General features: G+C 44.5%; 2 protein-coding genes and 2 pseudogenes across 2 annotated transcripts; all 4 read right to left on the reverse strand.

Moving 5' to 3' along the window:
* Positions 1–2,057: 2,057 nt before the first annotated feature.
* On the reverse strand, positions 2,058–7,483 carry LOC140411389 (beta-1,3-galactosyl-O-glycosyl-glycoprotein beta-1,6-N-acetylglucosaminyltransferase 3-like; annotated as a pseudogene).
* Positions 7,484–29,266: 21,783 nt separating this feature from the next.
* On the reverse strand, positions 29,267–38,711 carry LOC140411390 (beta-1,3-galactosyltransferase 5-like). Its single transcript, XM_072500503.1, has 2 exons — positions 38,648–38,711; positions 29,267–30,009 (listed from the first exon to the last, which is right to left on the reverse strand). Exons 1-2 carry the CDS (start codon positions 38,709–38,711, stop codon positions 29,267–29,269), a joined length of 807 nt encoding a protein of 268 aa, XP_072356604.1.
* A 2,007-nt stretch (positions 38,712–40,718) lies between these two features.
* On the reverse strand, positions 40,719–41,639 carry LOC140411391 (beta-1,3-galactosyltransferase 5-like). The gene has a single exon (XM_072500504.1). The coding sequence runs from the start codon at positions 41,637–41,639 to the stop codon at positions 40,719–40,721; it is 921 nt and encodes a 306-aa protein (XP_072356605.1).
* Positions 41,640–48,744: 7,105 nt separating this feature from the next.
* On the reverse strand, positions 48,745–49,692 carry LOC140411392 (beta-1,3-galactosyltransferase 5-like; annotated as a pseudogene).
* Positions 49,693–72,089: the final 22,397 nt, after the last annotated feature.

Consider the following 72,089-nt stretch of genomic DNA (forward strand, 5'->3'; position numbering starts at 1 on the left):
TCTCCTTCAGTGTACCCAAACAGTAGTGTGGTGGCTAGGCGATTTTTCACAGTAACTTAATTGCAGTGTCAGCCTACTTGTGGCACGAATAATGATTATTATTATTTGATGAGCGTTAATCTTAATCTAAAGATTGCCAGGTCAATTGGACACGGCTAATAAATGTACCAATGCTACCTTGTCCTCCAATATCATCAACAATAAATACAACAATGAAATATATCCAATTATGTTTTTCTGGCGCTACGGTTAGAAAATGAAGAAATACACAATATCAACTTTAACCACAAGGCGTTATGACAAACAGAATAATGGATGAACTTCCGGTATCTGTGGAAAGTTATTTAAATACCAACTATATGCTAATAACTTAAGAAGAGGTGGAAAATGTATTATGGATTAAATGCTGCCAAGACAGGATGTGGTGGAGTTGTAATTGAGTACCAACAAATGGCTTCCGAAATGAGTATCATGTATTTGTTTTTATCAGTAGAGGAAATCAACGAAACACGAGTTGTACAAAAAACAAAACAATAATCATGTGAACAAGATTACTTGCGTTGGTGTAAGTATAAATGATTACAAATAACATAATTACATTCTATATATGCACATCTTCAGGGCTTGATGTTATCCACCATATAGCGTTAAATAAATAATTGGGAGATTTGCAGTTGTGTATATATAATTTCAAAGCTGCCTCGACTTGGAAACTGCCTACTGTTATAGCATCGTTACGGCTACTCCATCCTTAACCAAGAGTGATTAAGTATAAAAACATGCAAATACAGGGATCACGAAATTTCGATTCAGTGTGCGAATACAATGGAGATGCTTCTGGGATAGTGTCTACTTACGCTTGCAGAACCTGCTCAACGACATGACTGGAAATAGTGGCGAGTACGAAAGACAATGAAGCAGGTAGTCGTTATTTAGTTGTGTGAAGAAAGAAGGGGAAGTGAGTGCTTCGGTTTCTCAGAAATTCAAAACACCGTGCTGAAAAATGTGATGATGCCAGCCGTGGAAAGCATATTCATTCAGAAATGAGTCGGTCCCTGTCGAACAGACATTTAACATCGCTGGTTGAGAACACATCGATAGAAACGAACATATGAGGCGGCACAGTGGCATAGTGGTTAGCAATACTGCCAGAGTGCGCCGGTGACCCATATTGGTTACCGGCCCCGGGCCACGGACCGATTGGAGTGTGCACATTTTCTCCGTGACTGCGTGTGTCTGACCCTCCCCACCGAAAGATGCGCACGGTAGCTGGATTGGTCAAGCTGAATTGCTCCTTAATTCGAAAAAATAAAACAAAAATAATGAAGATATGTTGAATTTGGGATCGTATTTTTGTTTAGGATGGAAACGTCTTCTTTTCTTGTCTGCCTGTACGTAGTTCCTTGGCCAGCATTTCAATGCCATTGCAAAATACGATGATTGGCTGCATTGTGCGGAAGGAGGAGGTAGGACTCGCGTCCAGCATTTCGAAAGTGATTCGATCACCATTGATCTTTGATATAACTGTGGTCCATAAGCCACATGAACTAAGTAGATCGGGGATGATTGAGTGCGTTATTGGAAACAAAGATGGAAGTACAACTCATATAGTATTTATAATAAAAATTACAACATCAGTGAACTTAAAATCCGCAGCGGAAGAGGGACGGGAGAACAAAACACTTTTTCAGAGAGTTGAGAGTGGCACGGGAGGATGGGCATTGAAATCTATTATTTCCCAATTCATAGATCTAGCGACTGCAAGAATCTGGCAACTAACGATTGTCTTCCGCTGCTCCAACATGTCTGACTTTCATCTTTACTACACTGGAAATGCGATATTTAACCGTTATTACAATCCTATTGATGAGCATGCTACAAGCAGAACGAAATATATCCCTAATCCAACATAGTTTTAAAAGAAAACACGATAAATTGAGCAAATAGCAAAGCTGATTATACGTTCACCTCCTGCGCTATATTTCGGCATTATTCTTAAGTACATTGAACTACGCTTCTTGATGCGGTTGCTCTCATAGTCCTGAATGCTGCCCAGCTCAATTTATACCCATTTGATACGAACCGGCAATTCTTTGAATTGTTTTATATCGCGCATATTCCTCCATACATTCGACAGCCAAATTGTCCACTCCAGAATCAAATTTGTTGGCGAACATAGGTTCCTGTTGAACTATCCATTGTAGATCCGCTGACGCATAAACACAAACCTCACGGCGGTACTTTCCTTTGCAATGCGAATAAGAGGCTCCTTTCTCAATATCACCAGCATCAGAAGACCACTTTATTACTCGTGTTACAACTGGGTTGTCATTCCTGTGTTGCCTGGGAAGGAATGGACTTGAGCCGGGTACTTCAGACATTCTCTGCAGCGTTGCCCATACGTGTTCATCAGGACTGTAGGTGTCCTTGGACCAATTGAAAAACGCCTGGATTTTCGAGTTTACAAATAAAGTCCTCACAAATTCTCTGGTGACGTGAATGTATGCCCCCCCAAAAAAAAAATATGGGGCTCCGTATGGGCGGGGGCTTCTTCTTTCGATCTGTTACGACAACAGTTTTACGGGTTTCATATTTATATTCCCATCGTTTCTGAAATTCAACACAAATAACAAGCATTTTCTCATTTTGAAACGTAATCTCATTTTCCCATCACACGAAAAACTGCTCAGTGATAATGCAAGATGTCCATTGCCTGCTTGGCTTTAGGTATTACCTACTCGCTTTGCTGATGCACATTTTAGGTGGTTGTTTTTAATCCCTAGGTGTAAAGAGGAAGCAAATCAGAAATTTCGAAGGATGGTTTTATTGTTGCCAATGGTCTACTGTTGGGCAGTGAATGGACATGGAGAATGAGATTCGCTCAGTTCATTGAGGCAGCATTATTTCAGTGAATGGCGCACATCACTATTCGAAACGTGACATCAATAAATACAATTATCAGTCACATTTAACAGGAAGTTCAGTAGCTTAAAATAATCTAATCTACAGTAGCAGCAACGGTTCCATTTATGATGGTAATGTGTGGAAAGCGTTGCAAATACTGTAAACACGATGTTGTCATCGTGCTGAGACGATCGGACAGGACTAATTTCACTCGATTACTTAATGCACAGGCCCAAGAGAATGTGCTGAGTGCAATGTTTGAGTTCCCATAGAAACAGAGAAACGTGTAAAATATATGAGGAGGCCATTCGGACCTTCAAGCCTACTCCGCCACTCATTATAATAATGGTTGACCTTCCAACTCAATAGCCTCATCCCACGTTCCCCCAGAGTTGTTGATACTCTTCGCCCGACGGATTTCTGTAACTGCTTCTTTAACATATACAGCGTTTTGGCCTCAACTACTTTCAGTGGTAACGAATTCCACAGGCTCGCCACCCTCTGAATGAAGAGGTTTCTCCATCTATCTGACCTAAATGGTCAACATCGTATGCTTAGATAGGGACCCTTATTTCTGGACATCCCCGCCATCGGGAACATACTTTCTTCAATGGTCTGCTGGTAGAATCGAACTGCAATGATAAGTCAGGGATGTGATTCTAATCTCAATAATGCCTCCATGAAACTGGCCTTTACTATTCAACAAAGGGCACATTTTCTTACAAGTGCCCTTGTGAGAATTCCTTCGGCAATTTATTTCATATTATTCATCTGTACTGGCCAACAGCTGACGTGAACTTTACACAAATGGGAGTGACTCATAATTCTTCTCTGAACTGGTCGAGCTAGCAACTCAGTTCAATATCACTTGCAAATGGGTAATCATCCACGTCCCATGAAATAATTACTAAAACTCCACCTGTTCATTCAAGAATAAGGGCCTTCAGGCATCAGGGAATCTTACTCGATATTACAATGAGCTCTTGATTCACCAATCTGCTGAACTATGAGACTGAGACCACCTGGAGGAGATATCCCCGTATCATTGTGTCTGCATATGCAGTCAGGTCTTGCGATAGTCTGACGTTGACCAAGTGTCATTGTATAAAACATTTGATGAACATATGGTAGGAACATAGCAACAGGAGTAAGACTTTCAGCCCCTTGAGACTGTACTACCATTCAATGAAATCATGGCTGATCTGTGACATACCTCCCTTCGGCACATTGCCCTTAATATCTTTGCTTGACAAAATTCTATCTATCTCACATTTAAAATTTTAAAAACTGACCTTGTTTCAGTTGCTGTTTGTGGGAGAGGGTTCCAAACATTTACCTCCCTTTCTATACATGTCTCCTGGATGGCCTCGCCCGAATGGTTAGGCTATGCCACTAGTTTATAAAGAACAACCAGTCGAAATAACTTATCGGTATCGAAACTGTCTTTCCCTGTTAATATCTTGAATACTTCGTGAGATCACCCCGTGACCTTCAATCCTCAGTGAAAACGTGTCGAATTTGAGTACGCTCTCCTCGTAACTGAACCCCTGTAATACAGGTATCGCTGTTTTTCAAATCTAGCCTGCTCGAAGGCCAAAATGTCCTTCCTGAGCTATGATGCCCAGAATTGCTCACTGAGCTCCATAGAATCATATAATGTACAATGCAGAAGGAGGTCGTTTGGCCCATCGAGTCTGCATCGGCCCTTGGAAAGAGCACCGCACTTAAGCGCACACTGCCACTCTATCCCCGTTACCCAGTCACCCAACCTAATCTTTTTGGACACTAAGGGCAATTTAGCATAGCCAATTCACCGAACCTGCACAACTTTGGATCGTGGGAGGATCGTGGGAGGAAATCAGAGCACCCGGAGGAAACCCACGCAGACATGAAGGTAACATACAGACTCCGCATAGACAGTAACCCAAGCCGGGAATCAAAACTGGGACCCTGGAGCTGTGAAGCAACTGTGCTAATCACTGGGCTCCCGTACTTCCCAAGTGGGTTCTAACCAGGATTTTGTGCATCTGCAGCATAATTACCGTGAATTTATATTCTGACCCTCTACATATAAAAGCCAGCATTATATTGGCCGTTTTAAATATTTTCGGTACTTACTGAAACCTTAAGGATATATGCGCCTGAGCCCCCTAGTCTTTTGGACATCCACTGAACATAGCCTCTTTCCATTTAGAGAGTACTCTGCTCAATTCTTTTTTGGTCCTAAGTGGATAACGTAACATTTTCTTGCATTAAATTCCATCTGCCACAATATTTCCCATTCAGCTAGTCTGTCAATATCTCCTTGCAATTTTAAGCTACCGTCTGTCTTGTGCGCAATGCCACCCAACATTGCATCATTCGCAAATTCTGTTAGCTGATTTTCTCTGGCATCATCCAAGACATAAATGAACAGTGTAAATGATTGATGTACCCGCACAGATATCTGCGGTACACCACTAGTCACCTCCTTCCAATCAGAGGAATAGCTATTATCCCCACCCCCAGCTCCATGTGCTTCCTTCTTGGTGAGCAGTCTCTTCTGTGGGACATTATCAAATTCCTTCTGGAAGTCCATACAAATGACATTCACAGACAGTCTCATGTCCAGTACCTTCGACACCTCTTCAAAAAGTCCAAATATATTAGTTAGGTATGACCTGCGCACCACGAATGCATGCTGGCTCTACAAGGTCGACCAATATTTTTCAAGGTGCTCAGTTACCCCATCCCTGATTGTAGCCTCCAGCAATTTTTCCATCATAGATTTAGGCTAACTGGTTTCTAATTCGCTGATTCCCTGTTTCATTCTTCTTTAAAAAAGGAGTCACATTTATAAACTTTCAAGCCAGAGGGTCTACTCTTGAATCAAATGAGATCTGAAAGATTATTGTTTGGACATCTACAATGCGCTCCCCTTTTCCATTAACACCATCGGATGGAAACCGTCAGATACTGGGGATTTTCTACACTTTAGTTCCAATACTTTCTGTACTTACGCCACTTGTATTAAGTCCGTCCTCGATTGACTATTTTTTTCGGTGCTTCGGTAAGTTATACTCATTTGCCACTGTAAAAACTGTGGCCAAGTAATTATTCAACATGTCTGCCATTTCCCTTTGATCGCTGACAGTATCTCCATTTTCTGCTTTTCGTGGGCGAACATTCCTTTTCACCACCCGCTTTTCCTTTTTATAAATATAAAATGTATTTTTAATGCGTTTGCTGTCCCTTGCACGTTTCCTTTCATAATCTCTTTTAGTCGCTCTTACAAGCTGCTTTGTGACGTTTGCTAGACCTTGTACTTTAACGGATCTATACTATATATTTTATTTTTGTAAGCCCATTCTTTTAATTTTATGCTGCCCCTAACCTCTTTAGTTATCAATTGTATGCTTTTTTGTGAAGCATATAGTGAATGCATTTTTATAATTTACAATTGTGTATACTGCTTCCCGGAGGTCCAGCCCAGATTTTCAGTGTCTCCTATGATAATGTTGACGGAAAGAAACGTTGAGAGAGAGTGGATGCACAGAAACGGGGAGATTGGAGATTAATTTGACGCCCTAAATGAAATGACACGATTACCTTTTTGTATGTTTGAGGGGGTACTGAATCCATAACATTTGAGCCATTCATGGCCATGAGGTTGTTCGCTATCTCCAAGTTAGTTTTCATTGGGAAGTTCTGGCCGCAGACATTCGTGAGGTATTTCCATGGGACTGGGCTCCGCAGTAGCTCTTTCATGCAGTTGAGATCAGCCTGAACAAGGGACCATGAGGCGTCGACTCCAATTTACAGACAATGAAGACATTACCGAAGCAGAATGCAATGGAATGGACAGCCAAGAGAAATAATTTTGTAGACTTCTTGTCCACATGGGCACAGTACACATTATGTGGCGCGTAAATGCTTCTTAGGAGCCTCTCAAATATTTCAATGTTGGTATGGATCACCATAGAATAGGCCAGAGGGAAATCCCGTTCCTGAGGAATTAAAGTGAAAGTGATGTATTAGCGGGTTTTAGCAAAATGGTCGCAGTCCCGGGTTATTGATAAATAATCGAATTCACTGAAGACCTTATGTTTTTTGCCGATGATGACCGGCTTTAAACGGGCGTTTGAGACAGCTTCCGGATCACCACTTAATATCTTCCAACAATTCGAGTTTTTTCTTGTCAGATTGAGGGATTCATATCGCATATCGTACGCTCGTGTCAGTTTAGTTGGATTCCAAAACAATGTTCTCCAGATAAGGTATAGACATGCCACAGTTACTCCAAACAGTATTGGCACTCGACGCAATCGACTGTGAACTCACTGATTCCACATTCTGACTTTTGCTTTTCTTCCCCAAAGGTATGACAAACGGTTTATGGTAATCCAATTCGCGGATTCAGTTCGTATGCAGGTATACAGATGAACAAATGTTGATCATGAAAAAACGCTTTGTGCAAATGGCTTGCTACGTTTGAAACACAGGATATCCTCATATCTGACCTCCTACCGGGAAACGACAAGGTTTCGTTCTTCGGAATTCATCCTGACGACCTGCTTGACTGTTTTCACCTGATCGTCATATTTAGTCTTGTTTTCTTGTCAGTATTTCCGCTCAGGCAGACTTCCCACCTCTCCACACTCTTACTCTCAGAACACCAGCCTTCAAGGTTACTCAGTGTCTCAGTTGGGCTTTATAGAGTTTCGTGATTTGCTCTCGATAATTTTTGAGAATAGGTGTCAACATCAGGAAATTGCTGTCACGGAGTTGACACATTCTTTATTGATTTTTATTTTTCCTTTAATTAGGCATTTCTGTCAACTTTCATCACAAGAGGCAACGCAAATCTTGTGGCGGTAATCTAAACACGTTCAAGGTCTTAGCAGACAGGTGGGAGAAAATCAAAACCATCCTTAATTCAACATGGGAGAATCGCGTCAAAGAGCAGCGTGATAAAAAATACGCATTTAAATAAAAAAATTTCCATTTTGCATGTCTCACATCGTTTTAAAGCCAACTAACTATTTTTGAATTACAATGCAGTACTTAATGAACCAGAGTAGTGTCCACTACTTTAAATCCTAATTTGCATGCTGTTCCGCAGAACAGGGCAGTGCAGCATTCCGCCAGGGCAGGAATGTACAATCAAGCATACCCTCAGTTTTGTCCCTCGTTCGTGCAACAGATCTTTACGAGTGATAAATCTGCATCATTTATTATTGCCCGAAGAGTGCAACATATCCTATATAATGACCAATGGTGCATCAGTCCATCTACTCTGGTGTTCTGAAGGGGTACATCTCATTCTGTGTACTGCTTAGAATTGTATTTATTTAGATAATACAAATATTTGATGCAAAACAATACTCCCCTTAATTTTTGAATTTAGGATCGGGTATCCTGCATTTAATTTATAGAGGGGAGTCCTACGCGATGTTCAGCATTATTTATGTCAATCCAAAATAAGTAAAGGGTTTGTACAGGGTCTCGAGCAGTGGAGGCTGCCACCAACTGGCCTGTTTTGAAGGCAGGTGCAACTCCTGCCTTGGTAATTCAAAGCCTGCAATTCGGCACTTGAGGTTTATCAAAAGGAACTCGCCAGTGACATTTCTTGCTTCCCATTCCTTGATCTAAAAGTGGAATTATTATTTATTTTGTTCAGGAAGGCCAGTCCATATAAGGCACCGAGATTGAGCAGATCATCGTGGAGTGGCAAATGAGGTGCTGCAGCGACGCTTTCCTAGACCCACCTGGCCCTAGCCAGTCGCGCGTGTGCGTGTGGACGTGACTCGCATGAGAACAGGGATCCAGAGATGGGATTGATCAGCTGAGGAAAGCTGTCATGATGCTATTGTTTCACTAAAACGGCGTGGCTACAAGGGAATCAGGATCTCCAGATAAAATTGTCAGGATGTAAATATTTCGAATAAATAGTGCCTTAAAACAAGAGATGGGGTTTCTGCATTGTACGGACAACAAGCAGTGGAAAGGAGGTAGAGGAATAAATGCACAGCAACATTAAGGAGTTCAGCGAAACAAAATGATTAATATTAACGATATAGGACTTCAACAGTCGTCACGTTAATTACACAGAGGATTTATATTAAAGGAACAATGGATTCGAACTCAAACAATGTGTCGCAGGTTCCATTCTAACCCAGAATGTAAAGAGGCCAAAAACGGAAGATTCAACATCAGACCTTTCTCTTTTATTCATCTCCTTCGACTTGAGCATCGCTGACTCGGCCAGCCCTTATTGTCCAACCCTAATTACCATTCAGAAAATGATGGAGAGCTGGCTCCTTGAACCGCTGCAGCCCGTGTGGTATATGGACACCTACAGTGCAGTTATTGAGGGAGTTTCAGCGACATTGAAGAACGACAGCATATCTTCAAGTCATGATGGGGCTGGCTTGGACGGGAACTTCCAGATGTTGCCTAAGATAATGCAATGATCAGGGAACATTTCTACCTGTGAGCTCCTAATGGAAGGAGGGTAATTGATGTAATAGCTGGAGATTGTGGGGCCCAGGCCACTACGATGTCGAACTCCTACAAAGATGGCTTGGAGCTGACATGATTAACCTCCAGCAACCAAAGCCGTTTTCCTTTATGCTCTCTCTAGTTAGCAATCGTGAATGCGGCAGAGCACATAAGAGTAGGTGAGGTGAGGGGGGTGGGGGGGGGGGGGGGGGTGGGGGGGGGGGGGTGATTCGTTCATGGTACAACAAAATGTTTTAATTCAAAAATATAGAATAACACGTTTCTGACTAAAATCAAATAAATAGATTGATGCTAAGTTTGTTTCAGAAGGCTAAGCAATGGAACCTGGGAGAAAAGGCGTAATTGGTTGGAAAATAATAGTTCCTGTCTCTCTGAAAGGAACAGAAATCAGGTACAATTGTGTCCAGAAGTAAATTAAGCTTCTGCTCCGCTCACACCCCACCCTCCTTATCCACTAAAGATTTTACACACAATCAGGGACAGAATTTAAGGAATTTCGCATAGCAATGCAACAGCACGAATGTAGAAAAATCACCCTACAAGTAATATTGAATAAATTCTGACCTGTGGGGCGATGGCTGCGGATATAATGCTGCATTGTCGGAGCCACAATACGTTGCACACCTGCGGGGTAATTACAGAGGGGAAGAATCATTGTCGGATTTTCATTAATGACGGTGTGCTGCAATGTGTGAAGAGTCAGCACATTGGGGACCCTGCGCTATTGAAGGGTGAGTGATGCGGTATTGATCTGGGCGGCTCGGTCGTGCAGTGATTAGAACTGCTTTACCACAGTGCCAGGGACACGGGTTCAATTCTGCTTTGGGTGACTATCTGTGTGCAGTTTGCACGTTCTCCCCGCGTCTGCGTCGGTTCCTCTGGGTTCTCCGGTTTGCTCCCACTGTCCAAATAATAATACTCTTTATTGTCTCAAGTAGGCTTACATTAACACAAACAAAGAACAAAGAACAAAGAAATGTACAGCACAGGAACAGGCCCTTCGGCCCTCCAAGCCCGTGCCGACCATACTGCCCGACTAAACTACAATCTTCTACACTTCCTGGGTCCGTATCCTTCTATTCCCATCCTATTCATATATTTGTCAAGATGCCCCTTAAATGTCCCTATCGTCCCTGCCTCCACTACCTCCTCCGGTAGTGAGTTCCAGGCACCCACTACCCTCTGCGTAAAAAACTTGCCTCGTACATCTACTCTAAACTTTGCCCCTCTCACCTTAAACCTATGCCCCCTAGTAATTGACCCCTCTACTCTGGGGAAAAGCCTCTGACTATCCACTCTGTCTATGCCCCTCATAATTTTGTATACCTCTATCAGGTCGCCCCTCAACCTCCTTCGTTCCAGTGAGAACAAACCGAGTTTATTCAATCGCTCCTCATAGCTTATGCCCTCCATACCAGGCAACATTCTGGTAAATCTCTTCTGCACCCTCTCTAAAGCCTCCACATCCTTCTGGTAGTGTGGCGACCAGAATTGAACACTATACTCCAAGTGTGGCCTAACTAAGGTTCTATACAGCTGCAACATGACTTGCCAATTCTTATACTCAATGCCCCGGCCAATGAAGGCAAGCATGCCGTATGCCTTCTTGACTACCTTCTCCACCTGTGTAGCCCCTTTCAGTGATCTGTGGACCTGTACTCCTAGATCTCTTTGACTTTCAATACTCCTGAGGGTTCTACCATTCACTGTATATTCCCTACCTGCATTAGCCCTTCCAAAATGCATTACCTCACATTTGTCCAGGTTAAACTCCATCTGCCATCTCTCCGCCCAAGTCTCCAGACAATCTAAATCCTGCTGTATCCTCAGACAGTCCTCATCGCTATCCGCAATTCCACCAACCTTTGTGTCGTCTGCAAACTTACTAATCAGACCAGTTACATTTTCCTCCAAATCATTTATATATACTACAAAGAGCAAAGGTCCCAGCACTGATCCCTGTGGAACACCACTGGTCACAGCCCTCCAATTAGAAAAGCATCCCTCCATTGCTACCCTCTGCCTTCTATGGCCTAGCCAGTTCTGTATCCACCTTGCCAGTTCACCCCTGATCCCGTGTGACTTCACCTTTTGTACTAGTCTACCATGAGGGACCTTGTCAAAGGCCTTACTGAAGTCCATATAGACAACATCTACTGCCCTACCTGCATCAATCATCTTAGTGACCTCCTCGAAAAACTCGATCAAGTTAGTGAGACACGACCTCCCCTTCACAAAACCGTGCTGCCTCTCACTAATACGTCCATTTGCTTCCAAATGGGAGTAGATCCTGTCTCGAAGAATTCTCTCCAGTAATTTCCCTACCACTGAAGTAAGGCTCACCGGCCTGTAGTTCCCGGGATTATCCCTGCCACCCTTCTTAAACAGAGGAACAACATTGGCTATTCTCCAGTCCTCCGGGACATCCCCTGAAGACAGCGAGGATCCAAAGATTTCTGTCAAGGCCTCAGCAATTTCCTCTCCAGCCTCCTTCAGTATTCTGGGGTAGATCCCATCCGGCCCTGGGGACTTATCTACCTTAATATTTTTTAAGACACCCAACACCTCGTCTTTTTGGATCACAATGTGACCCAGGCTATCTACACCCCCTTCTCCAGACTCAACATCTACCAATTCCTTCTCTTTGGTGAATACTGATGCAAAGTATTCATTTAGTACCTCGCCCATTTCCTCTGGCTCCACACATAGATTCCCTTGCCTATCCTTCAGTGGGCCAACCCTTTCCCTGGCTACCCTCTTGCTTTTTATGTAAGTGTAAAAAGCCTTGGGATTTTCCTTAACCCTATTTGCCAATGACTTTTCATGACCCCTTCTAGCCCTCCTGACTCCTTGCTTAAGTTCCTTCCTACTTTCCTTATATGCCACACAGGCTTCGTCTGTTCCCAGCCTTTTAGCCCTGACAAATGCCTCCTTTTTCTTTTTGACGAGGCCTACAATATCATTCGTCATCCAAGGTTCCCGAAAATTGCCGTATTTATCTTTCTTCCTCACAGGAACATGCCTGTCCTGTATTCCTTTCAACTGACACTTGAAAGCCTCCCACATGTCAGATGTTGATTTGCCCTCAAACATCCGCCCCCAATATATGTTCTTCAGTTCCCGCCTAATATTGTTATAATTAGCCTTCCCCCAATTTAGCACATTCATCCTCGGACCACTCTTATCCTTGTCCACCAGTACTTTAAAACTTACTGAATTGTGGTCACTGTTACCGAAATGCTCCCCTACTGAAACATCTACCACCTGGCCGGGCTCATTCCCCAATACCAGGTCCAGTACCGCCCCTACCCTAGTTGGACTGTTTACATATTGTTTTAAGAAGCCCTCCTGGATGCTCCTTACAAACTCTGCCCCGTCTAAGCCCCTGGCACTAAGTGAGTCCCAGTCAATATTGGGGAAGTTGAAGTCTCCCATCACCACAACCCTGTTGTTTTTACTCTTTTCCAAAATCTGTCTACCTATCTGCTCCTCTATCTCCCGCTGGCTGTTGGGAGGCCTGTAGTATACCCCCAACATTGTGACTGCACCCTTCTTATTCCTGATCTCTACCCATATAGCCTCACTGCCCTCTGAGGTGTCCTCTCGCTGTATAGCTGTGATACTCTCCTGAACAAGTAGCGCAACTCCGCCTCCCCTTTTACATCCCCCTCTATCCCGCCTGAAACATCTAAATCCTGGAACGTTTAGCTGCCAATCCTGCCCTTCCCTCAACCAGGTCTCTGTAATGGCAACAACATCATAGTTCCAAGTACTAATCCAAGCTCTAAGTTCATCTGCCTTACCCGTAATGCTCCTTGCATTAAAACATATGCACTTCAGGCCACCAGACCCGCTGTGTTCAGCAACTTCTCCCCGTCTGCTCTGCCTCAGAGCCACACTGTCCATATTCCCTAGTTCTCCCTCAACGCTCTCACCTTCTGACCTATTGCTCCCGTGCCCACCCCCCTGCCATACTAGTTTAAACCCTCCCGTGTGACACTAGCAAATCTCGCGGCCAGGATATTTATGCCTCTCCGGTTTAGATGCAACCCGTCCATCTTATACAGGTCACACCTGCCCCGGAAGAGCTCCCAGTGGTCCAGATAACCGAAACCCTCCCTCCTACACCAGCTGTTTAGCCACGTGTTTGTCTGCTCTATCTTCCTATTTCTAGCCTCACTGGCACGTGGCACAGGGAGTAATCCCGAGATTACAACCCTCGAGGTCCTGTCTTTTAACTTTCTGCCTAGCTCCCTGAACTCCTGCTGCAGGACCTCATGCCTCTTCCTGCCTATGTCGTTAGTACCAATATGTACAACGACCTCTACCTGTTTGCCCTCCCCCTTCAGGATTCCCTCTACCCGTTCGGAGACATCCTGGACCCTGGCACCAGGGAGGCAACATACCATCCTGGAGTCTCTTTCACGTCCACAGAAGCGCCTATCTGTTCCCCTGACTATAGAGTCCCCTATAACTATTACTCTTCTGCGCTTTGACCCTCCCTTCTGAACATCAGAGCCAGCCGTGGTGCCACTGCTCTGGCTGCTGCTGTTTTCCCCTGATAGGCTATCCCCCCCGACAGTATCCAAAGGGGTATACCTGTTCGAGAGGGGGACAACCACAGGGGATTCCTGCACTGACTGCCTGCCCTTTCTGGTGGTCACCCATTTCTCTGCCTGCACCTTGGGTGTGACCACACTTACATAACTGCGATCTATGACGCTTTCCGCCACCTGCATGCTCCTAAGTGCATCCAATTGCTGCTCCAACCGAACCATGCGGTCTGTGAGGAGCTGCAGTTGGGTGCACTTTCTGCAGATGAAGCCATCCAGGACGCTGGAAGCCTCCCGGACCTGCCACATCTCACAGTCAGAGCACAACACTGCAATGAAGGTACTGTGAAATGCCCCTAGTCGCTAATTTCCGGCGTCTGTTGAGATACTTAGAGGGAGAATTCAGAACGTCCAAATTACCGAAGTCTTTGGGGACTTGAGGGAGCAAACCGGAGCAGCAGAAGAAAACCCACGTGGACACAGAGAGAACGTGCAGACTCCACACAGACTGTGACCAAAACCAGGAATCGAATCTGGGACGCTGGAGCGGTGAAGCAACTATGCCTTGTGCTATGATGCTGCGCATGTTAGGTGCACGTCAGAATAATGTGCACGTTAACTGGGTTGGCCATGCTAAATTGCCCTTTGACATCCAATGGTGGTTAAATTAGGTGGAGTTCTGTTGTTAGGGCAGGTGAGTGGACCTATACACGGTGCTATTTCTGAGGGTTTGAGAAGACCTGTGGGCCGAATAGCCTAATTCTGCATTGTAGGAATGCATTGGTATGTATTCAATTTAACGGTTCAATGCTTAATTTCCAGAGATTGCATGAGGAACGTGATCTTTACTCTCAGAAGGTCAATGTTGTCCGAGAGTCAGGATGAGCAGCAATTTGTGATTCTCATTACTGATCGGGTGCCTTCTAGTGGCATCGGTAGTGAGGAAGTGTTTTGCTGTCATAAGCGGAATATCATTGATAGGTATACTGCCAGAAGGCCGTTAATATGGTTGCACAGGAAATATGTTCCAGTTAAAGGAAACAAAAAGCCTAAACATCATGTATGAGTAAATTCATAAGAGAACAATTGAGGAAGAGGAAAGGGACATCTGAAGATATGAAACAAAACGAATTAGGAGATCCATCAAAGGCACACTAATAAGGAAGGGGAGAGGATGAATGAAATTAAATTCTCAGGAACCGAGAACAACGTTATTTACGGTCAAAGCGATCAGATGTGATGATATCTCAGGGAAGAATATAAAGATAACATGAATATGAATTCACTGTTCCGCTTTAATCTTTAGCACTTAGGTGCACAGGTGCTATTTGAAGTAAATAATAATAATCTGTATTATTGTCACAAGTAGGCGGACATAAACAGTGCAATGAAGTTACTGCGAGATGAGTAATGAGATCAATGCATTGACAATAATACATGTAAACGAAATGCATAGAATATACAGATGGAACTCTGAATATAAAATTACAAGTTCAAATGGACTGCATGTATACATTCTTTAAAAAATCAAGGAAAAAGATAGCAGGGCATCAGTACTCATATGTAATAATTTGTTGTCTAATGAGGCTAATTGGACAGGCTGGGCTTGTTTCCACTGGAGTTTATAAGAGTGAGGTGTGCCTTGATTTATGTGATAAAGATCCTGAATGTTGTAACAGGGAGACATGGAACTGATGATCCCTATTGTGCGTGAGTCCAGAACTAGGGGGCACAGTTTTCAAATTCGGGGTCCGGGTTACACAAAATGAGATATTTTTCTAAGAGAGAGTTTTGCGACTTTGGAACCCGTTGCCTCAGAAGATTGTGGAAGTGGGATAACTGAACATTTTTAGGGTAGAGGTAGGTAGATTATTCTTGGGCGAAGGAATGGAAGGTTATTTGAGGTAGATGGGAATGCGGAACTCAACACAAATGGATCAGCCATGATCTTCTTGAATGGCGGAGAGCGTTTGAATGGCAGAATGGCTCACTTCACCTTTTTTTAGAAGACCTGACGATAACCATGGTTAGGGAATTATGGCCAGGGTATTATGGTGCAGTCAGTTAATATAACTGAATATACCAGAAATACTGCCAAAAAAGAACAAATAGATTTGAATACATCTCTCAAACATGCCTTGAGTAACATAGCTTCTGTGTCTCACCCACAGAAGCTCATTTCAACATGTTACTGTCGTTCCCATTCTTATTCTGTCTGACTCTCTGTTTGTCTGACTCTAGCTCTCTGATACATACATGCTCTCTCGTTTCTTCTAACACGAATATGTCCTCTGTCCACCCGCATTACTGCCCTTACCTTCGAATCATTGGTTTTGCGCCTCTCAGAATGTGTTCCATTCAGGTGACTAGATCGCAATTGTTCAGGCCTGAAATAACCAAGGACAAATTTCTCGGAGGAGAATGCATCGCAACCCCTAGCGACGCGAGCTCGGCGGCTCCGATTCAGAGATTCAGATTGTGACTTACAAATTGGCATTCGTCCCATCCATGTGTGAACCGACCCTCCAAACGGTCATCGTGACCTTGTAGCATTCCCCTAGCTTTCCTGGGTACTCGCTGCACATTTTTAATATACAACTGATTATCTATTTCCCTCTTGAATAGCTCGATTGAACCTGCCTCCACTATAATAATAGCAGTGCATTTCAGACCCGGCCGGAACCACTCGCTGTGTGATTTGTATTTCTCATTATTGTTTATTCATTTGAAAATCATATTATATCTGTGCCCTCTCCTTCTGGGTCATTTTCCGAGCGGGATCACTTTATTCCTTTTTAATTTGTCCACCCCCTTCATGATTTTGAACATCTCTATCAAATTTAATGTCAGACGTCTTCACTTCAAAGAGGAAAGTCCCAACTACGCCAATGTAACCTCACACCTGTGGTTTTCCATCCCAGGATCAACATTTGCGAACCTTTTCCTGCCCTCTACAATGCGTTCACAACCTTCCTATAGCGTGGCACCCAGAAATGCACACAATGCTCCAGCTGAGCTCTAACTATTGCCTTGTATATAATCATCCTAACCTCGTTGCTTTTACAGTTTTTGCTAAATTAACAAAGCCCAGAGTATTGTATGCTTTAATCACTGCTCGATACAGCTGTTATGCCACCTTCAGAATTTTACCCCTTATTTTACTTTTCTTCTTCTTGTTTTTCTCAGCAAAATGCATGATATCACATTACTCCGAATTGAACATCATCTGCCACCTAGCTGCCCACTCCATCAAACTGACTGTATCATTTTGGGGAGACACACAGTTCTCTTCGTATTTTACAATACTTCAGAGTTTTGTGGCATCCATATGCTTTCAATATGCACAGCTTAAATTAGAGTGGAAACAGAGTCTTTGAATATTTTTAATGCAGAGCTCGATAGATTCTCATTTAATAATGGGGTGAATTATCGGGGCGTCGGCAGGAATATGGAATTGAGGTTACATTTGAACCCGCCGTGATCATGATGAATGGGTAGTTGTTGCCCCGGACCGTGATTCTGCCTGGCGAGTCCGCTAAAACTGCTTGCAAGGACGCTGGAATTCCAGCGGGACGGGGTGCGTTGACGGCCAAGGACAAGAGAATCGCACTACTAGTGAATGGCTGGGGAACTCCGGCCCCTAACACGGACGACCGTGTGTATTTCGCACAGAGTGATGATCGACCTGCGCGAGGGTATTGTTGTTTTTTGTCTGAACTGAACTATGTGGTTTGTCGTTAATATTGCATCAATTAGCAAATGATAATATGCTGCACGCTAAGTGAGCGCAGTAACAACAGTAACAAACATAGAACAAAGAACAGCGAAAAACACAGCACAGAAACAGATCCTTCGGCCCTCCAAGTCTACACCAGTCATGGTACCACTCTTGCCAAAGCCTTCAGCACTTCCTGGTGCCGAATCCCTCTATATCCATCCTCTCCATGTATTTGTCGAGATGACATTTGAACACCGTTAATATATCTGCTTCCACAATCTTCCCTAGTAGCGCGTGCCAGGCACTCACCACCCTCCATGGTAAAAACTGCCTCGTGCATCTCCTCTCAATGTTTCATCACCGACCTTAAACATGTTCCCCCTAGTGGCTGACACCACTATCCTGGGAACGGGTGCCCTTCCACTCTATCCTCTCATAATCTTGTAGACCTCTATCATGTCTTCCCTCAACCTCCGTCGTACTAATCAAAACAGTCTGAGTCTATTCGGCCTCTCCGCAGAGTTAAAACCCTCCAGACCGTGGAGCATCCTGGTAAACGTACTCTGCAGCCTCTCCAAAGCCTTGACATCCGTCTGACAGTATGGCGATCAGAATAATGTGCAATATTTCAAGTCCGGCCCTACCAATTTTCAAGACAACTAGAGCGTGACTTGTCAGATTTTATACTCGATGCCCAGTCAAATGAAGGCTAGCATTCCATATGTTTTCTTGACTACCTTGTCCACTTGTGTTGCCACTTTCAAAGATCTGTGGGCCTGTCCGTACAGATCTCTCTAACTTTCTATATTCAGAAGAGTTTTGCCATTCACTGTATATTTACCCTTTTTATTAGACCTATCAAATTGAATGAACGCACATTTGTCTGGATTAAACTCAATTTCCGATTTCTCTGCCCAAATATCCAACCTATCAATGTCACGCTATATCCTCTGACAATCCTCAACACCAGCTGCCGCGCCACCAACCTTGGTTTCATCTGCGAACTTCTAGGTCAGATCAGCTACATTTTCATCCAAACCGTTTATGTATGCTACAAACAATAGAGGTTCAACTGCCGTCCTTGTGGAGCTCCACTAATCACAAACTTCCATTCAGAAAAAAACACATTCTGCGGCAACCCTCTGCCTTCTGTGACTGAGCCAGTTCTGTATCCAACTTGCCGCATCACCTCTGATGCCGTGTGAATTCACCTTTTGTACCGGTCTGCCATGAGGCTTTACTAATGTCCATGTAAACCACATCCACCACCGTCCCCTCATCAATCTTCTTTGGCCCCTCCTCAAAAATCTCGATGAAGTTTGTGAGGCACGACCTCCCCTTCACAAAATCATGCTATCTGTCGCTAGAGTCCTTTTTTTTTCAAAATCGGTATAAATCTTGTCACAGAGAACTCTCTCCAATAATCTACCTACTACCGACATGATGCTCACCGGCCATTCTTTTCCTGGATTATCCCTGCTGCCTTTCTTAAACAGTAGTGTCATATTAGCTATTCTCCAGTCCTCTGGGACCTCATTTGTAGTCAATGAGGATACAAAGATGTCAGCCAAGTCACCAGCACTTCTCCCTTGCTTCCCTCAGTGATCTGGGGTAAATCCCACAAGGCCCAGGTGAGCTATCTATCTAAAGGTATTTTGAAACACCCAATTAGTCCTCCTTTTTGATGTCAACATGATCCAGACTAGACACACCCCCTATCCAAGAACTATGGTCCACAAAATCCCTTTCTTTGCTGAACACTTATGCAAAGTACTCATTTAAAACCTCACACATTTCCTGTGGCTCAACACATATCTTCCCCCCACTATCCTTAAGTGGTTCAATCTTTCCCTGGCCAACCTCTTGCGTTTTACGTATGAAAAAATCTTTTGGGATTCACATTAATCCTGCTTGTCAAGACATTTTCATGGCCCCTCTTAGCCCTCATAATTTCCCGCTTAAGTAGCTTCCTACTTTAAGATTTCGAATGTACCCACTCTTCCATACATAATTTTTCTTTTTTACGAGGTTCAAAATATCCCTCGGTATCCAGGTTAACTCTCCATACTTATCCCGGGGTCTCTCAGGAATGGGCTCTTCCCGAATCCTAATCAACTGTCGCTTTAAAGAGTCCCACATGCCCGATGTTGATTTACCCTCCAACAGCCGCATTCATTCCAAATTCTTCAATTCCTATCTAATGTTATTGTAATTTGCCTTTCTCCAGCTTATCACCTTAACCGAGGATTACCCTCATCCCTATCCAAAAGTATCCTAATTCGTACGGAATTGTGGTCACTACTCGCAAAATCTTCGCCTACTAAAACTTGCACCACCTGTACAGGCTCATTCTCCAATAGCAGATCCAGTACTGCCCCTTACCTTGTTTAAATATCAACATATTGCATCAAGAAGCCTTCCGAGATATGCGTTACGAACTCTGCCTAATCCAAGCCCCAAGCACGAAGTAAAACCCAGTCAATGTAGGGGGACTTTAAATCCCCTACCATAACAACCCTATTACCTTTGCATCTATCCAAATTCTCTCTACCTATCTGCTCCTGCATCTCTCGCTGTCAGTTGGAGGGCCTGTAATGAACCCCTGACATTATGATTGGCCATTTCCTGTGTCTTAGCTCGACCAACATTGCCTCATTGTATGAGCCCTCCGAGGTGCCTTCCCGCAGTTCGGCTATAATATTTTACTAACCCCTACCCCTTTTACATCACCCTCTAAATCTCCTGAATGCTTAGCCGCCAATCCTACCATTTGTTAAGCACGTTTCTGTTGTAACAACAACATCATGGTTCCAAGCACTATTCAGAATTCTATGTTCATCTGCCTTACCTGCTATAATTTTGGCGTTGAAACAAATACAGTTCTGACCAAAGCATTTGAGCAGGCAGTGTGAGTGTGTTGTTGTTCCCTTAACTTTTTTTGTCCATTTCCCCTTAAGTTTTTGCACCTTCTAAGCTAACGCTATGATTCCCAGCCCATGACATACTAGTTTAAATATTCCCGAGTGACACTAGCAACCTTACCAGCCAGGATATCAGTGTCCCTCAAGTTTAGATGAAATCGGTTCTTCTTGTACAGGTACCAGCTGCCCCGGAGGAGATCCCAATGGTCCAGAAATCTCCATCGCTCCCTCCAACACCACCAGTTTAGCCAGGTGTTTAGATGCACTATCCTCCTATTTCTAGCCTCACTGACGCGTGCAAAGGGAGTAATCCTGAGATTGCGACACGAGAGGTTCTGATTTTTAGCTCACTGACGAAGTCCTTGAACTCCTACTGCAGGACCTTTTTGCTTTTCCTTCCTATGTTGTTGATACCTATGTGTGCTTCGGTCTCTGCCTGTTCACCCACCCCCTTCAGGATGTCCTGTGTTCCTTCAGAGACATTCTTAATCCTGGCACTAGGGAGGCACCATACCAACCTGACGTCTCTTTCAAATGCACCGGTGCGCCTATCTGTGCGCTTTACTATATACTCCCCTGTCTATCATTCCCCTGTACTTTACCCTCCCCTACTGAGCAACATATCCAGTGTTGGTGCTACTTTCCTAGCTGCTATTGTTTTCCCCTAATCGGCTATCACCTCAACAGTATCCAAAAGGGTATACTTGTTAAAGAGGGGGGGGGGGGACAGCCACAGGGATTCCTGCACTGACTGTTTGCCCTTTCCAATGATCAGCCACATATCTGCCTCTACCATGGGTATAACCACGTGTCGAAAACTCCTACCTGTGGCACTTTCTGCCACCGGTATGTTCCTGTGCATCAAACTGTTATGGCTAGTGAACCACGCCGTCTGTGATGTGATGGCACGGGTTACTCTTCCTGTAGACGTAGTCAACCGGAACGCTGGATGCGTCATGGATCTCCCAATCTTACAGTTAGAGTACTGCACCCCGCTGAGTGACATTTAAGCAGTAGTCAGATCCATGAGGTGAGTTGTGCCATGCCACTGACACTTCCCGGACAGCAATACGGATTTCTCCCACTCAGATCCGTATCGAAAGTGAAGGCCGCAGACCCCTGAGGTAAGTTGTTTAATACCACTTACATACTTAGGTAGCACTCCGTATTTCACCCGGTCAGCTCCGACCCGATGTGAAGGCAGCAGATCCCTACGGTAAGTTTTTGGCTACCACGTGCATTCCAAGACTGCACTTGGAATTTCTCCGACTCAGCTCTGTACCCGATGTGAAGACTGCAGATCCCGAAGATAAATTGCTGTATCCCACATGCCTTCCCAGTCTGCACTCCGGATTTCTCCAGTTCAAGTCCGCTCCCGATGTGAAGGCCGAAGATCCCTGAGGTAAGTTATTCAAAAGTACTTACCTTCCCAGACTGCACTCCGGATGTCACCCGCTCAGCTCCGCTCCCGATGTGAAGATCGCAGATAACCTTTGTAAGTTATTTCATAACATTTGCCTTCCCAGACTGCTCTCCGGATATCTATCGCTCAATCCCGCTACCGATGGGAAGGCCACAAATACCTGAGGTAAGTTGCTCGATACCACTTACCTTCCCAGACTGCACTCCGGATTTTCCCCCTACAGCTCCGCTTCCAATGTGAAGAATGCCTAATTTACCAATCCTGTAAATATGACCCCCGGATTCAAATTTGGAACGTGCCTACCTGAGGATTGCATTAAAATAAAAATTGCCGGAAAAACTCCTCTGGTATGGAAGCCATCTGTAATGAGAGAAACAACAGAACAATTCCGAATCCCCTTCAGGACTGAAACAGCGTCCAAGCATGTTTGGTGTCCTGCGCTGAAAACGGGGACGAGATAGTAAACAAAGGGTAGGGCAATAGAGAGAGTGACTATGCGTGAAATAGGCCATGCCGCAAAATTATTCTCTTACGGTCACAAATAGCTTTCTTAGAACGAGTGGGAATGGCACGATCTGTCCGAAAACTAAAATATATAAACAGGATTAAAATATCGGCATGGAACAATAACATTTAAAAAATGAGAATATGAAGGACAGTGAAGTCTGTAGAGCAGTGGAGCCTGCCAACGACACACCGACACCACAAGTTAACAGCGGGGAAAGTGTTGGTAAGTCCCCAGGTAAATAGCCCTGCAGTCAGCTTCAGAGACAGATTGAGAGGAGCCCGGCAGCTTTAACCTGTTCACCACAAGTGTAATATCCTAGGGCAAATATGCCACAATCACACGGGTGGGAAAATTTGAAGCACTGGTAACATCCCGACATTCTGTACCAGACGCTCTGATGCCAGTAATGTAAGTCACGCGACTAGCATTCATAACGTCTTTCAATGCACTGCTAAGCAGTTCAAGAATCCCTTCCACACGATAAGAATCTCCATTAATGTCACAAGTAGGCAATGCATCGCTGTAAAAATTCCCTAGTCGCCACGTTACGGCGTCTGTTCGGCTACACAGAGGGATAATTCTGAATATCCAAATTACCTAACAGCACGGCTTTTGGGACGATGGGACAAAACCGGAGCACCACACAGACACGTGAACGACATGCAGACTCCGCAAATTCAGTGGCCCAAACCGGGAATCGAACCCGAGTACCTGGCGCTGTGAAGCAACTGTGATAACCAATGTGATGCCCAACAGTTAGCCAATGAGCGTGTGAACGTATGCAAAATATGGGTACAAATATGCAACGACGGTGAATGTCGCAACATCTGTGACTGTTTGTATCGAAGATGCGACCGCTAGCTGGTTACACTGAATACCCGTCGCGCCATATTGGAGTAAACCATTAGCATGCGCTGTAGCCGAGAAAGCAGTACAGACATTAACATATTGGTTCCACCGACTGGCAATGCCTCTCACACAAATGCCACCTTGTCTTCAATAAGCGAGGATATCAACGAACAATGATTGGCAGAAGACAACATAGGTAGTTTAGGTACTGTCACTTAGTCACGCAATTTTATAAACCTTTGGCACGGTGCCGCATGGTGCCAGAGTGATCAACACTGCTGCCTCACAGTGCCAAGGAGCCGGTTTCGGCATTGGATGGGTTTGGCTCGGGTTCTCAGTCAGAGGGTCATTGCATACGATGGGACGTATATTCTCCCTCTGCACTGTAAGGTTTATTTGGTTCCATGCATCGAAATCAATAAAACAGATTAAAAAATCTTAAACGTATCACAGGGCAACCAAGTCGAGAAACAGTGGATTAAGAGTTACGAAAGTTTTGGGGAGACAAGGGACGATTTGCATGTACAGTTATTGGTTACGTATCTTGGTCAGTGCAGAAAACAATCAACATCAGGTCGAATGCATATTTATTCATTGAGAGGTTTATGGTCCTAAAATGTGTGCTGTTTCGGTACAAATAAATTGTAATGCTACACCTGGGGTATTGAGTTCATGTCTGGTCAGTACTCAATTTGAAAAAATCTGAGCTTTGTAAATGTACGAAGCAAGGAGCGCAAATTAAGTAAGGTTGCTGATCATCTATTTATCTGAATGTAATTAACGTCAACAATTAACTCCACCAATTAACGGCTAAAACCCAACGACTGTTAACGACGAGAAACAACTATTTGCAGAGCGGTTTACACGGCCTATACATACTCAACTATTGTGTGCAGCTGCTCAAGCAAGTCGAAAATTGTACCAGTGAAATCGGACCTCTATCGCTGATTGCACTAGTGGGTCACATTACTCCTGCTCACACGAAATTATTGCTACTGCACCAATTGAATGGCGATAAATGGGTTCGTTGTTGGCACAAAACAATAGACGGATTATTTACAGTATTCCGCTCAGTAATTGAATGGCCGCTGCTTCGCAACATGGTTTTCCTTACCAAACTATTGTTTCTGTTAATCCATTCTGTTAAATTTGGCGGGTTTTCAGCCAGCAATGATTAATGTGTTTCTTCCAGTGAAGTAATCACTGTGATTGTATTCAAATGTTATAGGATCCGGTTCAAGTTCCGCAAGAAAATATAATTTATCTTGATGTTTTTCTTAAAACATCGCTTGTCGCCCAGATCATTTGCAGCCATTTGTTATTGACAAACAAGCTGAAGGTCTTTCGAACTTAGATGCTAGCACGTCGCCCCACTATTTTTTAAATTGCTATTTTTGTCGTTAAAATGACAATTTGTGTCGACTGTCCATATGACATCTTATTGCAAAATATCTAAAATGACAAGGGACAATGGCAGGGGATCTTTCAGCTTTTCGAAAGGGCTGTTTCGCAGTGGTATCCATGTCAGAAGCATGAATTTAATGTAAGAGGCAAGAGGTTCACAGGAGATGGTGGGAAAATCCTTATCATCCAGAGGGTGGTGGAAATCTAGAATTCACTTCCTGAAACGCTGGTCGAGACAGGAACCCTCACAATATTTGAGAATGAGTGAGATCAGAACTTGAAATGCCAGAGGGCACAGGACTACCTGTCAAGCGCTGGAAAATGGGATTAGGGTAGAAAGGTGTTTGATGGCTGGCAGGGACTCAATTAGCCGAATGGCGTCTTTCTCTGCTGTAAAAAGACTATGAATCTTTAGGCCAGTATCAGAATCAGCATTGCAAAAACTCGGCTATCCACCATAGCCCTTCATCCCAATTCGACAGTCAGCCTGATGACACATATCTGAATAGCACACGGACCAAACCTCAATTTCGGCCAACACAATGCACCACAACCTGGAACAAACTCAGTCTGACAGCTCCTCCAGAGCAGTGTACCATTCCAGCCCGCCTCACGCTCCGGTCCGATCCGATTACCTTTCTGACCCGCCTGATTAGCCCAGCAAAACAACCTGCCGACTCACTTGATCACGTACCCGCCTCCCATTCCTCAACTTCTTTTCCGGACGTGACCACATACCCACTTATGCGGCGATACGGTAGCACAGTAGCATTGTTGCTTCACTGCTCCTGGGACACAGGTTCGATTCCTGTCTTGCGTCTCCATCTCTGCGGAGTGTGCACGTTCTCCCGTGTCTGCATGGGTTTCCTCCGGGTGCTCCTGTTTCCTCCCACAGTCCGAAGATGAGCAGGCGAGGTAGATTAGCCATGTTAAATTACCATTAGTTTACAAAAAGGTTAGGAGGGCTCCTGGTTTACGGGGTCAGGATGGAGGTATGGCCTTACGTAGGGTGCACTTAAGTAAGGGCCGATGAAGACACGATGGGCTCAATGGCCTCCATGACAACTCTAAATTCTATTATGCCATGATACACCTCCCCACTGGTCCACCTTCCCACCCCGTCTCTCTTGAACAATCGCCCGCCTATCCTACCCTCCCTCCACACCACAACGTAGCCACCACGCACACATCCCACTTCCGCAAAAACTACTCTAGCCACCTAACAAACCTAGTGCAAATCACCGTGAGGCAAAGGACGACGGCACACAATGCCCAGGAACGCATATGTTGCATCAGATTCTTTCGCAGGACTTCATACCATGCAAATCTGCGGAAAATCTAATTCCACTATTAAATCACACTGTTGAGTCTGTAAGTGTCTGCCAGTTGCACGAGACCTCGTGACCTCAAGGCGTCTCTCACCCGAGCTTTTGATCACTCACTCTCCTTGAAAATGTTGTGTTTAATAAAGTTACCACAAAATTGCTCTATCAGCCAACAAAGGCAGAGTCAACCCACTCACAACCTAGTCTGGTCTGTATTACTGTCATAATCCCTCTGACCTTCATGTTTCTTATCGTGTACCATCCTTCTAAACTGTCATCCAGATTGATATGTTTACACTGCACACCTAACAAGGTGCTAATCGCACGGAGACCTTTCGATTTATTGTGACTGAAGTCCATTATGATTTGTTGAGTATATTACTAAAATTATGATGAACTTTTAGAATTTCGGTCACTGAAAGACCTACCCTACTAAATGTCAGTTAAAAAAGACTTTGGGGGCAGCCCGATGGCACAGTGGTTGGCACTGCATCCTCACGACGCCGCGGTCCCAGGTTCGATCCTGGCTCTGGATCACTGTCCGTGTCGAGTTTGCAGAATCTCCCCGTGATTGCCTGAGTGTCGCCCCCACAACTGAAAGATGTGAAGGGTAGGTGGATTGGCCACGTCAAATTGCCCCTTAATTGGAAAAACTGAATTGTGTACTCTGAATTAAAAAAAAAGACATTAGCGATTTGATCATTTAATTTATATGAACATATGTCTTCAAGTATGTTATCATTGATGTTCAGAAATTAAGCAAAACGTCAATTGGACAATTAGACTTTGCTGATACAGGGTACAAACAGAGCTACTGTGAAGCACAATACACCATAATTGCATACAACGTATAATAAATATAAGTGTGCCAGGTTTTAAGATAGATTATGAGAGTAAACCTGCTCAGGGTATAAAACAGTTAGTAAAAGTTTCTGCAAATATATCGATCAAAAAAGAGTAGCTAAGGTAAATATTGGTCCTTTCGAGGATGAGAAGGGAGATTTAATAATGGGAGATGAGGAAATGGTTGAGGAACTGAACAGGTTTTTTGGGTCGGTCTTCACAGTGGAAGTCACAAAAAACATGCCAGTGACTGATGGAAATGAGGCTATGGCAGGTGAGGACCTTGAGATGATTGTTATCACTAACGAGGTAGTGATGGGCAAGCTAATGGGGCAAAAGATAGACAAGTCTCCTGGCCCTGATGGAATGCATCCCAGAGTGCTAAAAGAGATGGCTAGGGAAATTGCAAATGCACGAGTGATAACTTACCAAAATTCACTAGACTCTTGGGTGGTCCCGGCAGATTGGAAATTAGCAAACGTGACACCACTGTTTAAAAAGGAGGTAGGCAGAAAGCGAGAAATTATAGACCAGTTAGCTTAACTTCGGTAGTAGGGAAGATGCTGGAATCTATCATCAAGGAAGAAATAGCGAGGCATCTGGATGGAAATTGTCCCATTGGGCAGACGCAGCATGGGTTCATAAAGGGCAGGCCATGCCTAACTAATTTAGTGGATTGTTTGAGGACATTACCAGTGAGGTAGATAACGGGGAGCCAATGGATGTGGTATATATGGATTTCCCAAAAGCTTTTGACAAGGTGGCACACAAAAGGTTGCTGCATGAGGTAAAGATACATGGCATTAAGGGTAAAGTAGTAGCATGGATAGAGGATTTGTTAATGAATAGAAAGCAAAGAGTAGGGATTAATGGGTGTTTCTCTGGTTGGCAATCAGTAGCTAGTGGTGTCCCTCAGTGACTAGTGTTGGGTCCACAATTGCTCACAATTTACATCGATGATTTGGAGTTGGGGACCAAGTGCAATGTGTCCAAGTTTGCAGACCACACTAAGATGAGTGGTAAAGCAAAAAGTGCAGAGGATACCGGAAGTCTGCAAAGGGATTTGGATAGGTTAAGTGAATGGGCTCGGGTCTGGGAGATGGAATACAATGTTAACAAATGTGAGGTTATCCATTTTGGTAGAGATAACAGCAAAAGGATTATTATTTAAATGATAAAATATTAAAACATGCTGCTGTGCAGAGAGACCTGGGTGCGCTGGTGCATGAGTCGCAAAACATTAGTTTAAGGTGCAATAGGTGATTAAGAAGGCAAATGGAGTTTTGTCCTTCATTGCTAGAGGGATGGAGTTTCAGACTAGGGCGGTTATGCTGCAATTGTATAAGGTGTTAGTGAGGCCACACCTGGAACATTGTGTTCAGTTTTGGTCTCCTTACCTGAGAAAGGACGTACTGGCGCTGGAGGGTGTGCAGAGGAGATTTACGAGTTTCATCCCAGAGTTGAGGGGTTGGATTACAAGCAGAGTTTGTGTAGACTGGGACTGTACTCGTTGGAATTTAGAAGGATGCGGGGGGGGGGGGGGGGGGGGGGGGGATCTTAGAGAAATATATAAAATTATGAAGGGAATAGATGGGATAGATGCGGGCAGATGGTTTCCACTGGTTCGTGAAAGCAGAATTGGGGGCACAGCGTCAAAATAAGGCGAAGTAGATTTAGGACTGAGCTTAGGAGGAACTTCTTCACCCAAAATGTTGTGAATCTATGGAACTCCTTGCCCAGTGAAGCAGTTCAGGCTCCTTCATTAAACATTTTAAGATAAAGATCGTTATTTTTTTGACGAATAAAGGGATTAAGGGGTATGGTGTTCGGGCCGGAAAGTAGAGCTGAGTCCACAAAAGATCAGCCATGATCTCATTGAATGGCGGAGCAGGCTCGAAGGGCGAGATTGTCTATTACTGCTCCTAGTTCTTATGTTCTTATGTCCTTACGTTTTCTTCCATTGATAATTCAACTCGGCAATTTAATTAGTAAGGAGAGAAATTAGCAAATAATTGGGGCACACAAAATCAAGTGAAGACAGCTGAAAAATAACACCTAATTTCTTGGTGGTTATATATCTTCAGGGAGAGGAAGCAACTTATTTTGGATGTGGAGGCAATATCATTCTAACATAATAATAGCAATGATGGTATGTGATAAGACTGTAAAGATGGTGCAAAGTAAAGCATATTGGCCACGTGGCTCCTTCAGGGGAAAATCAATAACGCCGTTTAAGTCGCTCACTTCACGTGCCTTCACGACAGTCGTCAGTGTCACCCTCCTCCATTGCTTTCTGATAGATTAGCTGCTGGTAGGACTACACTGCGTGAGAGGTCACAAGGTTTCGGTACGCGCAAACAGAAAAAGGGACATTGGAGTTGTGAAATATTTGCTGCCCGTGGATTTGCACGGGGTCCAAGTGCAACTCTGCTATACAGAGTCCGACAAAAAAATTCTCCAGTTTCGATTTCCGAATTCTCTTTGAAACTTTCCAGACCCGGCAAGCGACCTCAGTTGAAAAGACATAGCCACTGCCTTTGCAGAATGACAGATAGTTGTCCAAGGGATATTCATTTTCGCTTATGTACCATTTGCTGGAGTCATCCATGATTACCTTTGCATTTCTAGTTATGCCGCCTGTGAAAATGTCCTTGGGACTCCAATGGGACAGGAGCTCTATCAGATAAGCAACGTTGACAAACATGTCTGAATCTGTTCTCATCACAAAATTACTGGATGAACAGAAGCGCGTCACCCACTCAAGGCCCATTAGCACCTTGGTGGTCAAGTTGTAATAGGTGTCACTGAAATTCTTTTGTATGATGTCCTTGTGCAGCATGTGTTCCCGGAGTAGAAGCGCCTGATGGTTTCTCCTATAACCGAGCAGGAAGTAGGTCACCACCCTCTTGCCATGGGTTGTCCTCTCTCTCCACCAGGTTTGGCGAATGGCTGAGCGAGCTTTGGACTCACCTTGAGCACTGACGACATGAAGCGTCAAAAACGGTGGATCCGCATTACAATTACTGTTGGGTCGTGTTACGAAATTGGAGTCATTCAAATCTGGGTCACAGCAATTGTCAGAACTGCTTTATCTTAAATATACAAGTTGAACAGTTGTCAGTAATAGGAACGCAGACAAATAAAGATCGTTTGTTTGAATGTAAATGCGAACAACGTGTTGCACCTGCAATCGGCTTCATTTCGTAATCACCTGTTAAATAAAATAAACACGTTTATTTTGGTAGAACCTGTGTAACAGAATACAATTTCATAGCTTATTTTACATCATTCTAAAGTATCAGTAGGCTGTTCAGCCTCTAGAAATTGCTCCCCTGTTCAAGCGCATTATGACTGCATTGCCACCGAGTTAATGACTCTCGAAATCTAGGGCAAGATTCTCCTGACAAAGCTCGATTCACTCCAGGGGAGATGGGAAAAATGCATTAAAAAAATATCTACAAGTCTAACACTAGTGAAAAGAAAATCCAGATCCATAGCCATGTACACTCTCATAATGCCCTCTGGTCCAGCCAGCAGCACCGCATTTAATCTAAAGCATACCATGCTTCAAAGTCCAAACGTTGATGTTCTCCTTCTCCTACCTAAATAATCTATTCAGCGAGTCCCCAACTCCTCGATCCTCTTTGATTACCACAGCATTCCGCCCTTGGTAATACACATCTCTGATTTTAAAGATATTCGTCCCTGGTCTGCATCCAAAGATCAGAACAGACATTTGTTCTCCATTGACCTTATAAACTCGCTTTAAAATGTTTCACACCACAAATTGACTGACTATACATGGATTACAAGCTGTGCCGATCTAATCCGACGGTCAGCACATGATTTCTCTGTCAGTCAAAGAAAAGCTACTTCACCTAATCCAATTTCCCGACAACAGATAAAGGGTCCTGAAAATCACACCCCTTGAAGGAGACCTCTAATTCCTTTTTTTAAATCTGAGGTAGTATGCCACTGGCAACTGCACCCGCTTTTCCGGGCTCTCACTGTCCTTTAATACTGCTGCTAATCACATATATATTATTACTTCACGGTATGTGGGATTCGCTGACCAAACCAGCATCAACTGACAATTATTAATTGCATTTGAGAAGGTGGGTGGTGAGCTGCATTCTTGAACAGCTGTATTAGCGTGATGGTGCTGACAGTACTGTTCAAGTAAGCAGTTCCAAGATTTTTTCCCAGTGACAATGAAGGAGTTAGGACGCTGAGTTGTTTGCAGGGGAACCTTCAACTGTTGGAGTTCCCATATGCCTGTTTTGGAGGGGAACCTTCAATTGCTGGAGTTCCCATGTACCTGCTGTTATACAGTAATATAACCCTTATTTTGTTTTTCCGTAAGCATGTCTTCCCTATTTACTCCTTGTCATAATTCTAAACAGACCAATTGGTTCACAACGCATCCTTTTGGCATACAAGCAAACACGCCACCCACGTCAAGCCAAACTTTTCTCATGACTAAATTGCCCTAGCATTGACATGATCCGTGTAAATTACTTCCCTCAACTCTCCACGGAAAACATATTTGTCCCTGCTAATTATGGGTCGAATGGTTTGCCGTAATAAGGTTCTGCTCCACAGGTGTTGCGTACCGCTCAACCTAACCTCCGTGTTATGAGATACTATGCATTGTTTAATATAATGCAATATGTGCTTAAGAATAGGTAGATATATGCGACCACATCTCCAAAACTACTTAGTATCGTTCCATTCATTTTATTCATCGTTGGCAGCTGCACGCCACAAATTCATCAGCGATATATAACCCGAAACGTTAAAAAAATCATGGAATCTGATCTCAAAAAGAAAATCCATATTGTCTCTACATGAGAACTACACATCGAATCACGAAATGCTTCGGAAATTGTGTACCTATCATTATGTTATGTTGTCACCAGATAGTGCATGAAAATTCGATGGAAGCCGATTGAAAGTGATTACTCAATAATCGTCCAATAGTCTGTGGCGCCCGTCCTCAAATTGATCTCCGATTAATATTCCAAGCCCTTTGAACTAAAGTTAGAATGTAATCACGGAATAATGAAAGCGGATGGAGTCCAGCGAGAGCAGATTTTCAGCTAGTATGTCACTTGAGTAAACAGAGCATCCCTTTCGCTGTTAGACAGCCACAAAAAAAGAATGAAACTGGACGGCCAACCGGCATCGAACCTGGGATCGGAAACGACAACGGGAACCCCAGCCACGCCGCCGTGCAAAGTCCTTCTTACTAACACCTGGGGGCTTCTACCAATGTTGTCAGAGCTATCTCACAGACGAGTTCAGCAGCAGCCTGATAGAGTCATACTCACAGAATCACACCTTACACTATCACACTATCACAATTCCTGTGTATGTACTATCTCACCGCCAGCAGAGGTGGCAGCACAGTAGTGTACAATCGGGACAGAATTGCCCTGGGAGTCGTTAACACCGCCTCTGGAACTCATGAGGTCTCATGGCATCAGGTTAAACATGGGCAAGGAAACCCCCTGCAGATCACCACGTATCAGCCACCAGCAGTTGATGAATCAGTACTCCTCCACGTTGGACACCACTTGGAGGAAACACAGAGTATCGCAAGGGCACAGAATATGCTCTTGTTGGGGGACTTCACTGACCATCACTGTCCATCCTCCATGGTAAAAACTGCCTCCCGCATCTCCTCTAACCTTTGCCTTACCGAACTTAAATTTATTCCCCCTAGTGGCTGACACCCCTATCCTGGGAGCGAGTGCCTGCCCTTCGACTCTATCCTCTCATAATCTTGTAGACGTCTATCATGTCTTCCCTCAACCTCCTTCGTACTAATCAAAACAGACCAAGTCTATTCGGCTTCTCCGCATAGTTAAAACCCTCCAGACCGGGCAACATCCTGGCAAACCTCCTCTACAGCCTCTCCAAAGCTTTGACATCCTTCTGGCAGAATGGCGATGAGAATAAGGTGCAATATTCGAAGTCCGGCCCCATCAATGTTCAAGACAATTACAGCCTGACTTGACTGGTTTTATACTGGATGCTCCGTTAAATGGATGCCAGCATTCCGTATGACTTCTTGACTACATTGCCCACTTGTATTGCCACTTTCAAAGATCTGTGGGCCTGTCCGTACAGATCTCTCTAACTTTCTATATTTCGAAGAGTTTTGCCATTTACTGTATATTTTCCCTCTATGTAAGACCTATCAAAATGAATTACCGCACATTTATCTGTATTAAACTCAATTTCCGATTTTTCTGCCCAAATATTCAACCTAACAATGTCCTGCTATATCCTGTGACAATCCTCAGCACCAGCTGCCACGCCACCAACCTTGGTTTCATCTGCGAACTTCCTGATTAGATCAGCTACATTTTCCTCCAAACCGTTTATGTCTGCTACAAACAACAGAGGCTCAACTGCCATCCTTGTGGAGCAGCACGAGTCACAAACTTCCATTCAGAAAAAAATCCATTCTACGTCTAGCCTCTGCCTTCTACGACCGAGCCAGCTCTGCGTCCACCTTGCCACATCACATCTGATCCCGTGTGACTTCACCTTTTGTACCAGCCTGCCATGAGGCTTTACTAATATCCATGACAACCACATCCACCACGCTCCCCTCATCAGTTTTCTTTGGCACCTCCTCAGAAATCTCGTGAAGTTCGTGAGGCACGATCTCCCCTTCCCAAAATCATGCTGTCTATCGCGAGAGTTCGTTTGTTTCCAAATCGGTGTAAATCTTAACCCTGAGAATTCTCTCCAATAATTTACCGACAACCGACATGATGCTCACCGGCCTTTATTTTCCTGGAATATCCCTGGTGCCATTCTTAAACAGTAGTGACCCATTAGCTATTCACCAGACATCTGGGTATCAGTTGTAGCCAATGAGGATACACAGATGTCAGCCAAGGCACCAGCACTTCCCCCCTTGCTTCCCTCATTGGTCTAGGGTAAATCCCACCAGGCCCAGGAGTATTATCTATCGTAATGTATTTTAAAACACACAATACTTCCTCCTTTTTGATGTCAATATGACCGAGACTCTGCACACCCACTGTCCAAGAACTATGATCCACAAAATCCCTTTCGTTGATGAATACTTATGCAATGTACTCATTAAAACCTCACACATTTCCTGTAGCTCAACACATATCTCTCCCCCCCCCCCTCCACTATCCTTAAGTTGTTCAATCTTTTGCTGGCCAACCTCTTGCTTTTACATGTGAAAAAATGTTTTGGGATTCACATTAATCCTGCTTGTCAAGGAATTTTCATGGCCCCTCCTAACCCTCATAATTTCCCGCTTAAGTAGCTTCCTACTTTAAGATTTCGAATGTCCCCACCCTTCCATACCATACTAAAGCCTAATTTTTATTTTTGACGAGGTTCAAAATATCCCTCGTTATCCAGAGCTCCGTTAACTTTCCATACTTATCCCGCGTTCTCTCAGGAATGTGACGTTCCCGAATCCTAATCACCTGTCGCTTTGAAGACTCTCACAGGCCCGATGTTGATTTACCCTCCAACAGCCGCATTAATTCCAAATTCTTCAAATCCTGTCTAATGTTATTGCGATTTGCCTTTCTCAAGCTTATCACCTTAACCGAGGATTCCGCTCATCCCTATCCAAAAGTATCCGAAAACGAACGGAATTGTGGTCACTACTCCCAAAATCTTCTCGTACTAAAACTTGCACCACCTGTAGAGGATCATTCTCCAATAGCAGATCCAGTACTGCCCCTTACCAAGTTTAACTATCAACATATTGCATCAAGGCGCCTTTCTGGATATGCTTCACAAACACTGCCCAATCGAAGCCCCTAGCACGAAGCGAAACCCAGTCATATATAGGGGATGTTTCAATCCCCTACCATAACAGCCCTGTTACTTTTGCATCTGTCCAAATTCGCTCGAGCTATCTGCTCCTGCATCTCTCGCTGTCAGTTGGAGGGCCTGTAATAAATCCCGAACATTATGATTGGCCATTTCCTGTGTCTGAGCTCTACCCACATTGCCTCATTGTATGAGCCCTCAGAGGTGTCCTCCCGCAGTTCGGCTACAATATTTTACTAACCCCCACTTCTTTTACATCGCCCTCTATATCCCCTGAACGTCCAGCCGCCAATCCTACCATTTTTTAAACACGTTTGTTATAACAACAACATGATGATTCCAAGCACTATTCAGAATTATATGTTCATTTGTCTTACCTGCTTTAATTCTGGCGTTGAAACAAATACAGTTCTGACCAATGCATTTGAGCAGGCAGTGCGAGTGTGTTGTTGTTCTCTTAATTTTTTTTGTCTATTTCCCCTTTAGGCTTTGTACCTTCTAAGCTAACGCTATGATTCCCAGCCCCTGACATACTAGTTTAAATATTGCAGAGCGATACTAGCAACGCTACCAGCCAGGATATCAGTGTCCCTCAAGTTTAGATGCAATCGGTTCTTCTTGTACAGGTACCAGCTGCCCCGGAAGACAGCCCAATGGTCCAGAAATTTCCATTCCTCCCTCCAACACCACCAGTTTAGCCACGTGTTTAGATGCGATATCCTCTTATTTCTAGCCTCACTGACGCGTGCTCAGGGAGTAATCCTGAGATTGCAACACGAGAGGTCCTACTTTTTAGCTTACTGACGAAGTCCCTCAACTCCTACTGCAGAACCTTATTGATTTTTCTTCCTACGTTGGTGGCACCTATGTGTGCTTCGGCCTCTGCCTGTTCACCCACCCCCTTCAGGATGTCCTGTGTTTGTTCAGAGACATTATTGATCCTGGCACTAGGGAGGCAACATGCCAACCTGACGTCTCTTTCAAATGCATCGACGCACCTATCTCTGCGCCTTACTATATACTCCCCTGTAACTGTCATTCTCCAGCACTTTTACCCTCCCGTACTGAGCAACAGACCCAGTTTTGGTGCTACTGTTCAAGCTGCTGTTGTTCTCCCCTAATAGGCTATCACCTCAACAGTATCCAAAAGGGTATATTTGTTAGAGAGCGGGGGGCGGGGCAGCCACAGGGATTCCTGCACTGACTGTTTGCCCTACCCAGTGATCAGCCATATGTCTGCCTCTACCTTGGGTATAACTACGTCTCTAAAACGCCTATCTGTGGCGCGTTCTGCTACCTGCATGCTCCAGTGCATCCAACTGTTGCGGCGAGTGAACCACGCCGCCTGTGAGGAGATGGCACGGGTTACACTTCCTGTAGACGTAGTCAACCGAAACGCTGGAAGCGTCATTGATCCCCCAACCTTACAGTTAGAGTACTGCACCCCGCTGAGTGACATTTAAGTAGTAGTCAGATACATCAGTGAGTTGTGCCATGCCACTGACCCTCCCAGCCAGCAATACGGATTTTTCCCGCTCAGTTCCGCTTCGAAAGTGAAGGCCGCAGATCCTTGAGGTCAGTTGTTTAATACCACTTACATTCATAGACAGCACTCCGTATTTCACCCGCTCAGCTCCGACCCGAAGTGAAGGCAGATGATCCCTACGCTAAGTTGTTCGTTACTCCGTGCATTCCCAGACTGCACTCGAAATTTCTCCGACTCAGCCCTGCACCCGATGCCTCACAGTGCCACGGAGCCGGGTTTCGGCATTGGATGGGTTTTGCTCGGGTTCTCAGTCAGAGGGTCATTGCATACGATGGAACAAATCGTCTCCCTCTGCACTGTAAAGTTTATTTGCTTCCATGCATCGGAATAACCAATACAGATTTAAAAACTCTTAAACGTATCACTGGGCATCCACGTCGAGAAACAGTCGATGCAGAGTTACAAAATGTTCGTGGATACAAGGGACGATTTTGCATGGACAGTTATTGTCTCGGTATCTTGGTCAGTGCAGAAAACAATCAACATCAGGTCGAATGCATATTTACTCATTGAGAGGTTTATGGTCCTAAAATGAATGCTGTTTCGGTACAAATAAATTGTAATGCTACACCTGGGGTATTGAGTTCATGTCTGGTCAGTACTCAATTTGAAGAAATCTGAGATTTGTAAATATATGAAGCAAGGAGCTCAAATTAAGTAAAGTTGCTGATCAACTATGTCTCTTAATGTAATTAACGTCAAGAATTAACTCCACCAATTAACGGATAAAGCACAACGGCTCATTACGACGAGAAACAACTATTTGCAGAACGATTTTCACGGCCGATACATACTCAAATCTTGTGTGCAGCTCCTGGGACAAGTCTGAAAATGAAAGTGAAATCGGACATCCATCGCTGATTGCACTATTGGGTCACATTACTCCTACTCACACGACATCCCTTAACGTGACTCGCTACTAGACAAATTGAATGGCGTCACGGGTTTGAAGAGCGACTTAGTTGGCCACGGGAGCAGTAAGAAAACGTTGGCACTCTACGGTTGTGATGTTTAATTAACCAGAACATTTTGAAGCTAGTTGCTAATATTTTTTTCAAGAGTGCGCAGATATATGCCAATGGTAAGCCAAAACATAAATAAACAAACTGTTTCTAATAAGAAATTGAAGATAGGGGTATCTTACTGAAAAATGTAGAGTATCTAAAATCACCATATTATTGCTCCAAGCATGGAGACTATTCGCCCATATTGTCTCAGCCAGATATCCGAATGGACATATCTTGCTCCCGCCTTGCCCCTAAAAACTTGCACACTCTCCTTTTACAAACATAGCAACAAACCTTGGATTCAGTCGCTGTTCCCAACTGTTGTTCCACATAGTAAATAATTAATATATTTTTGTTATGCAGCTGATCTGGAAGTTTAATGAAGACTTACCTATTCGTCATTCAATTGGAAGAGGCGAGTGTGATGCTGTCCCATCTGTTGGTGTTGATTGTCATAAAAAAGGAGGCGATGAATAGGTTCGTCGTTGGCTCAAAACAATAGACGGGTTATTTACAGTATTACGCTCAATAATTGAATGGCCGCTGCTTCGCAACATGGTTTTCCGAGCCAAACTAGTGTTTCTGTTAATACAATCTGTTAAATTTGGCGGGGTTTCAGCCAGCAATGATTAATGTGTTTATACCAGTGAAGTAATCAGTGTGATTGTGTTCAAATGTTATAGGATCCGGTTCAAGTTCCGGAAGAAAATATAATTTATCTTGATGTTTTTTCTTAAAACAGCGCTTGTCGCCCAGATAATTTGTTATTGACAAACAAGCTGCAGGTCGTTCGAACTTAGATGCGAGCACGTCGCCCCACTATTTTTTTAATTGCTATTTTTGTCGTTAAAATGTCAATTTGTGTCGACTATCCATGAGAGATCTTATTGCAAATTGTCTAAAATGAGAAGGGACAATGACAGGGGAAATTTCAGTATTTCGGAAGGGCAGTGGTGAACATGTCAGGAGCATGAATTTAATGTAAGAGGCAAGAGGTTCACAGGAGATGGTGGGAAAATCCTTTTCATCCTGAGGGTGGTGGGAATCTGGAACTCACTTCCTGAAACGCTGGTCGAGACAGGAACCCTCACAACATTTTAGAAGTAATGAGATCAGAGCTTGAAATGCCATAGTACACAGGGCTACCGGCCAAGTGCGGGAAAATGGGATTAGAGTAGATAGGTGCTTGATGGCTGGCGGGGACTCGATGGGCCGAATGGCGTCTTTGTCTGCTGTTAAAACTCGATGAATCTTTATGCCTCCACGGGTTATACATTACTGGAGATATTCACTACAGTACCTGACAAACCTCTGTCAAAATCTACTGGTCGAACAAGATCAGACAGTACTGTAAAAACTCGGCTATCCACCATCGCCCTTCATCCCAATTCGACAGTCAGCCTGATGACAAACATACCTGAATAGCACACGGCTGAAACCTCAATTTAGGCCAACACAATGCACCACAACCTGGAACAAACTCAGTCTGAGAGCTCCTGCAGAGCAGTGTACCATTCCAGCCCGGCTCACTCTCCGATCCGATCCGATTACCTTTCTGACCCGCCTGATTAGCCCACCAAAACAACCTGCTGACTCACTTGATCACGTACCCGCCTCCCATTCCTCAACTTATTTTCCGTACGTGACCGCATACCCACTTATGCGGCGATATGGTAGCACAGTCGCATTGTTGCTTCACAGCTCCTGGGACCCAGGTTCGATTCCCGTCTTGGGCCTCTGTCTATGCGGAGTGTGCACGTTCTCCCCGTGTCCGCATGGATTTCCTCCGTGTCCTCCGGTTTCTTCCCATAGTCCAAAGATGGGCAGACGAGGTAGATTGGCCATGCTAAATTATCGTTAGTTTACAAAAAGCTTAGGAGGGGCTACTGGGTTATGGTGGAGGCATGGCCTTAAGTAGGGTGCTCTTAAGTAAGGGCCGATGAAGACACGATGGGTTCAGTGGCCTCCTTGTGCACTGTAAATTCTATGATTCCATAACACACCTACCCACTGATCCACCGACCCACCCCATCTCCCTTGCACAATCGCCAACCTACCATACCCTCCCTCTACACCACAACGTAGCCACCACGCCCACCTCACACTTATACAATAACCTACCCGAGTCACCTGAACCACCTCTTGCAAATAACCGTGAGGCAAAGGACGAAGGTACCCTATGCCCAGTAACGCATATGTTGCATCAGATACTCTCGCAGAACTTCAAGCCCTGCAAATCTGTGGATAATCTCATTCCCCTATTAAATCACACTGTTGAGTCTGTAAGTGTCTGCCAGTTGTACGAGACCTCGAGACCTCAAGGCGTCTCCCACCAGAACGTTTGATCACTCACTCTCCATGAAAACGTTGTGTATAATAAAGTTACCACAAAATTGCTCTTTCAGCCAACAAAGGCAGAGTCAACTCTCTCACAACCTGGCCTGGTCTTTATTACTGTCATATTCTCTCTGACCTTAATGTTTCTTATCGTGTACCATCCTTCCAAACTGTCATCCAGATTGATATGTTTCCACTGCACACCTAACAAGTTGCTGATAACACGGATACCTTTCGATGTATTGCGACTGAAGTCGATTATGATTTGTTGGCTATATTTCCAAAATTACGATGAACATTAAGAATTTCGGTCATTGAACGACCTACCCTACTAAATATCAGTTAAGAATTACTTTGGGGGCAGCCCGGTGACACAGTGGTTAGCACTAGAGCCTCACGGCAACGATATCCCAGGTTTGATCCTGGTTCCGGATCACTGTCCGTGTGGAGTTTGAAGATTCTCTCGGTGTTTGCCTGAGTTTCACCCCTACTACCGCAAGTTGTGAAGGGTAGGTGGATTGGCTACGCTAAATTGCCCCTTAATTGGAAAAACTGAATCGTGTACTCTAAATTTAAAAAAAAACGATTTTGGCGATTTGATCATTTAATTTATATGAACACAAGTCTTCACGTGTGTTATCATTGATGTTCAGAAATTAAGCAAAACGTCAAATTGAAAATTAGACTTTGCTTATATAGGTTACAGACAGATCTACTGTGAAGCACAACACACCATAATTACACACACCGTATAAGTAAAAGTTAGCCAGGTTTTCTTCCACTGAAAATTCAAATCGGCAATTTAATTAGAAAGGGGAGAAATTAGCAACTCAATTGGGGCACACAAAATCAAGTGAAGACAGCTGAAAAATAACACCTAATTTCTTGGTGCTTATATATCTTTAGGGAGAGGAAGCAATTTATTTTGGATGTGGACGCAATATCATTCTAACATAATAATAGCAATGATGGTATTGGATAAGACTGTGAAGATGGTGCAAAGTAAAGCATATTGGCCACGTGGCCCCTTCAGGGGAAAATCACTAACGCCGTTTAAGTCGCTCACTCCACGTGCCGTAAGGGCAGTCGTCAGTGTCCCCCGCCTCCATTGCTTTCTGATAGATTAGCTGCTGGTAAGAGTGCACTGCGTGAGAGGTCACAAGGTTTCGGTACGCGCAAACAGAAAAAGGGACATTGGAGTTGTGAAATAGTTGCCGCCCGTGGATTTGCACGGGGTCCAAGTGCAACTCTACTATACAGAGTCCGAGAAAAACATCCTCCAGTTTTAATTTCCGAATTCTCCTTGAAACTTTCCAGACACGACAAGCGACATCAGTTGAAAGGACATACCCACTGCCTGTGCAGAATGGCGGATAATTGTCCAAGGGGTATTCATTTCCGTTTACGTACCATTTGCTGGATTCTTCCCTGATGACCTTTGCATTTCTAGTTATGTCGCCTGTAAAAATGTCCTTGGGACTCCAATGGGACAGGAGCTCTATCAGATAAGCAACGTTGACAAACATGTCTGAATCTGTTTCCATCTCAAAATTACTGGATGAACAGAAGCGCGTCACACACTGAAGACCCATTAGCACCTTGATGGTCAAGTTGTAATAGGTGTCATTGAAATCCTTTTGTATGATGTCCTTGTGCAGCATTTGTTCCCGGAGTAGACGGGCCTGATGCTTCCTACTATAACCGAGCAGGAAGTAGGTCACCGCCCTCTTGCCATGCGCTGTCCTCTCTCTCCCCCATGTGTGGCGAATGGCTGAACGAGCTTTGTACTCGCCTTGAGCACTGACGACGAGAAGCACCAAAAACGGGGGATCTGCATTACAATTACTGTCGGGTCGTGTTAAGAAATTGGCGTCATTCAAATCTGGGTCACAGCAATTGTCAGGACTGTTGTATCTTAAATATACGTTACCAGTAATAGGAACGCACAGACATATACAGAGCATTTGTTTGAATGTAAATGCGAACAACGTGTTTCACCTGCAATCGTCTTTATTTCGAAATCACCTGTTAAATAAAATAAACATGTTTATTTTGGTAGAACCTGTGTAACAGTTTACAACTTCATAGCTTATTTGACATCATTCTCAAGTATCAATAGGCTGTTCAGCCTCCAGCAACTGTTCCCCTGTTCAAGCGCATTCTGACACTATCAGGCGCACTATCACCGAGTTAATGATTCTCGAAATCTTGGGTAAAATTCTCCTGACAAAGCTCGATTCACTCCAGGGGAGATGGTAAAAATTCATTTTTTAAAAAAAATCTGCGAGTCTAACATTGATGTAAAGAAAATCCAGATCCATAGCCATGTCCACTCTCATAATGCCGTCTGGTCCAGCCAGCAGCACCGAATTTAATCTAAAAGATAACATGCTTCAAAGTGCAAACGTTTATGTTTTCCTTCTCCAACCTGAATAGTCTATGATGTGGAGATGCCGGCGTTGGACATGGGTGAGCACAGTACGAAGTCTATTAGGTAGTGTTTGAAACAGACATGTTTGACTTTAACCTGTTGTTGTAAGATCTTCTCACTGAATAATCTATTCAGCGAGTCCCCAATTTCCTCTATCCTCTTTGATTCTCACACCATTCCGTCCTTGGTAATACACATCTCTGATTTTAAAGATATTCGTCCCTGGTCTGGATCCAAAGATCAGAACAGACATTTTAAAATTCGCTTTAAAATGTTTTACACCACAAATTGACTTACTATACCTGGATTACAAGCTGTTCCGATCTAATCCGACGGTCAGCACATGATTTCTCTGTCAGTCCAGGAAGAGCTACTTAAGCTAATCCAATTTTCCGACAACAGATAAAGGGTCCTGAAAATCACACCCCTTGAAGCAGACCTCTCATTCCTTTTTTTATCTCAGCTAGTATGCCACAGGCAACTGCACCCGCTTTTCCGGGCACTCACTGGCCTTTAATATTGCTGCGAATCACATATATATTATTACTTCACGGGGTGTGGGCTTCGCTGACCAAACCAGCATCAATTGACAATCATTAATTGCCTTTGAGATGGTGGGTGGTGAGCTGCATTCTTGAACGGCTGTCTTAGCGTGATGGTGCTGACAGTACTGTTCATGTAAGCAGTTCCAAGGTTTTTCCCCAGTGAAAATGAAGGAGTTAGGATGCTGAGTTGTTTGGAGGGGAACCTTCAACTGTTGGAGTTACCATATAGCTGTTGTTATCTAGTAATATAACCCTTATTTTGTTTCTACGAGAGCAGATCTTCCCTATTTACTCCTTCTCATAATTGTAAACAGACCAATTGGGACACAACGCATCCTTTTGGCATACAAGTAAACACGCCACCCACGTCTTGCCAAACTTCCCTCATGGCTAAATTGCCCGAGCACTGACAAGATCCGTATAAATGACTTATCTAAACTCTCCACGAAAAACATATTTGTCCCTGTTAATTATGGGTAGAATTGTTTGCCGTAATAAAGTTCTGCTCCACAGGTGTTGCGTACAGCTCAACCTAACCTCCGTGTTATGAGATTCTATGCATTGTTTAATATAATGCAATACGTGCTTAAGAATAGATAGATATAGGTGGCCACATCTCCAAAACTACTTAGTATCGTTCCATTTATTTTATCCATCTTTGGCAGCTGCACGGAACAAATTAATCAGCGATATATAACCCGAAACGTAAAAACAATCATGGAATCTGATCTGAAAAAGAAAATCCATATTGTCTCTACATGAGAACTACACATCGAATCACTGAAATGCTTCGGAAATTGTGTACCTATCATTATTTTATGTTGTCACCAGATAGTACAGGAAAATTCTATGGAAGCCGATTTAAAGTGATTGCCCAATAATCGACCAACCGTGCAACGGTCCTGCAAGACTATGGCGCCCGTCCTCAAATTGATCTCCGACTAATATTCCAAGTCCTTTGAACTATAGTTAGAATGTAATCACGGTATAATGAAAGCGGATGGAGCCCAGCTAGAGCAGATTTTAAGCGAGTATGTCACTTGAGTAAACAGAGCATCCCCTTAGCTGTTCGGCAGCCACAAAAAAAGAATGAAACTGGACGGACAACCGGCATTGAACCTGGGATCAGAAACGACAACGGCAACCCCAGCCACGCAGCCCTGCAAAGTCCTTCTTCCTATATCTGGTTGCTTCTACTAATGTTCTCAGAGCTGTCTCACAGACTAGTTCAGCAGCAGCCTGATATAGTCATACTCACAGAATCATACCTGGCATACAATGTCCCAGATATCACGATCACCATTCCTGGGTATGCACTATCTCACCGTCAGCAGAGGTGGGCAGCACAGTAGTATACAATCGGGACAGAATAGCCATGGGAGTCGTCAACATCGACTCTAGACCTCACGAGGCCTCATGGTGTCAGGTTAAAAATGGGCAAGGAAACCTCCTGCAGATCACCACGTAACTGCCACCAGCAGTTGATGAATCTGTACTCCTCCACATTGAACACCACTTGGAGGAAACAATGTGTGTCGCAAGGGCACAGAAAATGGTCTGGTTGGGGGACGTCACTGTCCATCGCCAAGAGTGGCTCGGAAGTACCACCACGTACAGCGCTGTACGGGTGGTAAGAGACATAGCTGCAATATTTGGCCTGCAGCAGGTGTGAGGGACCCAACAAGAGGGAAAAACATACTTGACCTCACCCTCACCAATCTGCCAACTGCAGTTGCATCTATCCATGACTGTAGCAGTAGAGGTGGCCACCGCACATTACACTGGGAGACAAAGATCCGTGTTCACTTTGAAGATACCCTCCGTCGTATTGTGTGGAACTACCACCGTGCTAAATGGGACAGACATCGAACAGATCTAGCAATTCAAGACTGGACATCCATGAGGCGCTGTGGGCCATCAGCAGCAGCAGAATTGCATTCAACCCCAATGTGCGTACTCATTGCCCGACATATCGCCCACTCTACCATTGCTATCAAGCCAGGGGATCAACCCTGGTTCAATGAAGAATGCAGGAGGCATGCGAGGCGCAACATTAGCATGCCGATAAATGAGGTGTCAACCTGGTGATGCGGCAACATAGAACTACCTGTATGCCAAACAGCATGAGCAGCAAATAATAGACATAGTTAAGTGATTCGACAAAGATCGCATCAAATATAAGCTCTGTAGTCCTTTCACATCAGCCGTAAATGGTGGTGAACAAATAAAATACTCAGTTGAGGAGGACGCTCCACGAATTCTCGATGATGGAGGAGCCCAGCACATATGAATAACAGACAAGGCTGAGGCATTTGCAACCATCTTCAGGCCGAAGTGACGAGTTGATTATCCATCTCGATCTCATCCGTTGGTCCCCACCATCACAGATGTCGGTCTTCACCCAACATAATTCTATTCTCGCGATATCAAGTAACTGCCGAAGGCACTGGATACTGCAAAGGCTACAGGCCCTGTCAATATTCCAGCAAATGTACTCCAGAACTTGTCGCACCACTAGCCAAGCTGTCCCAGCACAACTACAGCACTGGCATATACCCGGCAATATGTAGAGTTGCCCATGTGTGCCCCCTACATGATGAACACGTGGGGATCCCATCACCTGGAGGTTCCCCTCCAAGTTACTCAACAACCAGACTTGGAAATATGTAGCCGTCCCTACACTGTGGCTGGAGCAACATCGTGGAACTTGCTCTCTGTGGGAGTGCCTAAACCTCAAGGACTGTGTCGGTTCAGAAAAGCAACACACCACAACCTTGTGAAGGGCAATCAGGGATGGGAACTAAATTCTGACCTAACCTGCCACGCCCCCATCAAGTGATATAAAAATATATCACTTACACAGACACTTGGTATCAAGTGAGCCCGATGTAAGCCACGTGTGAAAACGTTCCCGCTTTTCTCATATTTTTGTACTGGCCCTTTCATTCGGGAGGCTAGATTGCGATATTTGACTTCCCGTTGTTCCCAGTTAGAAGTGCAAGGATATTATTGGCTCATTACTGTACTCAGTAACCTACCAACAAGGCTCATATATGTGTTAAAATAACCTGGGACTGGGTACCCAATTCATTTTTTTCCAATTAAGAGGCAATTTAGCGTGACCAATTCACCTACCCTCCACATCTTTGGGTTGAGGGTGCGAAACCCACGCGAACACGTGGAGAATGTAAACTCCATACGGTCTGTATGTGACCCAGAGCCGTGATCGACCCTGGGACTTCGGCGCCGTGAGGCAGCAGTTCTAACCACTGCGCCACCGTGCTGCCTCCGTCTCCACATTTCCAATGATTAAAAATAAATCACATTTCTGCTCCCCTTCGGTTATTAAAAGGAGATATATTTTGATCGAGGCACGTACCTCCTTTCCTGTTCAGAGCTGCTAACAGACCGGATTCGTTTTTGCAAGAATTGTTTTTTTGTTTCAGTTTTCCAGACTCGTCACTGTTCTGGGTTAATTAGGTTGAAGTGGGTTTGGCTAAATCTTCCGGAATTAGGCACAACTTTCTATCCAATTGATAACGCGGTTTCCCAGAAACTGCTGGAGGCTAGATTCGATTTCACACTGTAATCTATTAAAAGTCGTCTTTCCTCAGTGACGTTCATAACCCACACTGAGGGAAATACTTTTAAGCGAGGCAAGGAGCGTAATAGCAATGGGACACGAGAACACAGAAATGCAACTTGATAGCTCTGTTAACCATAATTAGTCCGAAAAAAGATATCAGCAAGTACTAAAAGTGGTGTTAATACTAATCATGTAGACCAAAGACAATAAGAATTCAGGTGCACAAGTTTTAGGAACAAGCGTATGTAATCAAGAAGCGCGTGTCTCAACTCCTGGTGCTATTCCACTTTACTACCGACTCGAGTTACTCATGATTACCGGAGGCACAACTAATCTGCCCACAGTTAAATGGTGGAATATGCACAACATCCGTTGGAAGAGAGTTCCAATGATTCGCAACATTTTGACCGAAGAAATGTCTCCTCATCTCAAACGTATATCACGATCCCCTTCAGCTGATACTATGTCCACCTTATTTTAGATTCCCCACCATGTGGGGCAAGCTCAATATCATGCATGTTTGCGTCAGATCGTTTGCAATTCTCCTGAATCCCAGAGAGCACCGGCCTAATTTACTCACTCTTTATGATGGGAAAATAATACCTTCCAAGGAAAAACTCGAATAAATAAGCGGTTTGTTGATTTGTGTTCAAGCACATCCTTCCTTCTGTAAGGAGGACAATCATTCACAAAGTCCTCCAGGTGTTCTTTCAATAAAGTTCTATCAAATTACAATAATAATGTACTTATTTGTGTGCTCGAAATGCTTATCGTGGAGAACAAAGATGCGTAATTTGGGAGGGCACCATCTATGAAAGTGAACAGATCCTTGTTAGTTGAGATCGCCCCTGCCCGCCCCCCCCCCTCAACCCCAGACTCTCATTTTTCAAAGTGGGATGGATTCGATGAAATCAATGCTCAATACCTTCATATGGACGAGGAGCCGTTCTTGTTTAAAGAAGATGTAAGAAGTTTGACAATTGTATCCTATGTCATTGCGAAAAACAAACGAATTACTTTCTGTTCCCTTTCCATTTTGGGAGTACAGCAAAGCAGAAATGTTTGAAAATGATGTTTGTGGACTATGAGCCGCACCATTGATTTGTAATTAAACTGATTTCAATCTTTTGTACGTAACCCATTTGTCAGGCATCTAAGTATCTAACTTTTCCAAATAGGCATATTTAAATTTTAAACACCGAATTGAACCATCCCGCTGTATTGGAACTAGGTTTGATCTATATCAGGATCACCATGTTTATATCCAGCACCAGGACTTGTTGACCACGCATGGAGCGTTGAACGAACTGATAATCATCATTCATTATTTTTATTGTCACAAATACGCTTACATTAATACTGCAATGAAGTTACGATGAAAAGCCCCTAGTCGTGACATTCAGGCGCCTGTTCGAGTAAACGGAGGGAGATTTCAGAATGTCCAAATTTCCCAACAACACGTCTTTCTGGACTTGTGGGAGCAGCCGTAAGAAACCAACGCAGACATGGGGAGAACGTGCAGACTCAGCACAGACAGTGACCCAAGCCGGGAATCGAACCTGGAATTATGGAGCTATGAAGCACCAACTATGCGACCGTGCCGCCTGTATTCCTTCCGCTATACTCCAAAGGATATAACTTTGAGTGTGCGCAGATGCGCTCCAAAACAAAAGCATTGTCGCCATACACCTGTCGGGCTTGCTTGACAATATGATTTACTTTAAGATGATTTTTTTCTTTGTCAGAGGAAATCACCAAGTTAATTATTAAAGGGACATTCTAAGCCAAATGCAGTTTTGCTGCAGTCCTTTTGGATTAATTGAAGTTTCTAGACATTTTTGACAGTTCGGTATCTATATTCTCTTATGGGTGAATCCAGGCCATGGACAAAATTTGATATCCAGAGTTAGAGTACTCAACTCTGCATGAATAACACTATGCGTTGGTGTGATTGTTATTCTACTTGAATTATTCATATAATAGGTCTGAAAATAACAATTTCAGTTCGAGAAATTCGACAAACATATTTTTTTAAAGGTCCCTTTGGGTTTGGGCTGATTTATCACCAAAACTACTGATCTTGATTTTATATTATTATGTATGGTGATAAATGAATGCAAACATAAATCAGGGACGAATAGATCAACACAAACGTTTCACTGGTGAAGGCAGACTTTCTAACAAGGCGAATATAAACAGATCCCACAGCACTAACATTGGAAGTGGCGTGCAACTGCAATTTCAAGTGTTTATTTGAGACCTGTTCCGAAATAAACGTGACGAGAATTGACTGAATAATGCAGGTTTGCGCATTTAATGGATAAAGAATACACCAAGCAAGTTGCCATACCTTGGAGAAACGTTTACAAATACAAATTATTTTAAATGTTCAGCGGATTTTCTGCTTGCACCTCACTCATTGGTCATGGATGTGGTGACAGTAAATGCTATGCAAAATAAATGAATTAGCGAAGAGCAAATGGAGAGTCGCGAACTGGTAGCCTCCTTCAAATTTGTTCAGGACAGTCATGAGAGTGCTCATCAGCCAATGCATCCCAGTAGAGAAGCAACTCGTAGGGTTTTGTTGCGTGAGACGTCACGAGTTTCCGAAAAGTACAGGCAGAAAACGGAACTTTAAAGCTGTTGAAGATGTGTCCATGACACAGCTTCACCGGCGACAACTTCAACTCTGCCACACAGATACCGATGAAAACATCCTCCAGTTTCAGTTTTGGAACGTTCTTGGAAAACCTTCACACTCGGCTAGCTACATCCGTTGAGAGGATGTATCCACTACCGGAACAGTATGGCGGAAAGGTTTTCAAAGGATACTCCTTTTCACTCACATACCATTTATGGGATTTGTCCCTGATGGCCGGCGCATTTCTTATTATGAAGCCGGTGAAAATATTTCTTATACTCGTTTGCGACAGGATATCCACCAGGTAATTAACGTTCACAAACATGTCTGAATCGGTTTTCATCACGAACGTGGCGGATGGACAATATAGGCTCATCCATTCCAGACCCATTAACACCTTGGTTGTTAGGTTGTAATATGTGTCCTGAAAATCTTTTTGTATCATATCCTTATGAAGCAAATCTTCGCGCAGCAGATTCGCCTGGTGTTCCCAATTATATCCCAGCAGAAAATAAGTCACCACAGTCTTGCCGTTTGCTGTCTTCTTTCCTCCGCAGGTCTGGCGAATTGCCGAACGAGCTTTGAAGCCATGCTGGTGACTTGTGACGAGGACGACCAAGAATGGCGGAGTGGAATCGCATTTACTGTCGGGTCGCATTAGGAAGGTGTTTTCACTTAACGGGGGGTATCGCCAATGTTCAGGACTCATGTAGATTACGTATCCAAGTATAACTGTTACTAAAAGGGACACAATAACGAACGCTGATCGCTTCCTTGCGCGTAAATGGAAACAGCACATTCCATCAGCAATCATCTTGTTGTTTGAATTGTCTGTAAAATGAAATACACAAATCAATTTTGATGGAATCCTTGGAGCGAAAGATGAAATGTCTTTAAAGTTATTCGGTTTTGAACATGTGAACGTTGGAAAGGGCTACATATTTCCAGCAACCAGTTCCGTCATTCAATTTTGCTATCATTGGTCTTGCTTCACAATCCACTTGCCCACTCGGTGCAGTTATCTTAAAATCCGTACTCCGCAGAACTATCAAGCATGGTATATTTATTGGCTTGCAGCCTCAACAACACTTGGAGTGAGTGAGTTCGGATGGCCACTTGTCTCTGAGTAAAGAAGTGTTTCCTCACATAACCCACGGACTGACTATCTCTAATTTTACCGAATGCCTCCTTGTTCTTGATCCAGTATCCGGAGTGCATGTTTGACATCTTCCGAATATAATTCTATTTACATGTTTTAATTACGTCAAGTTTTTAACTTCCACAAGTCAACTCTCTACACATAGTACCGAATTATCGAACACTGGCATGGTGGATGTAGATCTTTGCTACTTCGTCTTGGTCGATTGCGAAAGAGTTAACCTACGTAATCTATCATTCTGAAATATTTCCACTGTCCAGCAGATCAATTCTTCCAGTCTCTATAACACTTATAGCCATCGAGTTCGAAGGCTACAACTGCGAGTGAAGGGCACCCCACTGGGGGCAACCCCGCTAACCTCACACCCATCACCGCTGTCCCCCACATACTCTTTCGATAAAGTACAATGATTCTAGATACCCTTATTTGTTACCACTTTGTTAAGATAAATGAATGGTTCAAATTGAGCCTATATTGGCCTTTGATAGATTATTCGTGCTAATTGAAGTAGTTTTGCTTCTTTGTTCGAAGGTAAACAACTTCAGCCTATCGAATATTCCCTGACAGTTCAAATTGCTCGGTTCTAGCAAAATCCTCGCAAGTTTCTTTTGCATCCTCTACAATGAAGTCACATTGTTTCCTGTAATGTATTCACTCTACCTCTCCGCTGTGATCAGGTTTTAGCCTAACTATTACTTTGTGAGGAGTTGTAACACACCATCACGCATTGAATCTTCTATATTTGCGTCATAAGGGAATGGATTTGTATTTATGTATGTTCTATGGTTTTTGTTTCATGTATGGAATGATCTGTATGGACTGTACGCAGAACAATACGTTTCACTGTACCTCGGTACACTTGTCAATAAATCAAATCAAATCAGATCAAAATGTGTGTTGCATCTTTAACCACATTATCGAAATATTCTGTTACTTTATTATTCCTTGGGCCTAGATTCCAAGGCGTCTGCAGAACAAATATTATTATTTTGTATATTACGTTTGTAATTATCTCTTGCAGCTCCTGGAAAAGGTACTGGCCCCACACTTCTTCAGATTGATTCAGATGCACTTTCGAGTGCTCAAATGGAGCAGCGCTGGAGATACTATGCCCCACGAACGTAGGACAAAAAGCAATGGGATATTGTCCTCTAATACAGGCTTCCTTAATTTATCTATCAGACAGTAAACAACGAGTCATGAAAACTGTCAAAAATGATCACCACTTAATCTTATGTCAGAAGTTATTTTAAAACCGTGTCAGTCGTTAGTTTAAAGTACGAAGTCTTACAACACTAGGTTAAAGTCCAACAGGTTTGTTTCGATGTCACTAGCTTTCGGAGCGCTGCTCCTTCCTCAGGTGAATGAAGAGGTCTGTTCCAGAAACACATATGTAGACAAATTCAAAGATGCCAAACAATGCTTGGAATGCGAGCATTAGCAGGTGATTAAATCTTTACAGATCCCGAGATGGGGTAACCCCAGGTTAAAGAGGTGTGAATTGTCTCAAGCCAGGGCAGTTGGTAGGATTTCGCAGGCCAGATGGTGGGGGATGAATGTAATGTGAAATGAATCCCAGGTCCCGGTTGAGGCCGCACTCATGTGTGCGGAACTTGGCTATAAGTTTCTGCTCGGCGATTCTGCGTTGTCGATGGTCCTGAAGGCCGCCTTGGAGAACGCTTACCCGGAGATCAGAGGCTGAATGCCCTTGACTGCTGAAGTGTTCCCCGACTGGAAGGGAACATTCCTGCCTGGTGATTGTTGCGCAATGTCCGTTCATTCGTTGTCACAGCGTCTGCATGGTCTCGCCAATGTACCACGCTTCGGGACATCCTTTCCTGCAGCGTATGAGGTAGACAACGTTGGCCGAGTCGCACGAGTATGTACCGCGTACCTGGTGGGTGGTGTTCTCACGTGTAATAGTGGTATCCACGTCGATGATCTGGCACGTCTTGCAGAGATTGCCATGACAGGGTTGTGTGGTGTCGTGGTCACTGTTCTGAAGACTGGGTAGTTTGCTGCAAACAATGGTTCGTTTGAGGTTGCGCGGTTGTTTGAAGGCAAGTAGTGGGGGTGTGGGGATGACCTTGGCAAGATGTTCATCGTCATCAATGACGTGTTGAAGGCTGTGAAGAAGATGACGTAGTTTCTCCGCTCCGGGGAAGTACTGGACGACGAAGGGTATTCTGTCGCTTGTGTCCCATGTTTGTCTTCTGAGGAGGTCGGTCCGGTTTTTCGATGTGGCGCGTTGGAACTGTCGATCGATGAGTCGAGTGCCATATCCCGTTCGTACGAGGGCATCTTTCAACGTCTGTAGATGTCTGTTACGCTCCTCCTCGTCTGAGCAGATCCTGTGTATACGGAGTGCTTGTCCATAGTGGATGGCTTCTTTAATGTTTAGGGTGGAAGCTGGAGAAGTGGAGCATCATGAGGTTATCCGTGGGTTTGCGGTAAAGCGTAGTGCTGAGGTGACCGTCCTTGATGGAGACGAGTGTGTCCAAGAATGCAACTGATTTTGGAGAGTAGTCCATGGTGAGTCTGATGGTTGGATGGAACTTATTAATGTCATCGTGTAGTCGTTTCAGTGATTCTTCGCCGTGGGTCCAAAGGAAAAAAATGTCATCGATGTATCTGGTGTATAACATCGGTTGAAGGTCCTGTGCGGTGAGTAGGTCCTGTTCAAACTTGTGCATGAAGATGTTGGCGTATTGGGGTGCGAATTTGGTCCCCATGGCTGTTCCGTGCGTCTGGATGAAGAACTTGTTGTCGAAGGTGAAGACGTTGTGATCCAGAATGAAGCGGATGAGTTGCAGAATTGCGTCTGGAGATTGGCAGTTGTCGGTGTTGAGCACTGAGGCTGTTGCAGCAATGCCGCCATCATGGGTGATGCTGGTGTAGAGTGTCGAGACGTCCATTGTGACGAGGAATGTTCCAGGTTCAACTGGTCCATGGGTGCTGAGTTTCTGTAGGAAGTCCGTCGTGTCGCGACAGAAGCTGGGTGTACCTTGTACGATAGGTTTCAAGATGCCCTCGATGTAGCCAGATAGGTTCTCACACAGGGTCCCATTGCATGAAACGATTGGGCGGCCTGGTGTGTTGGCCTTATGTATTTTTGGGAGGCAGTAGAGATCTCCAATGCGGGGAGTACGTGGGATGAGAGCACGTAGGGTGCTCTGAAGATCTGGATCCAAGGTCTTGATCAGTCTGTTAAGTTGGCGGATGTGTTCCTTGGTCGGATCTGCGGGTAACTGTCTGTAGTGTTCTTGGTTGTTCAGTTGTCGGTATACTTCTTTGCAGTAGTCCGTTCTGTTCAGTACGACAGTGGCCCCCCCCTTTGTCTGCTGGTTTGATGACGATGCTGTGGTTGGTCTTGAGAGCGCGGATGGCATTGCGTTGTGCTTGGGTGACGTTCGGGGTTGTCTTGTGAATGCGAATGATGAATCTGGCATTGACGCGACTCGTGACGGCTTGAGCATACATGTCGAGTCTAAGGCAGCGGCCTTCCGGAGGGGTCCAATTCGACTCTTTCCTCTTCGGTTGCCGCACCGCAGATCTCTCGGTCTGCTGTTCCGGTTCATTGGTAGTCTGCTTGGGTTCGCTGTTGGCCTCTTGGGGCCTGTGGAAGAATTCCCGGAGCGTCATTCGCCTGATGAATTCCTCCGTGTCTGCCGCGAGACTGATGGGGTTTCCATTTTGGTGGTGGTGCAGAAATTAAGCCCTCTGCTGAGGACTTCGATTTCGTCTGGTTGAAGGGTATAGTCTGACAAGTTGACAATAGATTTCCCTGTATTGTTTTCTACTGTGACACCGGGGGTGGCTTGGTTGCTGCCGGTGGTGATACCAAGTTTCTCAAGCTTTCTGTTCTTGGTATGCATATAGGTGGCATAGTATTGTTGTCTCATCTGTTTGGCGGTGTTCCGCAGCTGGTCTGCTGCCTCCTGAGCGCAAGTTGAGAATATGGCCTCTATCTTGGTTTCCAGGTTGCGTCGTCTGCTGTAGAGCTGGCGGACGAGGTGGTTGAGGAGTGTGAGAGAGGTGCGATGGCAGAGTCTCTCAGCGAAGTCTGTGTTGTAGGTCGACTTGAGTGGGTTTGTGAACTGTAGCCCTTTCGGGATCTTGTCTGCTTTCTTGCATCTTTGTAGAAACTTAATGTCAGTGTCTATATGCGCGATCTTCCTGGAGATCCTCTCCACTTTGAGCCGGCAGTTTGCGGTGTCGATGGTAGCCATGATGTGGAGATGCCGGCGTTGGACTGGGGTGAGCACAGTACGAAGTCTTACAACAGCAGGTTAAAGTCCAACAGGTTTGTTTCGATGTCACTAGCTTTTGGAGCGCTGCTCCTTCCTCAGGTGAATGAAGAGGTCTGTTCCAGAAATACATATGTAGACAAATTCAAAGATGCCAAACAATGCTTGGAATGCGAGCATTAGCAGGTGATTAAATCTTTAATCACCTGCTATCATTGAAATGATTAAATCGATCGACAGTTCCAACGCGCCACATCGAAAAACCGGACCGACCTCCTCAGAAGACAAACATGGGACACAACTGACAGAATACCCTTCGTCGTCCACTTCCCCGGAGCGGAGAAACTACGTCATCTTCTTCACAGCCTTTAACACGTCATTGATGACGATGAACATCTTGCCAAGGTCATCCCCACACCCCCACTACTTGCTTTCAAACAACCGCGCAACCTCAAACGAACCATTGTTTGCAGCAAACTACCCAGTCTTCAGAACAGTGACCACGACACCACACAACCCTGTCATGGCAATCTCTGCAAGACGTGCCAGATCATCGACGTGGATACCACTATTACACGTGAGAACACCACCCACCAGGTACGCGGTACATACTCGTGCGACTCGGCCAACGTTGTCTACCTCATACGCTGCAGGAAAGGATGTCCCGAAGCGTGGTACATTGGCGAGACCATGCAGACGCTGCGACAACGAATGAACGGACATCGCGCAACAATCACCAGGCAGGAATGTTCCCTTCCAGTCGGGGAACACTTCAGCAGTCAAGGGCATTCAGCCTCTGATCTCCGGGTAAGCGTTCTCCAAGGTGGCCTTCAGGACCCCCGACAACGCAGAATCGTCGAGCAGAAACTTATAGCCAAGTTCCGCACACATGAGTGCGGCCTCAACCGGGACCTGGGATTCATGTCACATTCCATTCATCCCCCACCATCTGGCCTGCGAAATCCTACCAACTGTCCTGGCTTGAGACAATTCACACCTCTTTAACCTGGGGTTACCCCATCTCGGGATCTGTAAAGATTTAATCACCTGCTAATGCTCGCATTCCAAGCATTGTTTGGCATCTTTGAATTTGTCTACATATGTGTTTCTGGAACAGACCTCTTCATTCCCCTGAGGAAGGAGCAGCGCTCCGAAAGCTAGTGACATCAAAACAAACCTGTTGGGCTTTAACCTGGTGTTGTAAAAGTTCGTACTGTGCTCACCCCAGTCCAACGCCGGCATCTCCACATCATGGTTAGTTTAAAGCTCCGTGATTCGGAGTTTGCATGAAGCTCATTCCACTTTAATCTGCAGTACATAGGAAGTAAACGTAATGTGTCCTCAAAATATATACCTCTTACTCTCCTGTGAACCAGGGAGTTGAAGGAAAGTCTATGGAACCTGTAGTTAATGTCCCGGAACTTTCGCTCAGTGGGATGCTGCAGACAGCAAGTATAATTAAGGCTGTATTTTTGCGATCTCTCAGCTAAACATTCCTGTCCCAGCTGTGGGCAACGTTCCATCGCCCGAAAACAGTGGTGGAGATCAAGAGGTAGGGAACCATGCTCGTTTCCCAAACCACCGGATGCGTTGTCGTTGTTCAAGGGGTGACGAATAAAGAACACATTAGTGGGTTGGTGAATGACCGTTCAATGTGTGCAAGGTGTAACTTTGGGATAACCAGGCGTTCATCTTCCGCCACCAAATGCGTGATGCTGTGGAGCCTGAAAGATGGGGATAATCAGTCGGGGAAGATTGGTTTTGAATGGATTTTGGTGTCGAGATGTGCTGTTTAGTCGGAAATGGGATGCGAGAGACGGTGGGTAGGCCAGCGTATTGGAGCCCGATTTGTACATGTGCGTTGGGGGTGTAGAGTGGTGTTACTATTAAATCTATCACCCACCGCAGCAATTAACAGAGACAAAAAAATCGAGTTTAAGTTCCCGACTTATCTTGGGGAGATAATTGTCAGAGAATCTTTCAGCAGGTCTGAGGAAAACCATTTCCCCGGAATTTCTCCCTAACCCTTGATTCCCTTACTGATTAAACATCTATTTTTCTCAACCTTAAAGCTCTCTGTTGTAAAGACTTCCACAGGTTCACTATTTTCTGGCTGACGAAGCAGATCGGAAGATAGGAATCCCTTGGCGGTTACCTCACTTCCTCTCTCCCGAACTCCTGTCCAACATCTACAAAGCACAATCATACGAACAGACAGCGATATTATGCGAATCACAGACTTGGAATTGTTACAGCACAGAACGAGGCCTTTTGGCGCATTGTGAATACAAGGCTCCAGGTGAGCAGCACGGTGTAGTGATATTTCCCTTCCCTTTGCAAATTCTCCAGCACAGTGTTTCTATTCAGCTAATAATTAAATGCCCTATTGAATGCGTCAATGAAAGGTACCTTAGATTTTAATGCAGTGCATTTTAGATCTGGACCACTCGTTGTGTGAAAAAAAATGTCTTGCTCAGATCACGTATTTCCCAATTTCGTTGGGGCGAAACCCAGGCACACGCGGGGAGAATGTGCAAACTCCACATGGACAGTGATCCAGAGTCGGGATCGAACCAGGGATCTCGGCGCCGTGAGGCAGCTGTGCTAACCACTGAGCCACCGTCCTGCCCCACAAATCATTTAAAATCTGAGCCTTCCGTTTACGAGCGGGAACAGTTTCTACCTGTCTACTCTATCCAGCAACTCCTGATTGTGTACAATTCATTTAAATCTCCGTTTTCCCTCCAAGGATAACAGTCTCAACCTTTCCAATGTGCACTAATACTTGATGCTGCTCACCCCTTGCAGCATTCTTGTAAACTGCTTCTACGCTCTCTCCAGTGCGTTCACCTTCTTCCTATTGTGTGGCACCCGAAACTGCAGACATAATTCCAGCTGAGGCCTCATTATTGCCTTGTATATATTCTGCTATGTATCTTTGTTCCTGTATTCTACACCCATATTAATGAAACACAGAATGCTGTCTGTTTTATTAACTTCTCTGTCCAACTGTTCTGCCACTTTCAATGATCAGTGCTGATATACAGCCAGGTACCGCTTAGTTTGCATCACTTTCACATTACCAATAATATTACTTTGCATCTCTAGTTTTTTCCACTCAATATTCGTCATCTCAAAACTCTCTGCATTGAAATTGATTTGCTCCCGATACGCCCACTGCAGCACATTAGCTATATACTTTCGAAGTTCTGCACTGTCCTCTTCACCGTTTGCAATACTTCCGGGTGTTGTGCCATCCGGAATCTTTTATTTTATCCCATGTGGACCAAGATCGTGATTATTAACATATGTCAAGAAATGCAAGTGTCTGAAACGGACCTCGTGAAACACCACGACAAACTTTCATCCAGCTCGAAAAATCAATTGACCATTACACTCTACTTCCTAATATTCAACCAATTTGCCAACCATGTTGTTATTGTTCGTTTCCTTCCATAGTCTACAACTGTTCTACTCCATGGCACGGTATTGAACTAATTATGTAAGTCGATATAAAACCAGATCGTCAGTGTTACCCTCATCCACCCGTTTGTTACTTTCTCACAGAACGCCAGTTAATTAATTAAACATGGCTTTCCCTTCAGAAATCCATGCTAGCTCTTCCTAATCAGCACGCATACCTCCATGTAACTATAAATTCTATCTCGAACAGTTGTTTCTAATTGCTTGCCGAACCACTGATGTAAGCCTGCCTGGACTTCGATTACGGCGGCTATCCTTAGAACGTTTTGAGAACAAGCCGTGTCTTTTGCAATTTCCTCCGGAACCTCCCATAAGTCTCGGGAAGGCTGGAAGATTGTGGCCGACATACCTGTAATTTCCATTCTCACTTCCGTGGATGTGTGTAATATGATTGCGGTGCCTTTTCATTTTTAAGTAGCGACTGCGACTAAAAGTTTCATTCTGATCAATTTCCGCCCCTTCTCGAATGGGTGGCACAGCACCACAGTGGTTAGCACTGTTGCTTCACAACGCCAGGGTCCCATGTTCGATTCCTGGCTTGGGTCCCTGTCTGTGTGAAGTCTGCACATTCTCCCCGTGTCTGCATGGGTTAGCTCCGGGTGCTCCAGTTTCCTCCCAAATGTTAGGTGGATTGACCATGCAAAATTGTCTGCGGTGTCCCAAAAAGTTTAAGTTGGGTTACTGAGTTATGGGGATAAGGGTGGAGGTATGGTCTTAGCAGGGTGCCCTTTCCAAGGGCCGGTGCAGATTCGTTGGGCTGAATGGACTCCCTATGCACTGTGAATTCGCTGAAATCTATAATTCTATGGAATCTAGGATTTACCTCTCAGCATTCTGCATTGCTCTTGGTTCTCAACTCTCTTTTCCAACTTGCAGCTGCCTTAAGCAGACTTATTCTTCTTTTTGTTCATTCTGTCTTATTTTTTATGCAATACCTTTCATTTTTAAGGGAAGGTTCCATAAATGTGCGACGATTATTTCTGCTTTGAAAGTAGCCCATTCTTCAACTACATTTTACCCGCCAACATTTTGTCCCAGTCGTACTGGCGCAGTACCATTCTTGCCACATTGATCTCCCACTATTTCCCTCTTCTATTGTAATCTTAAACCTTAGAAGGCAGCAGCCACTGAGAATTGATCTACTTTCGCACCTCATTTTCAGGAACCAGGTCCAAACATGCATCCTCTCTTGTTAGACTAGACACATCCTGCTGTGGAAAGTGTTCCGAAATGCATTCTTTTTCTTATACAAATTTAGAGCTCCCATTTATTTATTTTTTCCAATTAATGGGCAATTTAGCGTGGCCAATCCATCTAACCTGCACATCTTTTGCGTTGCTGGGGGTGAAACCCATGCAGGCATGGGGAGAATGTGCAAACTCCACACGGACAGTGACCCAGGGCCGGGACTCGATCCCAGGTCCCCAGCGCCGCAGTCCCAGTGTTAACCACTGCACCACAGGCCACCCTCCTGAATGCATTCTGAGAACGTTTGGTCCTCTGCACCTCTTCCCAGCTGACATTACATTATTAAATAACCTATCAAAATGCTCTACAATATTTGCATCTCTCTTAATTTCAACTTAGATTTGTTTTTCTGCATTTTTGCCATTATTTGGCTGTCAAGACAATGCACAGAGTAATTCCATTACACCCTATTTGATCCTTCGTTCACCTCTGTGACATCCTTTTCTCCAGCACTACTCTGTTCTCCTTAACCAATAAGGCCACTCGCCTATTTGTCCCTGGTTCCTACATTTTCTGAAAACGTTGTCTCCATGAATATTTAACAGACAATCGTGTCGTTGCTTGAGCCAAATATCTGTTTCCGCTCAATATTTTTCTTCAATGCGATTTGGGCCCCGAGCTCCCCAATCTTATTCATTTCATTTTCTGCATTCACATGCACGCGCTAAACAGGCTCATGGAGATTATTCCATCCTTCAGCTATATTTCCATAATATACACCTCGGAGGGATATTTGTGTCCAGTCCTATGTGCTCAGTTCTGGACGCTACCGGTGTCCGAGACAACGATGAGTGCAGGATGCATTGCCAGCTGCAGGAACCTGAACTCCGGGTTTCAAAGCTCTTGCTGCAGCTGAGCTCAGTGTGCCGTAGATGTAAAGCTGAGATATCTGAGGATTGCATGTTCTAAGAGTTGGTCGTACAGATGTTTAATCGCCTGGGTGCAGAGAGTGAATAGGTTGGCAGCAGGCAGCCCAGGAAAAAAAGGCGTGGAGAGCAGGGTTGTCGTTTTGTTTGCCAGTTGCTCAGCAGAGTTTTGTCGGAGCTAGTTTTATGGCAACAGGAACAATCGGCTGTGTAACAGGGCAAGGTGAAGGAGGAGGATAGGAGCTCTCAGTTAGATATGATTATTCCTTCCTTACCCTGAATTTACAGATTAACTTGCTATTTTGGTTACTCGTGTTTTCTGTCTCTCCCAGTAATTTGGACATCCTGGGTATTCTCTCTAATATTTCCCCTTTCTTCTTACATCCATGCCGAGTTAAAGTAAAAACCTCCCGACAGCAATAATACATTGCTCCACATGGAACTCATTCCCAGCTCTGTGCATCAGCCACCGTTAACGATTTTACAGCCAACCCCCCCCCCCCCCTCCAACACACGCACACTTGCACACAATGCTGAACCATATTTCGAGCAATTCATCTACCAGCCTTACTCTACAATTTCTGCATTCACTTTGACTTGGCAGTAGACGTGATCCGGAATTTTTTTTTTTGTGGGATTGCTTGCTTATTTTTCTAACTCGCTCCATACGTTACAGTTACAGGAACCAATACCCCTTCATCCCTACGTAATGCAGACCGCGGCCTCCATCTGTTCACCGTCCCCAAAAATAATGTATTTCAGTCTCTGTCACATACTTGAACCTGGCACCAGGGAGGCAATACTGTAGCCGCAAAAACGACTGTGTCGTACTCTTACTCGCGAACCAGCTATTACTATTGCGCTTCACTCCTTTTTCCTCCCCTCCTACACAGCCGAGTCGCCCCTGCTGCCGCAACCGAGCTCGGACTGCACTCCCCTGAAGGACCAATTCACTCACCAGCTTTTAAAATGGCCATATGATTTCTGAGCGGGGCACCGGGGGACCTTTACCTCCGTTTCCTGGATAGTCTTGTGCCAACCCATTCACCCAATGTCGCCTGGAAATGAACGTCCTCTGCGACCACTTATTGGAAAGTGCTATGCACATATACATCAGCGTTGCATTCACAGTAGAGTGAAACTCAGGGCACTGGTTCCTGCAACTGTCAGTGTTTCTTGCACACATGGTTATCTAGGACACGAACACCGTCCAAGGCTGTGCACATTTTGCAGAACACGAATGATACACATCAAAGTAGTGTTAAATCAGCAATTTAATAAAATGCTCTCCAGGAGCCTGGATTAGTGCAGCTTCAACAGCGCTCAAGACACTTGACACGTACAAAGATAAAAGAGTTGTTTTGATGGGTAACCCGTTCAGAAACACGTGTTCCTCCTCCACCACCACACAATTCCAGCGGCATGCAACACATACAAGATGTATTGCAGGAAATCACCAAAGACTTTTCGATGGGTCTTACAAAATCATGATAAATACCACCTGGAAGGACAAGGGGAGGAGATTCATGAGTTCACTAGCAGCTGCAATTTAGTCTCCAAACGATTCAAGAGCCTGCCAATTCTTCATTCTCACTGCCGCAATATCCTGGAACTCCTTCACTAACAGCATTATGGTAGTTACTACATCATATTAACCGCGGTGATTCAAGAAGATAGTTCATGAGCTTCTCTCTGGCAATTAGGGTGGGCAAAAATGCTGGCCGAGCCACCGTTGCTCACATCAATTATTAAGTTAAAAAAATATCATGAGATTTGTTTACATTCTTTTAGACCGCAGTTCCTTCAAGTACGATGAATTTGTTTGTCTGACACTGACCTTGCTGGTAGAATTGTTCGACTTCTTCTTGTATGTAAGGAATTAGTGTACAAATTGACCAACTATTTGCAGAAATTTTGGCAGCAACGAAGAAAATACACCTCGCCCAGTTTGGCGTATTTCCCCGATGTAAAACATTCCTGAAACTTCTATTTACAGCCGTGCAGTTATTTTAAACTTACGTTTAGCACACGATAATCCATGACTGATTAACGTTCTTGTTCCAGTAAAGTTCTCTTTGATATTCGTTCATTTGACAAACAAAATCCAAACCTCCGGTTCCGGTTCCGTAAGAAGGCAGAGTTTATCTTGAGTACGTTGGTTAAGCAAATCTTATCGTCAAGTTGTTGATGGAAAAGTATTGCTTTCTCACTCATGACCAGAAGTAATTTCTTCAGAAAGACGGCTGTGGGCTGAAATGATACAGACAGGTAAAAACGCAACAGGCAGCACAGTAGCATTGTGGATAGCACAATTGCTTAACAGCTCCAGGGCCCCAGGTTCGATTCTGGCTTGGGTCACTGTATGTGCGGAGTCTGCACATCCTCCCCGTGTGTGCGTGGGTTTCCTCCGGGTGCTCCGGTTTCCTCCCACAGTCCAAAGATGTTAGGTGGATTGGCCATGATAAATTGCCCTTAGTGTCCAAAATTGTCCTTCGTGTCCAAAATTGGCCTTAGTGTTGGGTGGGGTTACTGGGTTGAGCGGATAGGGTGGGGGTGTTGACCTTGGGTAGGGTGCTCTTTCCAAGAGCCGGTGAAGACTCGATGGGCTGAATTGCCTCCTTCTGCACTGTAAATTCTAAGATAAAGAACAATCCGAAGTTGTTCAACAAGTACATTACAGGTAAAAAGGATAACGAGGGAAAGTGTACAGGCTTATAATGTCCACAGTGGTAACTTGTGTTTGGAGCAGGTGGATGTGGGTAAAGTTATAAATGAATATTTTGTATCAGTGTTCACGACTGAAAAGAAAAGTGTGGGTATGGAAATAAGGTAGAAGGTCAGTAGTAAAATCAAAGAGATAATACTGAGAGTTGATTCTGAGTAGCCTGGCAGGTATAAAACTAGTCAAATGTTCAAGGCGAAAAGAAATGTATCGCAGGCTGATCAGTGAGGCAAGCGAGAACATCGCAAGGGTGCTGGCAATAATTTTCAATACCTGTCTGACCACAGGCGAGGTGCCAGAGGACTGGACGATGGCCAATGCTGTGCCATTATTCAGGAAGGGAGGAAGCGGTGAACCAGCAAACTACCGGCCAGTCATTCTAACCGCAGTTGTGGGGAAACAATTGGAAGCAATTGTCTGAGAGACAATTTTTTTTTTAGAAATTTAGAGTACCCAATTCACTTTTTCCAAATAAGGGGCAATTTAGTTTGGCCAATTCACCTACCCTGCACATCTTTGGGTTGTGGTGATGAAACCGACGCAAACACGGGGAGAATGTGCAAACTCCACACGGGCAGTGACCCATAGCCGGGATTGAACCTGGGACCTCGGCCCCGTGAGGCAGCAAAGCTAACCACTCCGCCACCATGCTGCCCCTGAGAGACATAATTAATATGCATTTGGAGAGGAGGGATTAATCAAAAACAGTCAGCATGGTTTTCTTAAGGGGACGTTATATCTAACCAAATTTATTGATTTTTGTTGAAGGTGTGTGGATGAGGGAAATACATTTGACGTAGACTACTTGGACTTCAACAAGGCTTTTGATAAGGTCCTAACTGGGAGATTTGTAGAGAAGGTAAGTGGCCGTGGGATAAAATCAGTCAAATGGATTCAAAATTGGCTGAGTAGCAGGAAGTAGGGGGGTGATGGTCGACGGCTAGATTTCTCACTGGGCGCCTGTCTCCAGTGGGCTCCCGCTGGGGTTAATGTTGGGGCCCTTGATGTTTTAATTTATATGAATGATTTAGATATGAATGTTGGAGGGTTAATCAGTAAATTTGTAGGATGAAACAAAAATTGGTGGATGACAAATAATGTGTTTGATAGCCTTCGATTGTGGGATTGTCAAATGGCAAATAGATTTCAATCCGCGTAAGTGTGAGTTTATGCAGTTGGACAGAAGAGACAAGGCAAAGAAATACATGATATACGGCAGAACCCTCGGAAGTGACGCCAATCATAGGAAAATTGCTGTGAATGTATACAGCGCCATTAAGGTAGCAGAGCAGCTGGATACAGTTGTTAAGAAAACATATGGTTTAGTTGCGTTTATTAGCCGAGGCATAGAGTTTAAGAGCAGGGAGATTGTGCTGAAACTGTGCAAACTTTGGTTAGGCCACACATAGAGTATTATATGCAGCTGTGGAATCCACATTATCGGTTGGATGTGATAGTACTGGAAAACAACTAAAGAACAAAGCAAATTACAGCACAGGAACTGGCCCTTCGGCCCTCCAAGCCTGCAGCGACCATGCTGCCCGTCTAAACTAAAATCTCCTGCGTTTCCGGGATCCGTATCCTTCTATTCCCATCCTATTCATGTATTTGTCAAGATGCCGCTTGTACGTCACTTTCGTCCCTGCTTCCACCACCTCCTCCGGCAGCGAATTCCAGGCACCCCCTCCATCTGTGTAAAAAACTTACCTCGTACATCTCCTCTAAACCTTGGCCCTTGCACCTTAAACCTATGCCCCCTAGGAATTGACCCCTCTACCCTGGGAACAAGTATCTGACTAACCACATTGTGTATTCTCCTCATAATCTTGTAGACCTCTACCAGGTCGCCCCTCAACCTCCTTCGTTCCAGTGATAACAAACCAAGTTTATTCAATCTCTCCCATAGCTAATTCCCTCCATACCAAGCAACATCCTGCTAAATCTCTTCTGCACCCTTTCTAAAGCCTCCACATACTTCTGGTAGTGTGGCGACCATAATTGAACACTGTATTCCGAGTGTTGCCGATCTAAGGTTCTATACAGCTGCAACACGACTTGCCAATGTTATACTGAATGCCCCGGGCAATGATGGCAAGCATGCTGTATGCCGTCTTGACTACCTTCTCCACCTGTGTTGCCCCAGTCAGTGACCTGTGGACCTGTACACAAAGATTTCTCTGACTGTCAATACTCTTGAGGGTTCTACCATTCACTGCATATTCCCTCCCTACATTCGACCGTCCAAAATGCATTACCTCACATTTGCCCGGATTACACTCTATCTGCCATCTCGCTGCTCAAGTATCCAAATGATCTAAATCCTGCTGTATCCTCTGACAGTCCTAATCACAATCCGCAAATCCACCAACCCGTGTGTCATCTGCAAACTTACAAAGCAGACCAGTTACATTGTCCTCCAAATCATTTATATATACTACAAACAGCAAAGGTCCCAGCACTGATCCCTGCGGAACACCACTCGTCACAGCCCTCCAAGAAGAAAATCACCCTTCCATTGCTACTCTCTGCCTTTTACGACCTAGCCAGTTCTGTATCCATCTTGCCAGCTCACCTCTGATCCCGTGTGACTTCACCTTTTGTACCAGTCTGCCATTAGCGACCTTGTCAAAGGCCTTACTGAAGTTCATATAGACAACATCCACTGCCCTACCTGTGACGAATGTGATATAAAATAATTACTTTAAAGATATTATTTACTGTAATGTAGATGTAGGCCGCTCTAATCCATGTTAGTTCACAAACACAGGATTTCAGAGAGCATGGCAAAGGAGGGGGATGGGGTATTTAGAGAATGAGGAGAAAAGGATGCTGGGTAATAAGAGGCCAGAGGAAGGAATGAGAAGTGAGCTAATTAGGACGTATGTCCAGGTCAAGAGGGGTATAGGATGACGTATAGGAATCGTGTATGTGAAACTTGATGCCATTTGAATGTGTTGGTAGAGATTTCTTTGTTCTACAGAATCACTCGATTCTGTAGACCGAGGAGACGCTTGTGTTCTCGGTGTATGTGAAACGAGTCAGACTTCCAAGTCGAATAAAAATAACTAATGCTATGCCTACAAATCCATCTCGAGTTTTATTGAGTCCAGACTGACGGGTAAAGAAAGTTATATTTTCTCATTTGGTGCCGGAAACCCTGGATGTCTCAAGATGGTTCTGACCAACCGCAAAATCAGAATTAGACTGATTTTGGACAAGGAGAGTCGAAAAGGGCCCATAATGTAGAGCTGGAAAATGACCTCGCATTGATTTTCCCCTCTTCTTATGGTCTGATTAGTCTGGTCACTCGCGGTTGGTACAGAAAGATCGTCTCGACGAAATCAAAGGTCAGTCTGGGGTTTGGAATTTAACTGATGGGATTTCATAATTGATGATTCGGTTTTGGGATTAATGGGACATCTAAAAAAGATGGTTTAATTCCATGTGTGAGTTATGATTCGGTTTTGGGTTAGGTTTTGGGATTAATGGGACATTTAAAAAATATGGTTTAATTCCATGTGTGAGTTATGATTCGGTTTGGGTTAGGTTTTGGGATTAATGGGACATTTAAAAAAGATGGTTTAATTCCATGTGTAAATTATGATTCGGTTTTGGGTTAGGTTTTGGGATTAATGGGACATCTAAAAAAGATGGTTTAATTCCATGTGTGAGTGTTTTTAAATCTATAGTTGATTAAGCTACAATTGTATCCCTGTACTGTAGTGGCGAGAAACGATAAATTTTAAAACAAACTGGATGCTGCATGTTAGTTAAAGCAAAAGTCTCTGAAAGGGTTAACAGCAGCTTGTGATAACAGGCAGCTTGTGGTGTAATTGGATACCTTTCTTTCGAGTCAGTGAAACTCCAGCAAAGTTACGTTTTGAATTAATTAAAGGAAACCAGTGGGTTTCTCCACCTCTTTGATAAAAGTTTATTATTTTCGCAAGCAATTGACTGAAATTGCCAGAATCTTCAGTTTTGATTGCTTGAAATAATGTTTCTCTCATTTTATTTGTGAATTAATAGAAACTTCAAGAAACTCACTGACACCATTTTAAAAAGTGTAAATCTGGAGATAACAGTTAACTTTGCTCCAGTATAAATCACCGCAGCTAACTGCTCCCTCGTTGATTGCAGCCAACCATTTTGTGAATGTAAGAAAAACTTGTTAAAAGAAAAATTGTTACGACAAAGAATTAATTTAAAAGGTTATACAAGTTTTTGTTAAGCAAATCGTAAGTTTAGTTCTGAGTTGAGATCAGAGCTAAGCTTGCAGGTTGCAGTAAATCTAGTTGCATTTTCAAACACTTTAAGTTTTAAAAGAACACTGTTAAAACCTTTTCAATCATTTTGCCAAGTAGCAAAAAATTGCCATTGGTTATAAATAGGCAAATAAAAAACATTTAAAAAATAATAATTAAAAAAAAGAGAGCCAAAGTATGAAAGCAAAAGAGTTAATTAGATTATGGAGACAATGCTGTCAACATGAGAGGGATAAGATCATGTTATTAAGTTGCCAAGAAAATGCCCATAAAATTGGGATTCCAATTAGTGAAGAGGGGAAAAAAGAAAACACTAGACATCTTGAGAAAGGAGTGTGCATTCAAAAAAACGCACAAGTAAAGAGAGGGTGTGTGTGTGTGGGGGGGGGGGGGGGGGGGGATGGGCTACGTAGTTCAATGGCTGGCCTTGCTTGACAGAGACAGAGGATGAAGATTTTGAAAATTTGACAAGTTCGGCTAGGGTTCCGAGTGCACCAGTAGCATTGTCTGCACTAATTCCGGAACCACCAGAGGAGCATAATTTAGATCCAGTCACTGCTCCCAAGATTCAAATCATGCCAGCCTCTCCAGCCCCTTCGGTTGATAGCGTGGGTCCTATTTTACCATCTTCACTGTGTGCAAGAGAAGGGGAGCTCTGTTCCACAAGCCCAGTTAGCTCTAGGACCCGATCTCGGAAAGCGGACAGTGAGAGATCCTATCCAGAAACAATCACGCATACCACCTAAATCCCTTCAGACCGATATGATAGGACAGAAAAGTACGAGAACAAACGAAGAGCATAGGGATGGTTCTGAGGAGCTGGAGCTCCCTCTAGCGACAGAGAAGGATGTTGAAGTCTTGGAAGAGCCAGAGGAATCAGCAAGAGCGCCCCCTAGTGAGACTCTGAGACAGTTGCCGATTAGGAAAATACCAAACCCTGACGCTGTGACGGCGGCGGCCCAGCCCACGATAGACGTGTATTTCCCATGGAGACCCAGTGAGTAGTATGGCTGCAATGCCAGACAGGAAGAAATCTCCTGCTGCTTTCGTGGATCATCTGAGAACTACCATCTCAGTTTATCAAGCTTATTATAGGGACCTCTGGGCATTAGTCCAGCAGGTTTTAACCCCAGGAGAGCACCGCTGTTACCTCAACCACTTGAAATATGCTTGCCACGCCGCACTTCAACAAGCCCATGTGTTGGACGATGATAGACGGACACAAATCCTGAATGCATTGAATGCCACATTTTAAAAGCCCATAAACATCTCTGGTATCTTAGACCTCAAACCTAAAAAGGCTGAAGAGCCAGAGCAATTTCTGGAACGTTTTAGTGAAATCTACCGTGGGCAGTCAGGCGACTTGCCATATCAAAACGGTCAGAATTCCCCTCAATATTGTGCTATGTTAATGCATTGCCTACCACCTTCCGTGGCTACTGGCGTGAAATGTAATAACAGGAATTGGACAGAGAACAACCCTTCTCAAATGGCCAGGGTAGTCAGATTTTATTGGAATGAGGCCGTAGGCCAGGAAGGAGGTTCAATTACAAAGATTAAGACTGAGTATGTCATGAAAAGGATGATCTGAGACCCCCAACCAGCGGCAGAAACGGTGCGTTGCCAGCTGGAACACCAATATTGTGACTTTGGGTGGGTGGATCAACATGGGGGAGGATATCAAACATACCCAAATGGACCCTCAGCTCCTCTTCATGGCCCACTGTATGCACGAACAGCTTAAAACTACCGCCCCCTCTGAGGGGCCATTGGTCTACTGAGAAAAGAGGACGGGGCAGACGTAGAGGGAACAATGCATGTTTCAACTGCGGCCGTGCAGATCACTGGCAACAGGAATGCCCCTTTAAAAGACGGGCAGCAGAAGGAGACTACCCGACCCAAAGACGGGGGTACCCACCAAGGGGAGGACAGACGAGATACACTGACTTCTCCCAGGCAAACCCTTTCCCAACACAGGATTGACTAGCTAATTTAGTCATAAGAACTCTCCAATCGGACAGGGAACCTATTATTTCTCTGCAGATAGGAGATCAACAGTGCCCATTTGTAATCGGCACTGGAGCAGCTATGCCTTCGGTGCAATCAGAACTTTGACTACCACTATCTGACCACACGCAGCATTTGTTGGCGTTCCAAGGACAGGTGTGTGAGTATCCTATTTCTGAACCTGTGACAGTCACTTACGAGAATAAGTCTGCGGATCATCAGTTTGTAGTGACTCCTGGATTGGACTGTAACTTGTTGGCCCGAGATTTACTGTGTATCTTCCAGCTTCAGCTAGAGTGCGGAGACGAAGGCGTAACGGTTCAATCATGGAGGATGAGACAACAGTGCTATATTTCTATCACCCCCCCCCCCCCCACTGGTGGACGTTAGACAATGAACATTCACTGCATCACGTTACCCTGGCCTATGAGAGAACCGGACAAAACAGGGCGTTGGAGGACAAATACCGGCCATTAATTGGGACCGAATGGCCAGTCAAGGTTACAGCCAAAGTCGCGGGAAAAGAAGCTATAGCCGATTTTGTTACAATACCACCACATTTATGGCCACAGTCAGCTTCAGTAAGCCCTCATATTACACGCCAGGTCTACGACCAGTCCCATGCCAAGGATCTGGAGCCTATGGTAAGGAGGGCAGTGGATCATTGGGATCCAACAGAGTACGCACTTCAAGTCACGCCAGACGGCACTGCCATAAAATATTTCGAGGTGCCTGAAACGATTAACACTCGACTGCAGCATCACCGGGGACGTGATATTTTGGAATATGTCAATCCACAGGTCTGGGCGTTATACCCATCACAAGTGGGAAAGACAAATGTTACACCTATTAAGGTAACAATTAATGAAATGAAATGAAAATCGCTTATTGTCACAAGTAGGATTCAAATGAAGTTACTGTGAAAAGCCCCTAGTCGCCACATTCCGGCGCCTGTTCGGGGAGGCTGTTACGGGAATCGAACCGTGCTGCTGGCCTGCCTTGGTCTGCTTTCAAAGCCAGCGATTTAGCCCTGTGCTAAACAGCCCCTGATTGAAGAAATGAAAATCACTTGTCACAAGTAGGCTTCAAATGAAGTTAATGTGAAAAGCCCCTAGTCGCCACACTTCCGGCGCCTGTTCGGGGAGGCTGTTACAGGAATTGAATCGTGCTGCTGACCTGCCTTGGTCTGGTTTCAAAGCCAGCGATTTAGCCCTGTGCTAAACAGCCCAGATTAAGGACCATGTAAAGCTGCCTTCCATTTGGCAATACCCCCTGAAACGCCAAGCTGCGCCGTCTATAGCCAAATTAATCCGAGAGCTGTTGCAACAGTGTATTTTGGTCCTTTGCCAATTAGAATGTAACACCCCCATACTTGCTGTGCCTAAACCAGCCAAACCAGACCAGTACCGATTAGTACAGGATGAGTAAGTTTGCAGACGATACTAAAGTCGGTGGTGTTGTCGACAGTGTGGAAGGATGTAGCAGGTTACAGAGGGATATAGATAAGCTGCAGAGCTGGGCTGAGAGGTGGCAAATGGAGTTTAATGTAGATAAGTGTGAGGTGATTCACTTTGGAAGGAATAACAGGAATGCGGAATATTTGGCTAATGGTAAAGTGCTTGGAAGTGTGGATGAGCAGAGGGATCTAGGTGTCCATGTACATAGATCCCTGAAAGTTGCCACCCAGATTGATAGGGTTGTGAAGAAGGCCTATGGAGTGTTGGCCTTTATTGGTAGAGGGATTGAGTTCCGGAGTCAGGAGGTCATGTTGCAGCTGTGCAAAACTCTGGTACGGCCGCATTTGGAGTATTGCGTACAGTTCTGGTCACCGCATTATAGGAAGGACGTGGAGGCTTTGGAACGGGTGCAGAGGAGATTTACCAGGATGTTGCCTGGTATGGAGGGAAAATCTTATGAGGAAAGGCTGATGGACTTGAGGTTGTTTTCGTTGGAGAGAAGAAGGTTAAGAGGAGACTTAATAGAGGCATACAAAATGATCAGGGGGTTAGATAGGGTGGACAGTGAGAGCCTTCTCCCGCGGTTGGAAATGGCTGGCACGAGGGTACATAGCTTTAAACTGAGGGGTAATAGATATAGGACAGAGGTCAGAGGTAGGTTACTTACGCAAAGAGTAGTGAGGCCGTGGAATGCCCTACCTGCAACAGTAGTGAACTCGCCAACACTGAGGGCAATTAAAAGTTTATTGGATAAACATATGGATGATAATGGCATAGTGTAGGTTAGATGGCTTTTGTTTCGGTGCAACTTCGTGGGCCGAAGGGCCTGTACTGCGCTGTATCGTTCTACGTTCTATTTTCTAATGCCACCGCACAGCCGTTACATGCTCTCACTCTCCAACAGGATATTACGGTGTTTCGCTCCCACTCGGTCATCGCACTACTGAGGCAACTGCAGACTCAGCATCTTACCGCAGCTCGTCAGAATAGGTATGAGATATACCTTTTGAACAATCCACGTCTGACATTTAAACACTGTACCGCTATCAATCCAGCCTGTTATTTTAGTGGTCCCCCTGTCCATGAAGACGCACCTGGCCACGACTGTTTAGCCTTGATTCAGGAAACTACACCAATAAGGGACGATCTGAGTGATATTCCGTTAGAACAACCTGACATGATTATGTGTGGTCAAATATCCCACCGGTGTTTAGTTAATGACCTACTACAGGCCCTCCTTATGCCTGCGCAGATTTCCATCCTTAATTGCACTGCCCATACAAACGCTAAGACCCCAATTGACGTTGGTAATGAACAAGCAGATTGTACAGCGCGGAGAGCCGCGCAAATTCAGCAAGTGATGGTGCCTAAATTGTTAGGTCAGACTAAACGTTCTGCAATAAGTAGGTCTGCCTCTGACAAGCCAATGCCAACCATCCAAGACGTCATAAGGTTACAGGAGAACGCTCCTGAGAGTGATAAACAAATGTGGAAACGATTAGGTTGTCCAAATGATTCTGTTTCTTCTTTTTGGACCGCGCCAACACATCAGACTTGTATGTCTGATGTACTGGCTTTATGGGTCGTTGAATGTGTACACTTTGCAAATCACTGTGGGGCTCGGGACTAGTGATTTGTTGCAGGACACTTGGTGGCACGCTAAAATTCAGGGGTTGGCCCAGAGTATCAGTAATCTGTGTTTGATTTGTCAGCAATATAACACCGGCAAAGGTATCACTTGTGGTATGGGAAACCCCCCG

Source organism: Scyliorhinus torazame, chromosome 4, assembly GCF_047496885.1.
Source record: "Scyliorhinus torazame isolate Kashiwa2021f chromosome 4, sScyTor2.1, whole genome shotgun sequence".
In the NCBI taxonomy this organism is placed as follows: Eukaryota; Metazoa; Chordata; class Chondrichthyes; order Carcharhiniformes; family Scyliorhinidae; genus Scyliorhinus; species Scyliorhinus torazame.

What these genes read in the sequence shown, in the direction of transcription:
- LOC140411391 (XM_072500504.1), bottom strand. Translation starts at nt 41,639, where the DNA reads ATGCTCTGTATATGTCTGTGCGTTCCTATTACTGGTAACGTATATTTA.
- LOC140411390 (XM_072500503.1), bottom strand. Translation starts at nt 38,711, where the DNA reads ATGGTGGATAGCCGAGTTTTTACAGTACTGTCTGATCTTGTTCGACCA. An exon ending in ACCAGTAGATTTTGACAGAG is followed by an intron (nt 30,010 to 38,647) that starts GTTTGTCAGGTA and finishes GCTGTGACCCAG; the next exon opens with ATTTGAATGACTCCAATTTC.